The following is a 71,334-nucleotide window of genomic DNA, read 5'->3' as shown; positions in this document are numbered from 1 at the left end:
CGGACATGACCACGTTCGTCCTTCCGTCATCTCCTTCGCTGAGCTGGCTAACGTTGAGTGACGTGTTCCGTTAACTGCCCGCGTGGCACAGTAACAAAACGACGCCATTTTGATTCAATGGCCTCCAGGTCTTGATGCAATGTCGTTTAGTGTCCAGGAGAGATTCAAAACATTGCAAAACATCACCCCCTCTGTTAACAAGCATCTCACTCTGTTTCACTCCAAAACGTATCGTCTCCCTCAAGCTATGCCCTAAGTCTTTGACCCAATATTTGAACCACGCCATCAACCTTCGTCTGTGTTGGAAGACAATTAAAACAGAAGAGGTATCGGTACTGAATACAGAGGTGATCATCTCCTAGAGCAACATTGATAGTGGAGGAAGCCATCGCGACGGTTATAGGTAAGGATGAAACTTTTTTCTTGTTTTTTGAGTTATTCTGTGGCGTGATGTCTTCATAGTGGTGTGACTCATGGATTCATCTGATTCTGGGTAGGATTTGGGGTGACTAAGGGTTTGTATGACTGTTCTTATATGATATGAGTGGGTTAGAATGCTTTGCTGTTACTGGCATTGTGATGATTTGTTAGGTAGGGGTGTTTCATTTTAGAGATGGTTCTATTCGTTTGTTGCATGTCCATTTTGGATTTAGGGTATGTTTTGGTATGTTTTCCTATGTTTGTTAATGGGATTTTCGTCTCTGTTATTATAGATGGAGGGTCCTCCCATGACTTTTGTGTTTCACCATGGTGGAATGTTTAAAAACTCTATTGATGGAGACATGATATATGAACCCGATAATACGGAAGTCTTGATAGGTGTTGATGGAGACACACTTGATGTGTTCTTTGTAAGGGGCTACTATAAGGAGTTGGGATACATTGAAGCTGGAAACTGTTGGTAGAAAGCTCCTAGAGTACCCCTCTCATCTAGGTTGAGAAGCTTAGTCACAGATGGAGATTTGGTTGCAATGTGTAATGATTGTAGGAGAAACCAACATGTGATCAATGTTTACCTTGAGCACTGTATTTCATAGCCATGTATTATAGAAAACATGGTTGAGGATGTTGTCAATGTGGAAGCAGAAAGTAGCAAGCAGAAGAACTCTTCCCAAGCTAAGAAGTGCCATTCTGAACCTGTCAAGATGCCCACTACTAATCACCCTGAGTCCAACAAACAAACCCCTTAGCCCACTAAGCCAATTTCACAGCCCAGTTCTCAGCCCAACAAACCATCTATGAAGCCCAACTCTCAGCCCAAGAAACCAGCCATGAAGCCCAATTCTCAGCCCACTAAACCAGCCCATAAGCCCAGCCAAGCTACAACTCAACCCATGAAGACTCCTTCGCAGCCCATCAAACCCCACCCTCAGCCCAAGAGGGTCACCCGTTAGGGCAATACAATTCCACCTCAATCCAATATACCATCTCAAATAGTCAAGAACTCACAAGATAATAGTAATAAGAACAAAGATGGTGGCAGTGGTTGCAGACTGATCAAATTTGGAAGACATGTCAAACAAGCTCCCATCTAAGAAGAAGACAGTGACTTTCATGACTCATATGAGAGTACTGAAGATGAATTGTATAGGCCTCCTAAAATTGTAGGAGACAATCTGTATAGCAGTGACAGTGATAGTGAGACTGACAATAGGAAAGGTGGTGCAAGAAAGGACATCAAATCTGAGGTCAGAGAGAAGCCTAGGCCTCCTAAGACCATATTAGGGGACAAAGAAATAGAAACTGATGACTCTAGCTATGAGGGTTCTGAAGATAAACAAAGCTCTGACTCTGGTATGTTTACTTCCTTAGGGTTATTGGTTAATTAATTTATTTGGCAACTAATTAGGTTATCTTATGTGTTGAACTTTTTCTTGACAGATTTAAATGAGGATGATGATGACCTTGAAGGTGACTCAGATGCTGACTCATGGCATTCAGAAGATTCTGGTAAACAGTTGGACTCTGATGAGGAATCACCAACGGTATACCCTCAATTTAATGAGAAAACTAAGTTTGGGCTATTGAAATTTGAGGTTAGTATGATATTTAAGTCAAAGGCTGAATTTATGCAAGCTACAAGGGATTACACAATTCAGTGGGGTAGAAATATTTCATTCGTAAAGAATGATAAAGTTAGAGTTAGAGTTGTTTGTAAGACTGAAGATTGTTCATGAGTTGTATATTGTGCATGTAACAAACAAGACGGGTCTTGGCAAATTAAAACTCTAGTTGATAGTCACACCTGTCCAAGAAGGAGGAAGAATAGAGTAGACACCCAAACCTGGACACTTAGTAAATTAGTACCTAAGCTTAGGAAACATCCCACTATGAAGCACCGAGAGGTTTATGACTGGTTTGTAAGAAAGTGTAATGTGTATTTGAATAGCACATGTATTACTAGAGCCTTAAAAGCTGCTAGAAAGATTGTAGAGGCTGATGAAATAGCACAGTACGGGTTAGTATGGGACTATGCTAATGAATTACTGACTAACAACCCCGGATCTACAATACAAGTTGGTGTCATCCCCATGCCCGAGAGTCCACCCCTATTTGAACGATTCTATGTCTGTCTTGATGCTTGTAAAAGGGGGTTTAAGGAAGATTGTAGACCTTTGATAGGACTGGGTGGAACGTTTCTGAAGACATTGCATGGGGTCAAATCCTCACAGCATGTGGACAAAATGCTAACAATCACATCTTTGTGATTGCTTATGCTATTGTCAGTGTGGAAAATAAGGATAATTGGCAGTGGTTCCTGGAGCTACTGCACAAGAATTTGGGAGACTACAGGGAGAACAAATGGTGCTTCATCTCAGATATGCAGAAGGTAAGGATGATATTGATATACGATAATACGTTCTAAGTATCGATTTGATTTAATGAAAAGTATTTGAGGGACTATTTTGATTTAATGAAATTCTTTAAGGGACTAACTTGATTAAGTATCTTTTCGTGTGTTGTCTTCTCTGCAGGGTTTAATCCCTGCTGTTCAGGAGGTGTTTCCAAGGGTCCATCATTGATTCTACGTATGGCATTTATGGCGTAATTTCTCAAAGTAGTGGTCAAGCTGTGTGTTAAAAGATTTGGTGTGGTCCAAGGGTCCATCATTGATTCTGCGTATGGCATTTATGGCGTAATTTCTCAAAGTAGTGGTCAAGCTGTGTGTTAAAAGATTTGGTGTGGGAATGTGCAAGGTCGAGGACAACAAATGAGTTTAATAGAAACATGAACAGAGTTAAGTTGATAAATGAGAAAGCTTGGGAGTATCTTGACAAATGGCCGAAAGATGCATGGACTAAGGCGCATTTCAGTGAGGTTCCGAAGGTGGATAATATATGCAACAACGCATGTGAGTTATTCAATGCCAAAATCAAGCACAAAAGGAGCAAGTCCATCCTGACCTTAGCTGAGGAAGTGAGAAGGATCATCATGAAGAGCATGATTGACAATAAGAAGAAGTTACAGAACTATCAAGGAATTATGCCCCTGTTCAGCAAATTAGACTTGAAGCAATGACAACCTTGTCTAGCCATTGGGATCTTCAGTGGTGTGGTGATGAAAAAGAAGAGTTGTACGAAGTGCATGGCTGGCCAACTAATATGGTTGTTGACCTGGGAAAGCGCACATGCACTTGTAGGTTTTGGCAACTCACAGGTAACAATTTCAACACTTAGATAAGTTATCTTCAGTTGTGTTACACATTTTAATTAATAATTTAATTTTTTTTGAAAAGATATGCCGTGTATGCATGCAATATCATCCATATAGGATAAGAATGACAAAAAGGCTGAAGAGTACTGTCATGACTGGTTGAAGATGGAAGCGTATAGGAGGACTTACTGTTTCAATGTCAATCCGGTAAAAAGACAGGATTTATGGAAAAAAACACCACATCCTGATCCAGTCCCACCCACATTTAAACCCAAACCTGGAAGACCGACAAAAAAAAAGAAGAGAGAAGGATGAACAGCCAACTGGGTCAAAGACAAAGATGAAAAAAAAGTACAACCCAATCAGATGCATGTACTGTGGTGAGGTTGGCCACAACAAAAGAGGCTGTGCAAAGAAGAAAGCCTTGGATGCTGAGGAAAATGCCAGGCAGATGCAGCTGCAACTGGCAGTTGTTGCTCCTGCTGCAGATGGAGCTGACCCTAAAGTGAATACTATCCCTATAGAACATGATAATGCTCCAGAAGCAATAGCACCATTGCCTTCACTTCTAGCACCCATCCAACCCCCTACAACGATTGACATCAGCTAATCTGAAAGCATTCTACCAACCCAAGTTACACAACAGGTTATATAATCACTACTCAAGCATAAGAAAAATATCACCTTTAATTTATAAACTAACAAGTGCTTTAGGTATTGGCTTATGTAGGATGAAGTTGTAGCTAGGCCACCTAAATTACAAGTGATTAAAGCGAAAGCAAGAGCTAGATCCTCCCCTAAACCTATTGCAGTTGCACTAGTGGCTATCTTGGCTGAGACCATCAAAGGGACAAGTTCTGCAACTGCTAAGAAGCTGGCCAACTTTATGACTTTTGTGCCTACTCCAGGCTTCAAGCACCCAAGGAAGAATGATAAACAACATTGATTAGAAAGCAATGTATGGGGCTGCTTTAGTTTTTTTGTATAGGGCAAATGAAGTACCATATTAAACATTGTGGTTATATGTAATCTGAAAGTTGTATCTGCCCTTTTCATTTGGTGTAGCCTTCATTTTTAGGATTGGATACCTTATGAATTTGTTGTGGTACTTATCTTTCAGACAATGTGACAATTAGCCTTGAATGGCAGCACAATGTTATGACTACTTACTTTGATTACTTATCCTGTTTATGGCTTAATCTTATAGCAACAGTGATATTGATTAATTTGCAATATTCCAGAATGCCAGTAATTGAGAGTTTGGAGTTAATCTTAAACAGCACTAATCAAACATCTATTCTCATTCAATCCATCCAACTCGATACACTGTTACATTTCAACAGAATTGTGTTTACTTGGAAGTACATATCAAACAACAAAGGATCACATTAATTACAACTATCACAAACATGAAAATTATTAGCAATTTCAAATATCTAACTTCAGCTTCTAAGCTACCCAATCTCCATGCCACCTTCACCCTCCATTCATCATAGTCACTTTCAACCTGCAATTCAGTTCTAGAATTTTCCTTTGCACCACCTTCAACCACTGCTCGATAGTCATTATCATCAACTCACTTAAAATAATTACAGTTACTACCCTTCTGCAAATTGATTAATCAGAAAAGAAAACAATGAAAAACACCCAATAACACAGAACAAGATGGAAAACCTTCAACTTTTTCAACACCACTCACCCAGTACCTTGGACATGCATAGAATAATCTATCTGGGTTCTCTGCTGTCCCAGATTTTTTATCACAGCCTTCAACCCGCAGAAACATGATTCCTCATGAGTCTTCCTCCTCATTCGCATTGAAGCATTGGAACTGTTACTGTCGTGCAACCGAAAAGACACACCACCACTGACCTCCATTTTTCGTCTCCATCCTCCCAGCAACCCAACAATTCCAAGTTCTACCCAACTATGTGGCCATATGATTCTTGACCGCGACTTATTTATCAATAAATTTAGGATTAAGGTTCATCATCCAAGGGACTGATTTGAATTGTTTTAACGTACTTACCTTGTCAGCAACCCCAACGTACACGTAGGCGCCGTCCACCCGGGCAGTTAACGGAACACGTCACCCAACGTTAGCCAGCTCAGCGAAGGAAATGACGGAAGAACGAACGTGGTCATATCCGTCATCTTTCGAGGACTAATATGAAGATCGAAGTATCTTTCAAGAACGATTTTGACTATTAACTCATTCTCACATTCTCATTTAAATATTTCATGTGATATATTCCTATTATATATAGAATTACAAGGATGGGCCTAATATGCGAATGTATGGTTATTTTCAAGTTTCATTCATTCTTTCCTTTATTATTATTATTTTTTAAAAAATGTTTTACATTTGGAGAAGGGCATGGTTAATTTAATCCGCAGATTCCATGGTCTGCAATGCGTTATACGAATCCATCTCGTCCCAAACATGATCATATGAATTCAAGATCACATAGATGGTTGAAAGATTGTGATTAAGCTCATCAGTAGCCAACGGTTGATTTAATAGCATCCAATATCTGCATAAAATAAGTGGCAGAACTTGTTATGGAATCTCAAGGATGCTAGTGTAATTTACCCTATAAGGAAAACAAAAATGTTATGTGTACACCAAAAATCAACTATTAAATCAGTCATCATGTATATAAATACGTGTTTGTTTAACTCATTTTTAATTTGTATTTTATATTTCAATATGCATTATATATTGGTAACTGATTTTTTGTGTACACCTATCATGATTGTAAAGAAAATTAAGGCGAACAGACAAGTTACCTTATTCTTGGTTGGCATGTAGAAGGGCTCAAACACCAAAGGAAAAGGGGTGTCTAGACCGCAGATTCTCGCTACAGGGGCTTCTAACTATACCACAAATAACGAAAGAGACGGTTAGGAATTCGTACCGATATTGTTGAATATGGTTAAGTATGAATGCAATTTCATATACTCTACAACAATAATTTGGCTGAAGCATACCCTCGAGAAGCAGCGTTCAACAATAGAAGCGGAGATTTCAGCACCAAAACCTCCAGTTACCGGAGCTTCATGACTAATCTATACATCCCATTGAAAGCATCATGTAAGACACTCCCTCCATTCCACATTGATGGTCATTTTGACTTTTTTTGATAAAGTTATAAATCAATGCATCTAAATATAATTAATCAATGTATTTGGAGACATCTATAAATCCGGATACACCCGTTCTTTGACCGTTGAAATTAATTTACTCACAAGTAGCCTTCCTGTCTTGTTAACTGAGGCCTCCACTGTTTCCTTATCCCAAGGTATTAATGTCTTTAGATCTATCAGTTCACAAGAAATTCCTTCCTGTAAAATGTCACAATTACTTGAAAATTTTAAGAAACAAGTAATATTTTATGATAGACAAGCAAATTGTGATTTTCAGTATTTTTCTCATATTATGATTATATTTTATGATAGACAAGCAAATTGTGATTTTCAGTATTTTTCTCATATTATGATTATTTTTTCCCCAACGGTAAGTAAATTTAAGAGAGTTTCAACTACCGAATTTTCCACTGGAAAATAACAAGAAGAATCTACAGATGGGATGCTCTAAATAGTTTTATATATGAAAATTAAATACCAACAACCCAAATTGACATACTGCTCAACTACAGTTTCACTTAGACATATGTACATTGACACGACATGAAAATATGTGCTTATCATTTTGTTGCCTATTTTTTCCTATTATATATGAATTAAATACCAACAATATTCTCATGTTTGAGTTGTAATTAATAAATTCTTTTGACAGTAATCATATCTGAGTTTATTTAATACTAAATAAGTTATGAAGCACTTGCATGGCATATTGTTCTGCATCTGTAAGCTTCTTAATTAAGTTATAAACAACTTGTCATATTGGGTAATTCCATTTTTATTACTATTACACATAATAAATAAAAAAAGTACTGCCTATTGATATACTAGCACATATAAAATCAACCATACTAGGTCTTGACAAAAAATCAGCCACTAAATGAATTATTTGTATAGAATATATATTAAAATACAAAATACACGAGTTAAACTACGCATGTATTTATACATAAATACATACATAATGGATAATTTGGTAACTGATTTTTGGTGTGAACATAGCATTTTTGACATAAAATAGATGTGATATATTAGTTTCATGTCTGTACTATTTGACCACGGTTTCCAATTCTAGTCTCTGTTAATTTCTTTTGTCAATCATGGAAACAGAATCAGCTTCCCTCTGACATTAGAATTCTAAAAAAAAATGTTTTCTTCCACATGTAACTCAACCAACCGTATGATCAAATATCCCAACCCCAAATTCAATTTGTTTTCCCTTTCTGGAAAAAAATGATTGATTCCAAAAACCAAGTATAATTCTTCAACAACAACTTGCCCAACATACTGTAAACCATGGAGAATTATTGTGTGATGCAGAATGTATGTTGTAACCTATTTTTGCGCCGATGCAACTTACTTTTTCAGCATTTAGACAGGCTTGTTCCATTACAGATAATTGAGCTCCCCATCCAACAAGTGTAATATCACTTCCCTGCCGAACCACCTGAATATATGTTAAAAAAAATTATCAGACTAAATGTTTCACAGAATTATCATTCTGTAGTTATGACGAACTTCTAACTTCATTTCATGAATTTAATGCGACTTGTGTTGTACCTCTGCCTCGGATAGTGGCAACATGTAATCATCCTCTGGTACTTCTTCAACAGCCAAACGATATAGCCACTGAAACCAAGATTCAAATGATTTAATTTTCACAAGTCAAATGCCATAAAGAAGCTGAAGACATAATTCTCATGATAAAACACAACCTTCGGTTCAAAAAATACAATAGGATTTGGATCTCGAATGCAAGACAGCAATAGCCCTTTTGCTTCTCGGGGACTTCGAGGGATGACCACCTTTAAAAGAAACACTCGAGACATTTCGTAAAAATGTACCAACCATAAAACAACAGTATTCTACAATAAGATCATTAATTATATGAAATCTGTGTATACTCTTGGAAGTAAACTGCATGTAATAGGTATGTAACTTAGGTTCAAAATCGGTGATAATGGATTTTATGGGTTTCCTATTGATGGTAGCAGAAATTCCATTGTAACTTTGCGTCAAAGATGTAAGAATACATGTCATAAACAAGGAACAAGTATAAATCATATTACCATTTGTGACTGGTCAATGGATTTTAAACCATCTCTGATTTATATTATCAACCACAGGGGTTAAGATGCTCCTGAATGAAATCAGTTTTATGCTCAAGGCCTAAACAACAACAAGCATATCATTGAATAAATTAATGGTACTTCAAAAAAATTTGAGATATCCTGCCACGCTTCATCTGGGAGGTAAGATGCAGGTGCTTTCTAAATTCCATTATTTTTAGCTGTCTTAATTTGATGACTAGATTTAGGCATGCATGTTCACTATCACTTGGTCTAAACCGATGATCATCTTACACATGAAGAGGGCCTTTAAACAAGAATGAAGAAAAGTTTAATCAGCAAAAAATGAATGTATGAAAGCACCGTACTTTGATACCAGGAACATGACAGAAAAAAGCCTCAGGGGATTGAGAATGGTAATGCCCACCATGGCCCACAGCTCCATAAGGGGCTCTAATCGTTAAACCTATAGGAGTGAGTAAAACGATTTTCATGCAACAGGTGAAAATAAAAATAAGCCAGAACTTCAAACGTTAAAGCAGGAAAAGAAATTTACCACCACAATTAAATTGATTCCCACTTCGGTATCTGAATTTAGCAGCTTCGTTGACAATCTGGAAATAAAAATTGATCAATTACCTATCGAATGTAGCTTTGACTAAAACTAGCCGTGAGAGGGGAGAATGCCTGATCAAAAGCAGGAAAAATGTAATCTGCAAACTGAATTTCTGCTATGGCTCGATTGCCCTGCCATGTAAAATATAAAAGGAGTTTAAACAATTGTTACATCAAAAAGAGAAGGAGAAGGAAAACTAAATTTGTTGGTTCAAAACTAGGAAGTAAAACCATTTTAAGCTCTGAGGCTCACCATTGCCGCTAGACCAATGCCAAAGCCAACGATACCCTATGAATAGCATTTCAGCACAATTGTTTTAAATGAGTGCTAAAGGAATACTAATTACAAACAATTAGAAACATACGTAGCAAGAAAGAACTAAAGAAGTTCACTGAATCATTTTTGGATCTTCAATTGAACACATCTTCCTAGAACTGTCTAGTGAGATTTTAGAATCATAACCAATCATAAAAATTTAGAGGGAGAATGGGAATAGAACAAGAAAAGAGAAAACGGAAAGGCAACAAAGAAGTAAAGAAATACTTGTTCACATAAAGGAGTATTGAAAACCCTTTTCTTCCCAAATTTGTCTGCTAATCCTGTTGTACAACGAAAGACCCCACCAAAGCTCACATCTTCTCCGAAAACATAAGAACTGAAATCAAATGCAAGAGAAGATGAGGTTGAACATAATATTGATTCTATACGAAAAAATAATTTCGTTTCACAGTGAGAGTTAAAGATATGTAAACAGGAACTTAAAGGTGTACAAGAAATACATATCAATTTCATTCAACAATGGGATCAAATTAATCCTAGAAGAAATAAAATCATATGATTTTTTTTAAAACAATTGCCTGTCGGAAGCCACATGTTATTTACTAGACGTGTGCGATATGAGTGGATTGAATTCTTAATCAGTGTCATATTTGCTTTTAAACTGTCCAGAGGCTACATTTTCATGGAATGCATTGTTTAGCATCTTTGATGGGTGTTGGGTACAACATAGAGACTTAAATCAGTTCTTGTTTAAACAGTTTCGGGAGAAGGAAGAAAATAAAAAATTCATGGCAATTGCAATTTCTGCTACCAGTAAGGGTATTTGGATAGAGCATAATACTCACATCTTTAAGGAGTATAAAATGTTTAGAAGAGTATCTTTTCCCAAAGATGCATTGAGATTGGAGAAATTCGCTCCATTTCTATGCTGCTGCTTGTGTATTCTTGTATATCCTAATCTTTTATAATGAGGGGTATATTATGCTCCATAATTAGTATTATCCTTCTCTTGTTAATAATAATACTTGTTCTTTATGTATGTATACAAGGATAGTAGGATACAAAGCTTCATATTAGCAATGGTTAGATTTAGTTAGTCAAACCTAAAGGTAAGAGCCAATGTCTAAATAATTGAAGCTCAAAAACCATCTTCATTCTCTCTTACTTTTTCTTGGTTTCGATTGTTTACTATCGCTCTACCACTTTACATTAGCGCAGAAAGCTTATAATCAAAGTTGTTGCGGACAAAGTTTCTACGTTCTTGATAAAAAAGTTCTCTATGGAAAACTTAAGCATCATTGAATACACACTAAGATAAGTAACAATTTCATTCTCAAAATCATGTATAAATGTATTATTATACAAGAGAGTTGAAACATAGAATTTCTAATACTATTTGTTATCTCAACTATTCAATAGGATTAGCCTATTAGTACCTAATAATCACTTCTCCAATATAATGGAACAATTCTCAATATGATTTCAGTTATTACAACACAATGTTATTATTTCCCACTCCCCTCTCTGCCAACTCAATGCACATTATACACATAAAAAAAATTGCAAAATATCGAAGGACATTTTTGAGTAATGCTACATAACTAATTATTTTAAGCCAACATCAGCCAGCTTTTTTTTAAATTAATTTGTTTCTCTTAAATTCTACACCCTAAATTATAATCCTTTTGACCCTAAATCTTAATTTATAAACCTAAACACTCGAATTGAATAATGCTGACTACCTAAAAGTTAGTTCCATGTACTTTCTCTAAAAAGTCAATCATAACAATAAAAACAACAATAGTAACAATAACAATGATGACACATACCGTGGATCAGTGTCCAAAGCAATGTGGAGAGCTTGGTTAATTGCAGAATAAAGGTTCAATGATTTGAGACCTTGCTCAGAACCGCTCTTTTGGATGCATGAAGAAGAAGGTGAACTAGAAAAACCTCTCTTTGAAACCCAAGGGATCCATCTTCCAATTCTTTGCACACAGCTTCTTGACATCTCTAATTTCTTTTTCTTTTGTGAGAGAAACTTGCTCTGACAATCTACCTAACACTAGCAAAAAAAATAAAAAAAAAAAAAAAGGAGAAAAGAAAAAAGACGGTAAGTTTGTCCTAAATTATGTATGTTGATGGTAACTCAGAAATTGTGGATTATAAGCTTAGGTGATGCAATATCAGAGTTTCAAAGAATGATATCTATGGTGGTGTTGCGTGCATTTGTGGGGAAGGTAGAGATTAGAGAAAACACAGTGACAACGATGGATATAGAATGGCAAATGAAGAAAGGACAAAGCACAGTTTTTGGTAAGGGTGTTTGAGTTGCGGTTTGGATTGGATATAGTGTAGTTTGGATTAGATAATTTTTTAAAGAAAATCCAATCCAATTTAATCCAATTTCAATCGATTTGGATTGATTGAATTTATGATTTTATAAATTAAAAAAATTAAATATATATAACAAGTTTTTAACATCAAATTTTTAATAACTAATAATGATATAATAAATTTTAATAATATTTTAAAAAATCAATAATAATATAAAAATAGAATAAAATTATAAGTTAATTAATATAAAATAAATTTCATTTTTAACATAAAATATATATTAAATAATATATGAATAATATAAAAATATATTACAAATTGAATATATTATAAGTAAAAATATAAATATAATAATAAAATAATAATATTATAGTACATTGTGCAGTTTGAATTGGATTGAATCGGTTTTAAGTAGATTAAAAATCCAATCCAATCCATACAGTTTGTAAAAAATAGAATCCAATCAAATCTAAATTAGTGGTTTTAATCGTTTTTTATTTGAATTGGATTGGATGAACAGATTAATTTAGATTATTTTGGATTTGAACACCCGTAGTTTTTATCATAGTTATCAGAACCGATCAGGTAATTTATCCAGTTGACCCAGTCTTAATTAAATAAAAATATAAAATTATAAAAAATAAATTAAAATCAAAAGTTAAAATACATGTCTTCACAATCATATTAATAATATATTATAAAATTATAAGTGGTGTTTCGGATGGTGTTTGTGATGAAGACATTTTTAAAATCCTAGCAAAAAAAACCCTAATTAAAAACTAAATTCAACTAATTATATCAAATCAATAACACCTATGTAAGAATCAAATCAGTCAATACAGGTATACGGCAACAAAAAATTTGAGGAAGTTATTATTTCAGCAACACCAACAGTAACAGAGCAACAAATTCAACCACCAGTAACAATAAATCAGTGAATTCAGCCCTGATAATATCAAACCATCAGCCCTGATTGTTACAGCAATGATTCAATGAAATTGAAAAAAGAAAGAACAGGGAAGAAGTTGACCAACTGAAGACGACGACGACCGCAGACGCTGGTTCACTGGTTCCCTTTTCTTCTGACGTCGGCAAAGACGATGGCAGGGAAGGCGACGGCGGCACAGTGAGATCACAGCGACGACACAGCGCGTGACGGCGACCTTGAGTGCGACACAGTGAGTGAGCGAGCGAGACCGAAGAGTCGGACCGGCGTAGTCTCGGAGACGTCAGTGAGTGCGACGGTGAGGAGAAAGAGGTGGAGAGAAGAGGGTGACGGTGAGGAGAAAGACTGAAGAGAGACGAGGGACTACGGCTTCACATGAATCGGATAATATCTGCATATCCGCGGTAATTATCCGCATCCGATTCGAATTTTGCGGATATTATCCGATCTGCAGAGCCATCGGATCGGATCCGATCCGATCCGCACTATGGTAGGATCGGATTGCGGATTCGGCAGTGATATCCGCGGATCCGATCCGCAAATCTGCATATCTGCACATCACATATAAATAGCATAGTTTAAGAAAGTAAACCTTAATGTGATATGAATTTTAGTGTGTTATTTTATGAATTTTATGATATTATGTTTTTAATCTTTTATGTTGTACTTTAACTTAGAAGAATTAAACTTAAATCTTGTGTTATTATTTTGTTTTTGTTATTAAAGAGAACTATTATTGATAATATTTTAGGAGTAAATAGGCTTAAACAGATAAAAAATGAAATTTCTGGATATTTTTTTGTAAAAACAGCCAAACAAAATCTTAAAATAATTTTTTTGAATTATGCGGATATATCCGATATCCGATCCGGCCTAAAAAAATGTGTAACACCCTATCACACTAAGCTTTACGCTTAAGCCGTAAAACAGAGGTGGTGTGGTATTACGACCTCTAAAATGGAATGAGTACATATAATAGCAGAAGAATTATAATATGTTAGGAGCCTTGAAGAATAGGGGAAATAAAAATCGCGAAATAAAAGCGCAACGCTCAAGGAACGAGTTAACTTGCGTGCTAAGAAAACCATAACTATCAAACATACGATAACAAAAGTAGGAATAGAGTGCCAAAGATACAAAATAACAAGCTCCTGACTCAGCCTGCGAAGTCAAGACTGGCCGGAGAATATTTACACATATATACATACATATCCAAAACCCAAAAGTACATATACACAATCCTGCCTCTCCATAAACCTCTAAGAGGATCAAAAAGAATAAGTCATGCGGAGAGAAAGCTAAGTACATATATATACATCAAAGCATAACAAAATATCCCAGTAACCACTCCGCTTCAAGAGTCCAGACGCCTAACGAGATGCCTCTCGACCTACATCTGAAAATTGAGAACCGGAGGTTCTCAGTATGGTAAAGGTGCCACACACATAATATATAAGGTCCTGGGAATGCCAGAGGCAATCCTAGAACGCCGACACTCAGATTATAGAGCTTAAAGTATTACACAGAAGCCATAAAAGGTGGTTTACTAAGGATATTTAGACCTAACTTAACTTAACCTTAAATCTAAATCCCATTTTTGCCATTCCTCCATACCTCCAACTCCATCATGCATTTCACAGACAGATAGACAGATAAAGGCAAACACAAGAAGGTTACAACTACTGCAGGTAACAAATACACATTTAGCATGGCAAATACAGATAGGCACACCCAATTAGAGCACAAGCAAGTAATTCAAGTAATATGCATATGATGCATGCCTGTCCTATGGCTGATGAGGCTCATCTGTCGGTTATCCAGCCAACCCGACAAGTCTGAATTGTACTTAGACTGTCCCCTGACGTGCATCCCCAAGAGTCTATGCATAGTTTTTTCTCAAATAATCAATAATACTCAATGGGGGTAACATTCCCGGGAATTTATATAGTGCCCGGTCACACACTTACGTCGTAGGGTCAACAGAGTATCGAGTTTTCAACCTGGTACACGTGGTGGCAAGCCACGGCACTTAATCCAGGGAATCTCGTATCTCAGATTATTCAAATTCATAAGCCATATAAGTAATTCAATTATAATTCTTCAACATCAACATCATTCTCAATCGCATTTCATTCATTATCATACATCAATCATATTCAATCCTTATCCTTCATTATCACACCTCCCATTCCGTCCATCAATAGTTCCAATTCAAAACATAATTCATTCTTTTCTAAATGAATCAAACTTAAAGCATGCTCATTTTCTTAATAACTCTAAATCAAACCATATAACCTTTGAATCTAAATCTTTTTAAATAATCATATAAACAAAATCTCTAATCTCTAATTTTTATAAAATTTCGGCAGCATCTCCTCTAAAACTCGGACTTTGCCACCCTGTTCGGGTCCAAACCTGCATTCTTTTCAATTCAACATTTCCTTCCTCATTATCATAACAATCTCCACAAAAAATCTACCTCAGATCAACAATTAAACTCATACAATATTCAAATCCAACAACCAAAATTCAACTAAGAGTCATAGTTCACAAATCCTAGGCTTTTAACATAAAATACCTCAAATCAATAATTCATCGAATCATTAATTAATCAACAAGCACCAGACCCACCATGTTCATCAACAATAACATTCAACATCCAAAATTAATAACTAATTATCCAATAAACTTCAACCAATTATATTCATCGACAAATTACTAAATATTAAATATACACCTGCATTCCAACTTATCCTATGGTCATCTAGCCTAAGTTTTCACAGAACATTATATATTAAATGCAAGAAACCTAAACCATACCTTAGCCGATTCCCAAGTATTATTCCAAGACAATTTTCCTAAAAGAACATAGCCCTCAAAACCTCAACTAATCCGCTTCCTCCAAGTTCCAGTATTCACAATTTCAAGCTCCAATTATTTATTCACAACCTAATATACATTCATAACACATATATATCCACTTTAATACTCAAAGCTCAAATTCAATAAAATTAAAATAGAATTATCATATCCTCACCTTACCCAAGCTTCACATAAGCAAGAGTGAACGTTTTTCTCAAGCTAATTGGATTCTAAAACATCAAAGAGTAAAGAAATTCAATATCTCCACTTAATTTTCCAAAATTTGGGAAAAAGGAGGCTGAAGTGAAATAGAAGGTTACCTATGAAATTGTTCCGATAGAAACGTAGAGCTCGACGCGGTGAACGCGTGGCCACAAACGGTACAGCGATCGGAGCTCGGACGGAGAAGTTACGGCAAATTGATTTTACCGTCAACGTATGGTTTCTCTCCTTTCCTCCCCTGGAAAGCTTCCTGCGTCGTTATGAAAGTGGGGAGAAGGAAGAGCCCGTGGCTCTCTTTTTAATTGCTGGTCCGGTTGGGCCCATGGGCCCGGTTTGGGCCCGGTTCAACCGGTTCGGCCCGTTCGGTCTAATCTTAAACTGTTTTTTTCGAAATTAATGTCAAAATTCTTGTTTCGATGAGCTCTATCCTAATTTAATATAATATTCACATTTCTAATCCTCCTTATTAAAAACTAATTTATTAACTAATTATCTACTAATTTAACCGGGGTTTACAAAATGCGGATATCGTTCTAAATACACTTAAAATCTTTCTATATAATAATAATACTATTATTAAAATTACTGAAATATTTAATTGTTAAAATTACTGAAATATTGATGTTCTAAATACACTTAAAATCTTTCTATTATATATTGTTCCGAAGGTTACCTTAAACGTGGCAGCGTCCAATTTGTCGATACCGAGGTTGGGGGTGGTACCTGCAAGAAACTCCGATACTTAAGTTAGTAAGGGACTTTAAGCAAATTTTTAGTAGATTAGAACATAAATTATACCTGAGGGGTGTCAGTATATTTATAGTAGAGTTGATAACTTCTTTGTTAGAGTAGTTTCATCTTTTCTTATGGATAACCGTTCCCTTTATCTTGGGAGTTTGTTGGGATCTAACTTTGTAGTGAAGATAGAGATTGTGGGCGAGATTTGGAGGCAGTTACTTGCTTTCGGGCAGGTAGGGCTGGCCCCTTTTTGTCGGCGTCCGACCTCTTTAAGGAGGTCGGGTATGTTCATGGAGGCCATCTTTTTTGACCAGCCTTTTTGTTTTATTGGCCTGCCTTTGCTAATTGGGTTAGGGAAAGAACAATGCCCCTGCTTGAGTCCTAGGCTTTTTGTAAATCGGGCTCAAACATTTCATGGCTTCTACTTAGACGCCAAGTACCCCATTCTTCCCAGAGGTTGGGCACTCAACGTGTTTGAAAATTCGGACATTGCTTCCCTTTAAATGAGGGGTTAAGTTGGCGTGGCAGTTTCTTACATTATGCGCACGCTTTAAAGGGAAGTTATTAGGCCCATTACCCTTTGTTTCTTATAAAAGCACCGTGGCCTTTCTTCTTCTCCCTTTCTCCATTTTTGGAAAAAGCCTTTTCATTTGCTATCATTGTGAGAAAAGAAAAAGAGGTTCTTTTCTTTGTTCATTTTACTCTGTGGCTTCTTTTCTTAAGCTTTCTGAAATCTTGTCCTTCTTGAAAGAATTCTAGGATCATCCATGTTTTGCTGCTAGACGTGCCCCTTTCCAATTAAAACCCTCCTCAAGGTTGGTGTTTTTCTTTTTCTAATGTTTCTTGCGTTTTCGCCTTTCATGAGATTGACCGAGTGTTTTTCTGAAAAATATGCTTTGTTTGTTGGTTCTTGATGTTTGTTTTGACTGTTATTACGTCACTTTCTTGACAGCGAGTCTTTTGGTTTCTTTTCACCGATTGAGGTTGGCATAAAAAATACTTGAGTGCGTGTGTTGTGTAAAGACTCTCCTTTTGATAGTTGATTGACATCACTCAGTTGATTGACACCCTTCTTTTCCTATTTTGGGGATTTTTGGATTTTTTGAACCTTGTTGATATAACTGCTTTGCTGTTTGTTTGTACTCGTATTGCCCCTGATGGTGTCGCCATTATGCTGTTGTTGGTATATATTTTTGTATTTTGCTTAACTGTGTTGACTAGCTTCGTGTGCTTTTACCCGACCTGTTTGGGACGATGTTCGAGCTTTTTCTAGTAACAACTTCTTTACTTTGCATTTGTAGGGATAGACTTTATGTCTCATTCTACTATTTTTCAGCATGTCGACTAAGGTTCCCTCTGGTCTCTTAACCTGGATAGATACCAATGTCCTATCCTGTGTTTCCGTAGTAGATAGGGAGTATTGTGAAGTCTTTCATATACATCATAAGATTTGTGAGAGTAGAGAGGATGAAAGAAACTGAGTTAATAGTATCCGACCCTGAGGAGAGGGTTTGTTTCCCTCATTTGGATGACTCGGAACGTCCTTTCTTTTATGCCTACGATTGTTTTTTCACTAGGTTAGGCATATCTCTTCCTTTTATCAATTTTGAAACAGACATTCTCTGGTCTTGCACTGCAGCCCTTTTCCCAGCTTCACCCAAACTCTTGGGCCTTTCTGAAAAATTTTGAGCTTCTGTGTCGGGAACTCGACATCCGATCTACTACCCAGCTTTTCTTGTACTTGTTTGTTTTGACCAAACCAGGGACGCTAAAAGGAAAGTCTTCTTGGCTTTCCTTTCGCACCGTCCAACTTAAAAAAAGTATTTTCCATTTTTGATGAATCCTTCCATGATTTTAAAAATCACTTCTTTAAGATCCGAGCAGTGGAGGGTGTCCGACCTTTCTTCTTAGACAAGAAAGACGAACCTTCCTTTCCTCTTTTCTAGCAAGAACATCCTGTAGTAACCAAATGCACTGTAGCTAGCCTAGATGAGGTTGAAAAAGCCTTTGTGAATGTGTTGTAAGAGTGATGGGGCCGAGCTCTTCACTTAGACATAAAGAGATACTTAGGAGACCCCGGTCTGCTCCAGTCCGAGTTAGGTAGTTTTCCCGACCTCTAGCTTTTCATGTTATCTTCGTGTTATATATTTTTTACCATCTTAATGTGAATTTGTATTCTTTTTTCAGAGAGTATGACTTCCAAGACTTCTTCTAGAAGTATTTGCGTAAGGCTCGTAAGACTGTGGTAGCTCGTAGTTTTCAGGAGAAAGGTGTTGAGGGGACCTCTTCTCGATCTTCCCCACAAAAATCAGGTTCTGGTGCTACTGCCCAAAAGAAGGTATCCTGACTCCATCTATTCACCTGATCCCTTCCTACCCAGCTTTGGAGAGCTCGGGTACCCCATCGCCTCAAGGGCCTCCTCCAAAGAAACAGAAAACCTCTAGGGAACCTAGTATCAATGATAAGGACTTTGACGAGTTTGCTTGGAGCGAAAGGAATATCCTGTCCGTCAGCCAGATAGCCATGGACGACGTGACTATTCAGAATCACCTCAGTCATATGGCGCGTAATTGTATCCGTATGGCTGGGATGAGTACTGCCCGGGCTAAGGGGCTAAAAAAGACTCCGATTTGTGCCACCCAATATTTTTTTTTATTTTGCCCGAGCCGAGGTGGAGAGAGTCGATGGCTTGAAGGCGGAATTGGAAGAGGAAAACGTCAAGCTGAGGTCGGACCTACGGAGAGCTTATTGACCTCAGGGAGGAGTTGAGAACAGCTCGAGAGGAGTACGCCGCCTTATAGGAGAATGTGGTGGAGGAAATGGACGTGCTATATGAGAATCTAAAAGCTCAAGTCCAAGTCGTTGCCCCGACCTAGACCTCTCACCTCTGGGTCAGGACAACATTGTTGTCAATGGAAAAATTGTACCGGCCTCTAATGAGGATGAGGGGCCTCCTCTTGATCCAAAGGTTTCCGTTCCCCATGTCGCGCAGACTTTTACATCGTCCGAGGTCCAACCCAAGGTCGTCGTTGTGGAGGCCTCCCCTACCGGCATCCCAGTAGTGCCAGTTTCTGTACTCCCTTCTCCTCCTTCTGTTAAAAGAAAAGACATCACAATTGGCAAGGATCTCAGCCCGCTTTTTGGCGAAAAATCCTAGTTTGTTTATGCTCTGAATTTTTTGAGAGGATCCAGCTTGTGGATCTTACAACATCTTTTAATTTTTTGTAATAGTTGATAGCTTCTCGAACACTTTACTTTTGTTTTAGTTGTTTTCACAACTTTTTATAGTATTTCAAGTTATTTTCCTTGTATCTCAAAGAACCCTTCTACTTTTGGAATAGTGCTAGGTTTTTGTAGTTGAATATAGTTTGCCTGATTTTTAAATTTTGGCAACTTCGTTAAATTATGAGTTTCCTTTCCTAGTTTCGACTTTGAGTAGTCGGCCTTTATCAAGTTACTTTTACAACTTGTTTTTTATCCGATTTCATTGAGGTCGCTTTGTACGAGTTGTTTACATAACTTCTTACATTAACTTGTAACTCATCGCTTCATCTTGCCGACCATTTTTAGGTCGGGCAATGATTTTCATGGTTTGTTGAGCTTAAATTAATGTGTTCTAAATAGAAAAATTTTGGAAAGAGAAATAGAAAATTTTTTTTATTAGTAATTAATAAATTCCTTTACAAATCTACGTACTAAGGGCTTGGGTACCCTTAGCCCTCTTGTTGGTGCCTCATTAAAAAACCCTCAATGTCGGGAAAAAGAGTGCACCAAGGCACAACGTTTCTTACTTAGTTGTAGGACTTTCTGAGGTTACATGCGTGCAAAGACCTCGGGAGCTCCTGTCCTTGGAGGTCGGACACTTTGTAGTAACATTTTCCTAAGACCTCAACTATTTTGTAAGGTACCTTCCAATTAGCAACCATTTTTTCTTCTCCTGATTTCTGTACTCCGATGTCATTTCGGATCAGAATGAGGTCGTTGGTGGCGAAGCTCCTCTTGATCACCTTTTGGTTGTATCTTAGAGTCGTCCTTTGTTTTAAGGCTTCCTCCATAATCCGAGCTCTTTCTCATACTTCGGGGAGAAGATGGAGTTCTTCTTTCTGCGCCTGGACGTTAGCTCTTTCATTGTAGAATATGACCCTAGGTGATTCTTCAGCTACCTCTATGGGGATCATGGCCTCCATCCCGTAAACAAGTCGAAAAGGTGACTCCCCTGTTGTAGAATGTGGGGTGGTCCGATATTCCCATAAGACTTGAGGGAGCTCGTCAGCCCAATCCCCTTTTGTGTCTTGTAGTCGACGTTTTAACCCGGCCAGTATGACTTTGTTGGCAGCTTCAGCCCATCCATTGGCTTGGGGGTGTTCCACCGATGTAAACTGGTGTTTTATTTTAAGGTCAGCCACCAAGTTCCTGAAGGTTGAGTCAGTAAATTGAGTCCTATTATCCGTGGTGATGGAGTGAGGAATTCCAAACCTTGTGATAATGTTTTTGTACAAGAATTTTCGACTTCTCTGGGCGATGATCATTGCTAAGGGTTCTGCCTCGATCCATTTAGTGAAGTTGGCAATCCCTACTATGACTTGTCCTGGTGCTTATGGAAATGGTTCGAGTAGGTCAAGACCCCATTTTGCAAATGGCCATGGTGAGGTAACACTGATGAGCTCCTCGGGTGGCGCAATGTGGAAGTTGGCATGTTTCTGATAAGGTGGGCACTTTTTAACGAACTCAGCCGCTTCCCTTTGTAAGGTTAGCCAGAAGAAGATGGCTCGGATCACCTTTTTAGCTAGTGACTGAGCTCCTAGGTGATTTCCACATATGCCACTGTGTACGTCCTCTAAGACTTCCTTTGTATTGGAGGTCGGAATGCATTTCAAGAGGAGTGTTGATATGCCTCTTTTGTATAAGACATTGTGGACCAGTGTATAATTTTGTGCCTCTTTTACGAGCCTTATAGCTTCCTTTTCATCCTTGGGGAGGACATTGAATTTGAGGTAGTTGATAAACCACTATTTTATGGTTTATCTTGTGCTCAATTGAGTGGTTTTATCAAGCCTTTGCACACTTATTCATACTATTTGCATGATTTTACAATTCTTTCCTAGTTTTGTTCTATGGTTGAAAACTTGCTTCCTAAGCCTTTAAATTGTGTATTTTAATTCCCCTTTATACCATTCTATGTCGTGATCTGTGTGTTTGTGTTAAGTGTTTTCAGGCTTTATAGGGCAGGAATGGCTTAGAGGATGGAAAGGAAGCTTGCAAAAATGGAAGGAGCACAAGAAATAAAGGAGATAACCAGCGAGGAGCGACGCGCACGCATGGCTCACGCGTGTGCGTGAATTGGAGTTCGCACGGGGACGCGTGCGCGTGCCTGACGCGTACGCGTGACATGTGCTACCTGCAGGAATCACAGAAAACGCTGGGGCGATTTTGGGCTGAGTTTGGACCCAGTTTTTGGCCCAGAAACACGGACTAGAGCCAGGGAACAAGCAGAGACTCAACACACATTCTCATTAGGATAGTTTTTAGTTTTTAGATTGGAATCTTAGAGAGAAATCACTCTTCCTCTAGGTTTTCTTCACATTCATAGATTTCTAGTTTTTATGCTTTTGATGCTTTTGCTTTGGATATTGAGAAGAGTCACTACCTTCGTTGAAGTTTCCATTATTTTAGTTTGTTTTCTTATTCCTTTACTCTTTGATTACCTATTAACCCTATTCAGATAAGTATGTTTATGATTTTGGGATTTATTAATGCAAAGAACTATTTTTACCTTTAAATCAATTTTCAGTTATTAATTTACTTAATTTATCATGTCTTCTTCTTATTCCCTTTACATGCTTGTGAACGTTGTATTCATGTCAATGGAGTAGACTCCTAACTTGACTTTGGAGGTTGATTAAAAGGAGACCCTTGAGTTGAAATACTCAAGTGTCAATTTCAATTGAAAGTTGTTAGCTAACTCTCTAGTCACTAACGCTAATCCTTCCAATAGAAGAGGATTAGGACTTGTGAATAAGAGTTAGCTCAATTACTTGACTTTCCTTTATTTAGTAAGGGTTAACTAAGTGAAAACAATAACCTCTTGCTATTACACTTGGGAGAATCCAACAAGGATAGAACTTCCAATTAATTTTTCCCCGGTCAAGGTTTTTATTCTGATTATATAAATTCTCTTGCCAATTTTCATTGCCTTAATTTACAATCATTTAATTTTCTGTTCTCAAACTCTTAAACTTTCTCGAAAAACTCCTGACTAATAAAGTAGCACTCTTTTGTCAACTCGTTGGGAGACAACCTGGGATTCTTACTCCCAGTATTTTTATTCTAATTTTCTGACAACCCTTCTAAATTGATAAACGGATTTTTGTTGGTTAAGAACTGTACTTGCAACGCTGTTCTTATTATAAATTCTTAATTGACTAATTTCTGCCTTCATCAATTTTTGGCGCCGTTGTTGGGGAGTTGCAATAGCGTGCTAAATTATTAGTTGGTGTAAATATTTTTAATTTTATATTTTTGCATATTTTATTTTATTTTATTACCATGAGCTGTATGTTTCTTTCATTGAATGACGTGTTCACTGCTTGATCCGAGCTTAGCCGCGTTTGATCCTGAAATTGAAAGAACTATTTCACGTATTAGGCGAGCTCGGCGTCGGTTAGCCTCTGAGGGTGGTGAAGTGGTTACTACCAATTCACCAGTCTCATCTGAAGGCGAATCTGAAGTGCCATCTGAGGAAGAAACAAGCTCCTTTACTACTGATTCTATTGATTTACGTGTAGGTAATATGGCGGAGTCCAGAATGATTACACTCTAGGAAGCAAGAGCTCTAGACTTTACACTGCAACCGTATCAAGCGCGTCACCCAAATATGGCTGCAAATTTTGAACTGAAGACTGCGCTAATCAACTTACTGCCCAAGTTTCATGGCTTACCTGCTCAAGAGCCCTTAAAGTACCTCAGAGATTTTCAGACAGCCTGCTCCACTACTAGGCGTCATGGTGCAGATGAAACTACTATTTGGCTATATGCCTTTCCGTTTTCTCTTGAGGAAAAGGCAAGGGAGTGGTTCTACACTCAACCTGAAGCAGTTGTTACTAACTGGGATCTGCTCAGAAGGGAATTCCTGGAAAAATATGTTCCAGCTGAAGTTACAGATAGACTGAGGAAAGAAATTTCCTGCATCATCCAAGGCGTGTCAGAGACCCTTTATGAATATTGGGAACGCTTTAGGAATCTCTTAGACTCTTGCCCCCACCACAAGATTGACCAGTTGGTACACAAGGCATGAAGCCTCAGGATAAGACTACACTAGATGCTGCAAGTAATGGTTCTCTGAAGAAGTACAAGACGGCGACAGAAGCGTGGCAACTGATCACCGATCTGGCTGAGTCTACCCGGAATGTCAGGCACAGGAACAACCATCCCAAGGCTATTGCGGAGGTTTCCTCTAGTAGTGAGACTGCTGCTCTCACACAGACTCTGGGAGAGATGACCAACATACTGAAGCAGTTACAGCTGAATCAACAACAACCTCAGCCTTCCCCACAACAACAATGTCAACAGTTAGTCCCTCAGAGAGTATGCGGAATATGCACCTGCTACACTCGTTACACTGATGAGTGTCTGCAACTCCAACAACAAGAAGAAAACACATTGGCAGCTACTCACAATTTCTATGACCACCCAAATCAAGGATACTATCAACAAGGCGGCAATTATAACCAAGGTGGGAACTACAATCAAGGTTGGCAAGATAACTCCAACCAAGGTTGGAGAGACAATTCCAACCAAGGATGAAGGGACATCTACTAGAGAGACTCTAAAAGGAGAATAATTGTGGTACTTTTGAGGCTTCTCTGTATCTTACTTTTCCTTCTTTTTGGACTGTTTTTCCTTTTCCCGGGATTGGTAGGGTGGGCTTGGCTGTGGGAAAGGTTCCCTAAGTCGGAAAATTTTCTCCATGTTGATGTATTTCTCTGCCCTTTCTTGAACTTCATTTAGAGAAGTTGGGTATCTCTTAGATATGGACTGGGAGAACGGTCTCTCCCTGAGGCCATTGACTAGTCTCATGATTACTGCTTCAGTGGACAGGCTTTGGATTTCCAAGCACACCTTATTGAACCATTTTCATGTAATCTCGAACAATTTTTCCGACCTCTTGTTTGTCTCCTAGCAAGCTCTGGACTGTGTTTTGTCTTATATTTTTTAATGGAGAATCTGGTCAGAAACTTCTTTGCCAGATCGTCGAAGCAGGTTACCGACTTGAGGGGTAAGTTATCAAACCATTTCATGGCCGCTTTAGTCAGAGTGGTTGGGAAGGCTTTGCAACGGGTGGCGTCAGAGGCGTCAGCTAGGTACATCCGACTTTTAAAATTGCTGAGGTGGTGTCTTGGGTCGGTCGTCCCATCATAGAGATCCATGTCGGGTGTTTTAAAGTTATTGGGAACTTTGACCTACATGATCTCTTCTATGAATGGGTCTTCTCTGTCTAGAGGACTTTCTTCCTGATCTGTTCGGATATTTCGATTGCGAAGGTTGGCTTCTAGCTCCAAGAGATTTTTTTTCTAGCTCTCTTCGTCGCCTTACCTCTCTCTGCAGTTTCCGCTCTACTTCCCGTTGTCGTTCAGTCTCGTACTCGAGTTGTTCTAGCTGTTCTCGCTGGCCACAGACTAAACCTAGTATCTCTGCTGTCTAAAGGGGCTCTTCCTCCTTGGGGTGACGGATTTCTGAATGAATCCGTCTTGGCTGGGGATTCCCCGAGGGTCCTTCCCCGTGGGGATCATGAGTTTGGTGTGGCGGAGGTGGTACAAGGGCGTTGCCCTCTGGTTGGGGCTCGCCTTCAGATTCAGATGCCGTACGGCCGTCTTCATATTGGTTGTTCGCCATCGTTAAGGGATGAACTCCAGGTCCCTGGCAATGGCGTCAATATTTCGAGGGTTACCTGAAACATTGATTTGAGCCTGAACATGAGGTCCAGGTCCCTTTGAGTGGCAGCGTCTGACTTGTTGATGCCGAGGTGCCGCCTGTCTGAGTTTCTCGTGAGGAGGTTTCGGGTGGTACCTACAAGAGACTCTGATACTTAAGTTAGCAAGGGTTTTAGGCAGATTTTTAGTAGATTAAAACGTAAATTATACCTGACGAGTGTCAGTGTATTTATAGTAGAGTTGATAACCACCTTTGTTGGAATAGTTCCATCTTTTCTGATGGATAATCGCTCCCTTTATCTTGTGAGTTTGTTAAGGTCTATTTTTTTTAGTGAAGATAGAGATTATAGGCAAGATTTAGGAGGCAGATACTTGCTTTCGGGTAGGTAGGTTAACTCCCTTTTGTCGGCATCCAACCTCTTTAAAGAGATCGGGTATATTCGTGGATGCCACATTTATTGACGGACCTTTTTATTTTATTAGGCTTAGCTTTGCTAATTGGGTCAAGCTATGAGCATATATATTATATATTATGGATTAAATATACGTTAAGTATATTAGATACTAAAAAAATTCACATATCAATAACTTAGTATGTATAGATTATAATGCGTATTGCAATATATTAGTAGCAACTAACAAGTAGTGTTTTTTAAAAAAATAAATAGAAGAGTATAAATAATTAATTCTATGATAAATGGTTACATTCATGTTGGCCAGTTAGAAAAAGCTCAAAATTTGTTTCACAGATCATCCATCAAAAACACAATTGCATGCACATTCATGAACTTCAATGATTTATAGGTGTCTTGAAAATGAGTTGATTCCGGAAGCCATCAACTTGTTTGCTGAAATGATGGCTCAAGGAGTCAAGGGCATTTGATTCGCCACTTCAAGTCTATATTCCATGATTTCTGGTTGAATGTTTAGTCATGATAATTGTTTATAGATTCAATATTATTGCAAAACCCAAAATGTTCCTTAATCTCATTGTCTCCTTACCGTTGCTTACTGAAAACACATATTTGCAACAATATGATCATATGAACCAATTTTTGAATTGCTAAAAGAGAAAATTTAATTCTATAAATTCTCTTCACAATGTACACATCTGAAAGACCCCAAGTTTGTCGCAAGTGAATTGGGGTGAACAAAAAACATATATCACCACCAACCTAAGCTCATAGTATATCATATATCATATATTAATATATTTACCACTAAAATCTAATTAAATATTTTATAACTGCAGCTAAAACTACTTAAACTAGTATGTCTCTTGTCTTGTACGATAAACAGAAATTGAACTGGCCAAAGAAATCAACCCCCTCCCTATACGTGTCAATATCAAAGCCACTGACACCCCAAAGTCAGCTCCAGCTCAAGCTCCCCGTCATCGGCTCGAGCCAGATTGACACTCTCAATTGAGCCGCTATCAGCTTCTGCGCCGCCACCAACAACAACACTTACGTGCTCACTCAGACCAGACCCTGAGTCAGGGCTCGCCGAGTCATCTAACTCATTCACTACGCAAGCCTCCACCACCAACTCAGCTACACCCTGATCCAGCTTAACCTCCGGCTCCGGCTTCGACTTCTCAGCGCGCCTCTTGAACTGGCTCTTCCGGGGCTTAAGGACATGATCGGAGCTGCAAGATTTCCCCCTCTTCACCACGTGGCGAATATCAGACGGGTTTAGCAGCTGGTCACCGCCATCTGAAGCATCCTGTTGCCTAATCGGCGTGCCGCTAAGAACGGCTTCAACAGCTGCTTCGCACAAGTGCCAGCTTTCAGTCGATAGCAACCCGGTCGAACCGAAAACCGGGTTCACTATCCGGCCGCAAGCTTTGTATAGCAAAGATTTAAAAATAGCTGAAAAAAAAAAAGAATATTAGAAACAAAAGCCGAGAAGAATTCCATCATTTTCTTGCATTTTCTCAGGAAAATGCAAGACAATGATCAACTTCATTCAACCTCAATCTCAATATTCAACATCATTTTATCAACATCAACATCACAATTCATCAAAATAAACAAAATCATCAAGTCATTATACATCATCATTCCACAAGTTCAACAACCAATACAATCCAAACCTATCCTATAGGTCACTAGCCTAAGTGTCCAGAAATATTATATATTACATAAAGAAAACCAAAACCATACCTTAGCCGATTCCCAATATGCACTAAATTACCAAATTGAGTCCAACTCAAGCCTCCAATCACCAACAATCAATCCAAAGGTCCAAATAAGTGCCAACAATAACAACATCAAGCTATATACACATAATTCATAATCAATCAACCTAGGATTCATCTTAATCACAATTTCACAAGGGTTCAAGATACTCTTACCTTGTCCAACAGTTTTGGAAGCAAAACCCAATAGATTCCTCAAGTTAGATTAGTCCTAAACACAACAAAATATCAAAACTTCAAAAATCCCAAACACTAGATTTTTTAATTTTTGAAGGAAAGGCTGAGAAGGGATTCATAATTTCCTTACCAGTTTCTTGGGTGAGTTTTGTAGAGCTCTTCGTGGTGATTGCGTGGCCGCAAAAGGTGCGGCGATTGGAGCTCCGTAGCTCAAGTTATGAGCTTGGGAAGTTTGAGGTGAATAGTGAAAATGAAACCCTCACTCTCTTCTCACTTGCAGCTGTGTTGTTGTGTTTGTGAGGATGGAGTGGCTGAATGGGGGGTTCATTAATTGGGTTATATGTATTGAGCTTGGGCCGAACTTAGGCCCAGTCCAATCCGTTAGCGTTTTTGGCCCGTTTGGCTCAACTTTGGGTCAAACCTTCAAAATTAGTATCTGATTTTTAATTCTAAATATTTTTCTAAGGTTTTCTACTATTTTTATTATTCTTACACAATACCGGACAGATTTAAGCCGGTACTGCCGGTTAATTTACCGGTACGCGTTTTTACTCAATTTTTCGAAGAAAATTACATTTTCCAACTCAGAAAAATCTACAGAGTCCAAATATCATATTTATATTTTCTAATTAATATTATAAAATTTTGAACATATTCTGGGCAATTAAATTGTTATTATTTTACGTTAATAAATTGGCTAATTAATTCGTAGTTCTTACATGAGGCGGATGTTCTTATCGTCTTTCCTCTTCCTCCCTCCTTCTCTTCCTTAGATAGTCCGATCTGTCAGTCAGGTATCTGTCTAATTGGCCTTCTCTGACCAGCTTTTCAATGACATTCTTCAAGTTGTAACATTCGTTAGTGGAATGTCCGTAGAGCCTATGGTACTCACAGTATTCTGTCCGACTTTCCGCCTTTTTATGTTTAATTTGACGAGGAGGCGGGAGCTTCTTCGTATGGCATATCTCTCTGTAGACATTTACTAGAGAGACTTTAAGAGGAGTATAATTGTGGTACTTTTGAGACTTCTCTATATTTTGCTCTTCTTTCTTTTTGGGCTCTTTTTCCTTTTCCCAGGATTGGTAGGGCAGGCTTGGCTGTGGGAAAGGTTCCCTAAGTCGAGAATTTTTCTCCATGTTGATGTATTTCTCTGCCCTTTCTTAAACTTTATTTAGAGAAGTTGGGTGTCTCTTAGATATGGACTGGGAGAACGGTCTCTCCTTGAGGCCATTGACTAGTCTCATGATTACGGCTTCAGTGGTCAAGCTTTGGATTTCCAAGCACGCCTTATTGAACTTTTTTTATGTAATCTCGGAGGGTTTTTCCAACCTGTTGTTTGACTCCTAGCAAGCTCGGGACGTGTTTTGTCTTGTCTTTTTGAATGGAGAATCTGGTCAGAAACTTGTTTGCCAGGTCGTCGAAGCAGGTTACCGACTTGAGGGGTAAGTTATCAAACCATTTCATGGCCGCTTTGGTCAGAGTGGTTGGGAAGGCTTTGCAGCGGGTGGCGTCAGAGGCGTCAGCTAGGTACATCCGACTTTTAAAATTACTGAGGTGGTGTCTTGGGTCGGTCGTCCCGTCATAGAGATCCATGTCAGGTGTTTTAAAGTTCTTGGGAACTTTGGCCCGTATGATCTTTTCTATGAATGGATCTTCTCCGTCTAGAGGACTTTCTTCCTGATCTGTTCGGTTATTTCGATTGAGAAGGTCGGCTTCTAGCTTCAAGAGTTTTTTCTTCTAGCTCTCTTCATCACCTTACCTCTCTCCATAGTTCCCGCATTGCTTCCCGTTGTCGTTAAGTCTCGTATTCGAGTTGTTCTAGCTATTCTGGCTGGCCACAGACTAGACCTAGTATATTTGCTGTCTAAGGGGGTTCTTCCTCCTCAGGGTGACGGATTTCTGAATGAATCCGTCTTGGCTGGGGATTTCCCGAGGGTCCTTCCCCGTGGGGATCATGAGTTTGGTGTGGCGGAGGTAGCACAAGGGTGTTGCCCTCTGGTTGGGGGCTCGCCTTCAGATTCAGATGCCATACGGCCGTCTTCATATTGGTCGTCCGCCATCATTAAGGGATGAACTTCAGGTCTCCGACAATGGCGTCAATGTTCCGAGAGTTACCTGAAACGTTGGTTTGGACCTGAACGTGAGGTCTAGGTCCCTTTGAGTAGCAGCATCTGACTTGTCGATACTGAGGTGCCGCCTGTCCCAGTTTCTCGTGAGGAGGTTAGGGGTGGTACCTACAAGAGACTCTGATGTTTAAGTTAGCAAGGGCTTTAGACAGGTTTTTAGTATATTAGAACGTAAATTATACCTGAGGGATGTCAGTGTATTTATAGTAAAGTTGATAACCATCTTTATTGGAATAGTTCCGTCTTTTCTGATGGATAACCGTTCCCTTCATCTTGAAAGTTTGTTGGGATCCATTTTTTTAGTGAAGATAAAGATTATAGGCGAGATTTAGGAGGCAGTTACTTACTTTCGGGTAGGTAGAGCTGACTTCCTTTTGTCGGTGTCCAACCTCTTTAAAGAGACCGAGTATGTTCGTGGATGCCACCTTTATTGACGAAACTTTTTGTTTTATTAGGTCTGACTTTGCTAATTGGATCAGGCTATATGAACATATATAACATATATTATGGATTAAATATACGTTAAGTATATTAGATACTAAAAAAATTCACATATCAATAACCTACTATGTATGGATTATAATGCATATTGTAATATATTAGTAGCAACTAACAAGTAATGTTCTTTAAAAAAATAAATAGAAGAGTATAAATAATTAATTCTATGATAAATGGTTACATTCATGCTGGCCAGTTAGAAAAAGCTCAAAATTTGTTTCACAGATCATCCATCAAAAACACAATTGCATGCACATTCATGATTGCTGGCTATCTTAGTGCTGGGCAAGTATTAAAGGCATGTAACCTCTTTAATAACATGCTTGACAAGGATTCCCTTACATGAACTTCAATGATTTATAGGTGTCTTGAAAATGAGTTGATTCCGGAAGCCATCAACTTGTTTGCTGAAATGATGGCTCAAGGAGTCAAGGGCATTTGATTCGCCACTTCAAGTCTATATTCCATGATTTCTGGTTGAATGTTTAGTCATGATAATTGTTTATAGATTCAATATTGCAAAACCCAAAATGTTCCGTTGCTTACTGAAAACACATACATATTTGCAACAATATGATCATATGAACCAATTTTTGAATTGCTAAAAGAGAAAATTTAATTCTATAAATTCTCTTCACAATGTACACATCTGAAAGACCCCAAGTTTGTCGCAAGTGAATTGGGGTGAACAAAAAACATATATCACCACCAACCTAAGCTCATAGTATATCATATATCATATATTAATATATTTACCACTAAAATCTAATTAAATATTTTATAACTGCGGCTAAAACTAGTATGTCTCTTCTCTTGTACGACAAACAGAAATTGAACTGGCCAAAGAAATCAACCCCTCCCTATACGTGTCAATATCAAAGCCACTGACACCCCAAAGTCAGCTCCAGCTCAAGCTCCCCATCATCGGCTCGAGCCGGATTGACACTCTCAATTGAGCCGCTATCAGCTTCTGCACCGCCGCCAACAACAACACTTACGTGCTCACTCAGCCCAGACCCTGAGTCAGGGCTCGCCGAGTCATCTAACTCATTCACTACGCAAGCCTCCACCACCAACTCGGCTACACCCTGATCCAGCTTAACCTCCGGCTCCGGCTTCGACTTCTCAGCGCGCCTCTTGAACTGGCTCTTCCGGGGCTTAAGGACATTATCGGAGCTGCAAGATTTCCCCCTCTTCACCACGTGGCGAATATCAGACGGGTTTAGCAGCTGGTCACCGCCATCTGAAGCATCCTGTTGTCTAATCGGCGCGCCGCTAAGAACGGCTTCAACAGCTGCTTCGCACAAGTGCCAGCTCCCAGTCGATAGCAACCCGGTCGAACCGAAAACCGGGTTCACTATCCGGCCGCAAGCTTCGTATAGCAAAGATTTAAAAATAGCTGGGAAAAAAAAGAATATTAGAAACAAAAGCCAAGAAGAATTCCATCATTTTCTTGCATTTTCTCAGGAAAATGGAAAAAGTTTTGAAATTTTATTTTTTACCTGGGCGGATCTTGGGATCGCCGGCGGTGAGGAGGTTGAGGAGGCCAGCGCGGCCGTAGAACTTGGCGAGGAAGAGGGTGGCGTTGGACTGTGATTCCGGCGATTTGATCCAATGGAGGCAGGGTTTAATGGGGCATTCAAGGTTGCAACCCTTGCGAAGGACACGACAACCGTTGCAGCTTAATCGCATGGTGTATGTGTTTGAGAAGAGAGAAAATTGTAGGAGAGAGAAGATAGAGGGTTGAGAGCGTGGGGGTTTTATAGTGAGAGGGGGGCGTGTGGATTTGGAAGAGAGAAGAGTGGGAAAAGAGGGCGCAGTTGGTTTTGGTGGTGGAATGATGCTTCTTCACTTTGCTTGCTTCCAAGAAAATGGTAGTTTTTTGATTCGGTGATTGGATTTGCTGTTGCTACATCCCTGGTTTTTGGGGTTGGGTCCTACTCTTATCAATTTTTTAATCAAAACTGATGTCATGCCCTCACGCTATGCTTCCTTAAATACAATGAACTTTGGATTTTTATTTTATTAAAATTAAGAGTGAGACTGAAATTTAAAATTTTTAAGTGAAGATAAAAATTTATGTTATTTGAATTATAATTTTATAGTTTATTTTATTTTATTTTCAACCTTTCCGTTATCTTAACATAAACATATAATATATTTATCGTTTTGATTAATTTATGTGTTATTAACTTACTATTACACAGTTACTTTATATAGATATAGATTAATATGCATTAGTATTGTGTAACATTTTACATTACTGTGTAATTATGAAAACAGATATTGCTATTTCTTAATTTTTTATATCATTTTTCAGTTAACGTTATATGTTTTTTTAAATTTATTTTCAATAAAAATATTTATAATCATCATGAAAATAAAATAATAATGATCAAAGTAATCTAAAAAATATATGCAATTTTGTTTATTTATATAATAATATATTAGTAAAAATAATTATATTTTAAATTAATTACGTAAATAATTATCAAAAATTGATATGATTAGATAATAAAATGTTTTATAATTTTATTGTATTAAAATTAAACTTTAAGAAAATATAAAGAGGGACAATTTGTATAATTTAATTTCATAATTTTATATATAATTATCATAGTAATGCATAAAATAATATTTGTTTTATTTTATAATCCACCGATCAATTTTCCTTTTAAGGTCGATTTATTACTAAATTAATAATTTTCACTTCAGTTCTTTTAGTAACAAAATAAACCTTCAAATTCTAAATTTTAATTTTTTTTATGATATAGCATATTATATTGTCTATTGAATAATAATAATAATAATTGTAAGATTTAAGTTTAATTTGTGTTGAATAAAATATCAAGGAGAATGAGATGGGGGCACGTAGAAATGATTCAAATGAATAGTAGATGAAGAGGAGGTGATGATGATTGAGATGAAAGATGGAAAGTGGTTTCCCGGTTTTGTGGGAGTTCCGTACGGTGGTTTTGTGTAGTACTGTGGGCGCCTTTGATCACCCCATTTCACTTGCCCACTGGTTTTGGATATACCACTCCTTCTTTTTAGGCACACTGTTGGTATTGCTTGTCATGTTCAACGTGGATCAACTATGGAGGCTTTATAATCAAACGTTTTTGTCAAGCCCCTTCTTAATAATACAAAAAAAAAAAAAAAAACATATATATAAACTTTGAAATCTCAAAATATTGTTTTCTTAACATTTTTTTTATAATTTTAACAAGTATTTTAATATTTTTAATAATCATACAGCTTTTTTTATCAACCAATTTTTAATTAATTAATATTAATTATTTTTTATTATAAATTATTTTTTAATTTTATAATTTAATATTTAGAGTTAAAATTTAGAATTGAAATTTAAAATAAAAGTAGTTTCAAAAATTAATTAATGTTAGTTGAAAAATTGCTTTTTTTTTAAGTTGAATTTTTTTAATAAGTAATTTTCTGTTTAAATTTTAAAGAACTTAGCAAATAATTATTTTTTTTTAAGAAATGTTTAAGAACTCAACAAAATTTATTGTTTTTTACTATTACTTTTAGTTATTAATCCAATTTTTTTAATATAGTAATTCAATAACATACTTTTTACTTATATTTTTAAACATTAATAACTAATTACTGATTAAAAGTAATAAATTTTACTAATTTTCTAACTTTCATCCGTTTTCTTTGTGTCATACAAATTACTTGCTTCCTCCTCTCTTGCTGGAAATGTTCATAGAAGCTTCTTATATATGAAATAAGATAAGATATTACTCATATTTTATTAGCTTACGCCTTATTGTGATGTGGTACACATGGTGTGCGTGTGGAGGCTTGTTTTATGATTGGAACATAGAATGCCCCAACCTCTTGTTTAGTTGTTTTGGTTCCCTCATCTTTCCCGTGTCTACCTTCTCAACTTTATTTTGAAGGTTCACACTACACACTCAAATTAAGTTGTATTAGCCTAAAGATTAATTTATTAGTCTATTTAAATAAATATTAAAAATTTAAATTTTGCTATATACAAATTAATTTTTAATGTATTAAGTTAAACAAATTAATTTTTAACATACTAAATTAAAAAATATCCTAAAAAACCAACCACTACACACACTCAAATGGGTGCATTAGTATATATCTTATTAAACGTGAATTTAATTTATGGGCTAACGCTTATCAGTTATCATATATGTATATATAGTTACTAAAATTTACGAATAAATCAATTTAGCCACTAAAATTTTATGCTGATATAATAGTTAATTGACACCATGAAAACTGAAAATACATACAATACTATGATTCAACAACGTAAGCATGGATTCACAATGTCAACAAAAGAAAAAATAGGGGAAAAAAAAACCCTGTGTCATTTATATCTTGTAAAAATCTAATTCAAGTGCAAAGTTTTGTAAGGATCAAATTAATTCTTTTTTCATTTTTTAGGGTGTGTTTATTTCAAATTTTCAATTAATGTTTCTGTTTATGTTGATACACATCATAATTGTTTGGTTACTAAGATATAAATTTGTTGAATAATTTAAATACGTATAAAGAATATTTACTTGTGATTAGAGATTTGTTTGTTGAAAATGTGACGTATCTAACTTATCAAGGTTAGAATCTCATTTATCACATAAAAATTTTTGTTTGTCTCGTTAATTTTTTTTATTAATGTGATTTTACAAATGTATATTTTTATTACCTTGTTTAATCATTTGAAAACACTTTTGTGAATAACAAAATTTTAAAATATTTTTGTTAATAATAAAATAATTTAAATACATTTTTTTATTTATCCTAAATTTACTTATAAACCGTGCGTGGATACAAAATATATATAGCTTTAAACCAACGAAATATATTCTTAGTTTGGTTTAGTCTTTATAATGCTCTTTTTACGATAGAATTTTAATTTGAGCGTAATTTAGCTTAGTCGAATATTTGTTATTGGTGTCAACTTAGTCCAAAAACTATTCTGCATTGTCTATGAAATTACCCAAGTGCCAAAGAGATTTGGGCTGTGCTTGGATTATATTATGATTACTTGGAATTACGATATGTTGTGTAGAGATCTTAGTCCTAGGGATGTTTTTATTTTTTACTCGACTATCTGGTAAATTTGGAAAAGTAAGAATAATGATTTATTTAATCCAGATGCTCTCTAGAGTACTAATAAAGTGGTGAGTTTGATTAGTAACTTTACAAGGAGTTGCATACCGTCTTCTTAATGCATTGAGCTTTGTCTGCCCTCCCTCCCTCCCTCTGCTTGCATTGAACTCCTCCTTCAGCCAAGTCCATTAAATTGAATTGTAATGTTAGCCTGTTTGTTTTTGAAGATTTAGTCGGTTTTTGGTGTCTTTTTCTCTGTGATTCCGATGGTTATTGGTTAAAGAGTTGTATTGGAAAAGTTGAGATTTGTAATGTTCTTTATACTAAATTGTATACAATTTGGAAAGACTTACTTTTAGTTTGAGATAATAAATTCTAAAAAGTGTTATGCAAAACTGATTGTTTAGATGCTATTTTTTTGATAAACAGACAGATCCCCAATAATAATATTCTAGAATAGAATTTGGTAAAACATATTCAAAATATCATAAATTGCAACAGAAGAATTACTATTGTCTTAATTTAAAGAGATTTAAATAGTACAGCGAATCATATGATTAAAGCAGCTATTTCAGAATTTTATTTAGAGTAGCTTCAACCATAAAAAGATCTCCAATATTAAATTAAAAGATTGCGGGTTCGAGTCTCCTATCTTTGATAAAAAAAAATTAATTCTTTTTTTCATTTTTTAGGGTGTGTTTATTTCAAATTTTCAATTAATGTTTCTGTTTATGTTGATACACATCATAGTTGTTTGGTTACTAAGATATAAATTTGTTGAATAATTTAAATACGTATAAAGAATATTTAGTTGTGATTAGAGATTTGTTTGGTGCTCCATAAACATAAAAAAATATGATATATCTAACTTATCAAGGTTAGAATCTCATTTATCACATAAATTTTTTTTTGTTTCGTCACTTTTTTTTTATTAATGTAAAATGTCTTAATTTATAAATGTATATTTTTATTATGTTGTTTAATAATTTGAAAACACTTTTGTGAATAACAAAATTTTAAAATATTTTTGTTAATAATAAAATAATTTAAGTGCGTTATTTTATTTATCCTAAATTTATTTATAAATCGTGGATACAAAATATATAACTTTAAACCAACAAAATATGTTCTTGACTTGGTTTAATCTTCATAATGCTCTTCCTACGACGGAGTTTTAATTTGAGCGTGGTTTAGTTTAGTCGAATATTTGTTATTAGTGTCAACTTAGTCCTAAAACTATTCTGTATTGTCTATGAAATTACCCAGGGACCAAAGAGATTTGGACTGTGCTTAGATTATATTCTGATTACTTAGAATTACGACATTGGCTTTGTAGAAGTCTTAGTCCTAGGGATGCTTTTATTTTCTACTCGATTATCTGGTAGATTTGAAGAAGTAAGAATAATGATTTATTTAATCCAGATGCTCTCTAGAGTACTAGTAAAGTGGTGAGTTTGATTCGTAGCTTCACAAGGAAGTTGCATACCATTTTCTTAATGCATCGAGCTTTGTCTCCCCTCCCTCCCTTTCTCTGCTTGTATTGGACTCCTCCTCCTACCAAGTCCATTAAATTGAATTGTGATGCTAGCTTGTTTATTTTTGAGGATTTAGCCAATTTTTGGTGTCTTCTTCAATGTGATTTCGATGGTTATTGGTTAAAGGGTTATATTGAAAAAGTTGAAGTTTGTAATATTCTTTATACTAAACTGTATATAATTTGGAGAGACTTACTTCTAATTTAGGATAGTAAATTTCAGAAGGTGTTATGTAAAACTAATTGTTTAAATGCTATTTTTTTAATAAACAGACAGATACCCAATAATAATATTCTAAAATAGAATTTGATAAAACATATTCAAGATATTATAAATTGAAATGGAAGAATTATTATTGTCTTAATTTAAAGAGATGTAAATTGTACAGCGGATTATATAATTAAAGGAGTTATTTCAGAATTTTATTTAGAGTAGCTTCAACCATAAAAAGATCTCCAATATATTAGATTAACTTAGATATAATATAACATCAACCATTTAATATAGCTTGTTTTCCTTTTTATTGTTTTGTTTAGTCATAAAAAAAACAACGAAATATGAATTTTGAATCAATCGAAATATATAAAAAATGATTAGACTTAACTAATCAATTGTTATTTTCTATTTTATTTAGTTATTAAGAAAATGTTAAGTAGAATAATAATATCGCATTTTGTAACTTATTTTAACTCGTAATTCAATTTAGTCTTTTGGTATTATTTTGCTAATGTAACATCTCAAACTTTTTTAATTATGTTTGTTATTTAATAATTAATTAATTAAATTTATATTAATATTAAAATTTAAATTTATAAAAAAATAAAAATAAAATATTTAAAAAACTAATATATTTAATTTAAATTTTAAAAATATGACAATATTAATTTTAGTGAATTTTTAATAGATAATAAATAACTCTTCAAGATATAGTCATAACTTATTCCATATTTATTGGATTTGAATAATCTTTAGTTATATAAGAAGATGAGAAAACTAATTTTATTTTTGAGTTAACTACAAAATTAAATTTAAATTTAATTAGGTAGATAAACTTGTTACAAGTTCATAATAAAAAATTGTGTTGTAACAAACCAACCTGACATACTAACAGTATTTTATAAGTATTTTAATCTACATTTATTCGGTTGACTTAGTTCAAAATTAGTTTTAAAGCTAGCTTAATTCTCTATAAATTTATATCTAATAGTTATTTTAAAATTTCAAATGTGAAAAATATTATAGGACTTGCAAAATAACAATTCAGATTGAATATTATTGTTAAAACCAGAAATCGTACTAAAAAAAAATTTCTGCTACTACTTTATTAGTTTGGATGTGAAATATATATACACATACACATACACATGCCAACTCATATCAACAAACCACTAACAAAACCTAACAAAAAATATTCCTCTCTAAATAAGGCTAATCAACTAACTGCAGTAAATAAATAACACTCATAACAAGCAAAGTAAGATATTAGTTAATACTCCCCCCTCAAGTTGGAGAAAAGATGTTAATAATTCCCAACTTGCTGATCAAGTTCTTAAACAAAGTAGGCTGCACAGCTTTTGTTAAAATGTCAGTAAGCTGATGACCTGACTTCACATGTACCAACTTCACGGTATCGTCTTGTACACGTTCTCAAGCAAAGTGGCAATCCATTTCAATATGTTTGGTACGCTCATGGAAGGTGGGATTCTCAGCAATGTGGATTGCAGCTTTGCTGTCACAGAAGATGAAAGACGGATCAAATTGTATCTCAAAATCTTGAAGCAGCCTCATAATCCACACAACTTCAGCAATGACATTGGCGAGTGCTCGATACTCTGCTTCAGCTGTGGACCTCAAAACAGTGTCTTGTTTCTTCGCCTTCTATGAGATTAAACAATCACCAAGGAAGACGCAATAGCCGGTAGTGGATCGTCTGGTTTTTGCACAGCTCCCCCAATCAGCATTCCCATATGTCTTGACCGATAAAGGGGAAGAAACTGAAAAAAACAAGCCCTGCCCAGGTGAAGCCTTCAAATATCTCAAAATATGATAGATAGCATCCAAATGAATAGTGCAAGAAGAAGACATGTATTGGCTTAACTTATTCACAGCAAAGCAAATATCGGGTCTTAAAATAGTGAGGTAAAGCAACCTGCCAATCAACCTCCTATATTGTGCTGCATCCTCGAGCAAATCCCCATTAGTGGTAGTAAGTTTTATTTTTGGATCTAAGGGTACAGAAGCATGTTTACAATTCGAAAAACTAGTGTCTTCAAGCAAAGAAAGGGCATAATTTTGTTGAGACAAACAAATACCTTCCTTAGATTTTGCTATCTCCAATCCAAGGAAATACTCAAGGGGCCAAGCACCTTGAGTTTGAAAAGACCTTGCAAAGTTTGCTGAGTTTGAGCAACTACAACATCAAGTTTACTAGCAACAATGACGTCGTCGACATATACAAGCACCATGACAAGTGAATCGCCTGTTCCTCTATGAAATAGAGAATAATCTGATTTTGACTGAGTGAAACCAGCACCAAGCAAAGCAGTGGAGAACTTAGTAAACCATTGCTTCAAAGCTTGTATCAAGCCATATATTGACCTTTTTAGTTTGCATACAAGCTTCTCCCTCTGCTCCCCTTTGTTGGGATATCCCTGAGGTAATTGTATATACACCTCTTCATCAAGATCACCATTCAAGAAGGCAGTATTAATGTCCAGCTGCAACAATTTTCAATTCTTCACAACAGTAACAGCAAGGAGTAATCAAACAGTGGTGAGTTTGGCAGCGGGTGAAAAAGTATCCTTATAGTCTACACCATCTTGTTAAGTGTTTTCTCTAGCAACCAAACGAGCTTTGCATCTGTCAATTATCCCATCTTGCTTGCGCTTCACCTTATACACCCATCGGCAACTAATGCAATATTTTTCGATCGGAAGCGGAACCACCTCCCATGTACGATTATTCTCCATAGCTTGTAATTCCTCAACCATAGCCTGTTGCCATTGAAGATACTTGGAAGCTTGGTGATAAAATTGGGGTTCATAAAAATTAGAAACTTACATACAATAATCCTTTTATGCTAAACTTAATCTCTCATAAGAACAAAAATGCACCATTGTCAAAGGATTCACCACATTGTTGCAACGGTAGTCTGCAAGATAAGTAGACACCCTATGGAGTCTCTGACTTCTTCTCAACGGCTGTGGGGTCCCAGTTAGTGGCTGTGTCACAATAAGAACGGGTGTAGCAGGAGCAATGGGTTGAGGTGTATTAAGAGAAACTTCAAGTGGCTTAGGAAGGACATGATCATGAAAAATCAAGTAAGAAATAATAAGTGCTATCAAGCTTGAAGGAAAAATTCAATTCGTGAAAAATCACATCCCTGGAAATAAAGAACTTTCTATTCTTGAGATCATAGAGTTTGTACCCTTTGTAACCTCTCGGGTAGCCAAGGAAAACTGCTGGAATGGCTCTTTGTGAAAACCTGTTTCTAGAAGAAGGCAAAGTCGAAGCATAAGCAAGGCATCCGAACACCTTTAAGTCTTCATATGCGGGTGCCTTATTGTAAAGTAATTGGTAAGGGAACTTTCAGCCAAGAATAGAGGAGGGGATCTATTGATAAAAAAAAAAGCTGATGTAGCAACACATTCACCCCAAAAATAAATTAGGACACTTGATTGATAATACAAGCTCCTTACCACATTCAAAAGGTGTTGATGCTTTCGTTCCACCATCAAGTTTTGTTGTGGTCGCTTAAGACTGAATTATTGTAGAGAACCTCTTGATTTTAGAAAATCAGTAAGAGACAACTCAGGTGCATTGTCAGACCGAATCTTCTTAATCACACAGCCAAACTGAGTGAGAACTATTGAAAAAAACTCTTTGATGATGGTTGCAACATTAGATTTGGCTTTCAACAAATAAATCCAGGTATATCGGCTATGATCATCTACCAAAGTGAGAAAATACCGCTCCCCCAAATGCGTAGCAACGTGGTAAGGACCCCAAGTGTCGTTGTGTATCAATGAAAAGCATTCGGACTCCTGGTTATTGTTGGAAACAAATGGCAACCGTTTTTGCTTGGACAAAGGGCATGTGTCACACAATGAATTTTCATTAGAAGCTGAAGAATTACAATTCAAAGGCAAATGCTATAAAACAGGAAAATAAAGGTGGCCTAATCGATGATGCCACAATTTTGCACTTATTACATTACAAGAATCAGAAATGGCTAATGTATTGTCACAATCGACATTATTACATGCTGGTTCATTAACATTGACACCCTTAATCACAGAAACTGGTGTGTATGTGTAAACATACAATCCGTGTTTCAATTCACCTTTTCCAATCATCTTGGAGTTCAGGTGGTCCTGAATCACAAAACCAACATCAGAAAGAAGAATATAAAAATGTTGCTTTAGCAACAAGAAACTCACTAAAATTAGATTAGTTTTAAACAAAAGCACATACAACACTTTAGTGAGCATGAGAGTTTGAGATAAGAAAACAGATCCAAAAGCAAGTACAGGTATGCGAATATGATTAGGGAGAACCAGAAACTTATTTGCAAACCAAATTGAAGGTTTGAAATTGTCCAAAGTACAAGTCACATGGCAAGTAGCACCAAAATCTAAGATCCAAGTTTTAACTCCAAGTGCAGAAATTAAAGCGGTAGAGAAGAGTTTACCTTCCCCTGCACTTGAAGCTTTAGCAGTGATAATAGGGGGCATTGTAGATGGAACTTGTGCAGAGAGGAGTGATATTAATTGTTGATACTATTGAGAAGTCAATTGAAGAGGAATGTCCTAACTTGTGTCCACATGGTTGACCCGAATTGTGGCTGGACTTTGCTTCTTGTAATTAGGTGGATAACCATGTAACTTGTAGCATTTGTCCTTGGTATGGCCGAGTAAACCGCAGTGAGCACAGAGCGGCTTATCTTTCTTCCCTTGCTGGATCTTGGAGTTGTATTGTGTGTTCTTCATGGCAAAAGCCAATTACGTCTCATTGCTTGTTGGAGGAGCAATAGTCAATCCTCTTTGCCACTCTTCTTGAACGATTAGCGAGAAAACTTCAGAGATGCTAGGCAAAGGCTTCATCAACAGAATTTAGCTCCGAACTTGACGATACACATTATTCAATCCCATCAAGAATACGAGAATATATTCCTCATCAGCATGAGCTAAAAAATCATGAGCACCACCATAATTATAGCATACTGAAGGTAGAAAATGGCATAATTTCTCCCACACACACTTTAGCTTAGTAAAAAACTGAGAGACAGAGAGAGAATCTTGTTTCAAATTGATTAACTCTTTTCGAAGTTCATAGATTCGAGGACCGTTCTTTTGCTGAAATCGGCGACCTAGATCTGTCCAAATCTCATGAGCAGAACCAGCAAAGATCAAGCTCGATGCAATCTCCTTGGAAACAGAGTTGAGAATCTAGATGCTGACGATGTCGTTCAGATGATGCCAGCGGAGCTTAGAAGGATGAGACGTACCTTCCTCAGGTGGCAGAATTGTGCCATCAATGAATCTAAGCTTGTTTTTGCCATTAAGCACCATTTCCATCAATCTCTTCCATGAAGGATAATTGTCACTGATGAGCACTTGCGTGACAAAGGCAAGGTTCAGTTGATCGGAGGAATGGAGCAGAAAAGGATTAGCTTCATCGATCACGGTCATTGCAGAAAAAAATTGAACGTTGGAGAGAAGGGAGAAGAGAAATAGAAGAAGAAGAAAGGAAGATTCGAGAAAGAGAGAAGAGAATCAGAGAAGAACGCAGAGAAGCATGAGAAATTCTTCTAATACCATGTTAAAATCAGAATTGTTACTAAAAAAATGATTTTCTGCTGCTGCTTTATTAGCTTGGATGTGAAATATATATACACATACACATACACATGCCGACTCATATCAACAAACTACTAACAAAATCCAACAGAAAAGATTCCTCTCTAAATAAGGTTAACCAACTAACTGCAGTAAATAAATAATACTCATAACAAGCAAAACAAGATATCAGCTAATAATTATCCCTAAACGCGAGTTAGATTCATCTAACACAATCTGCACGTACCTAAGAGCCATTTAAGTCTTTTTTTTCATTCTATTCCTCTTTTCTATACAAAAATGATAGGTGATCAATCTCCTCTATCTTATAGTGTCTCTATAGATCATCATCTATATACGTCCTCTACTTTATTATAAGAAAAACTTATTTTTTTTCAGTTTCTCACTCTTATTTGAAATCCTTCACCAAACTATTCACAAATTTCATTCATATATTGTTAGAGGATAAATCCTCCATGAACTATGCTACTACACAGATTAAAAATATGAAGATTTTCTTTCTAACAAAGCCAACATAAACTCAAAAATTTGCATTGGATCCATATCTTGCATAACCTCTATATTTATATTGAGTTTTATCGAATAGGACATTATTCTAGTCATCATGACTCATGATTTATTTGTTTTTTGTATTTTTCTATTAATGGTTTATGATCTATTGGCTTCTAACCAAATCTTAAACACTCTTAATCTTAATCTTATGCATGTACTTTAAAGAATGAATTCTATCCCTTAGCCAAAAATTTATACCTACATTAAAACACACACAAAATTTAACCATGGAACAAATCTTTCTTCTCTAATAAATCGTGTCTATTTATATTGAAATATATATATGATTTTTGCAAATTTTTCAGTTATATACTATTTTATGCATCATATATTAAATGTTTGTGAATATGAATGTTATCATTGCAGGTCATGGTATAATGTCTTTTTACTATATACACATTATGCATTATAATAATCATCTTATATGCAATAAAGAACTGAGGAATGATTTTTTGGTAAGGGAAGATGATGGACAAGCTTTTGGATAAGAACTTTTAGAAAGGGAAGGGGACTCCTATCAAATTTATATCCGTTTGACCTCAATAGTCAATACCACCCCAAAGCAAAATAATGTTTAAGAAAAGTTAAGATCAATTTCATGCATTACCTTAGAGTTTATATCAATAAGAGATCTTTTCAGTTCAAGTAAGGAGAAGTTAGGAGAATGTCAAGAATATTCTGTATAATTTAACATTATAAGCATCTCAATCATGAGCCACAAGAGTCGTAATATAAGTAAATGAGAAGTATCTAAAAGTCACACTACTCCCGACTAACAAGAACTTTTAAAAATAATAATTGAACAATATTGCATCATAATTATTTTTATTTTAAAATGCAAAGAAGTTGGAGATATATATGATGACACCGTATAAATAAATTACTGATATTTCTTTGTTTTTCACCCTTCTCTTTGTACCATCATCAGGAATGATACAGCTGAAAGCAATGTGCTGTTTGATAAATCACTATTTCATGGTTTATATTGTGTTTAATTGTGTGGTTTTATCATGATCTTTGCCCACTTATTCATTAAATAAGCATGCATTTATATTTCCTTCCTAAAGATGTTTTATGGTTGAAAACTTGCTTCCTAGAGACTTTTAATTATGTATTTTATTTCTCCCTTATTCCATTCGATGCCGTGATCTGTGTGTTAAGTGTTTCAGGCTTTATAGGGCATGAATGAGTTGGAGATTGGAAGGGAAGCCTGCAAAAATGGAAGGAACACAAGAAATTGAGGAGATAACCAGCGAGAAGCGACGCGGCCGCATGGATGACGTGACCGCGTGGAAGAAAGCAATTTGAAGCGACGCGGCAGCATGGATGACGCGACCGCGCGGCATGGAACAGCACGAGTGACGCGGCCGCATGGATGACGCGTCCGCGTGGCAAAGCAGAAACGCGAATGACGCGTCCGCATAAGCGACGCGGTCGCGTGACGTGCGCGATCTGCATAATTTGCAGATTCGCTGGGGGCGATTTCGGGCCCTATTTTGACCCAGTTTTCAGCCCGGAACAGCAGACTAGAGCCAGAGAACATGCAGAAACCAAAGACAACATTCATTCTACACAGTTTTAGTTTTAGATCTAGTTTTACTCCTCCTCTAGGTTTTTCTCTCCACTCACATTGATAGTTCTTAGGATTTTAGTTTCTCTAGCTTTTCGCATTGGGATATTGAGAAGAGTTATTACCTCATCAAGACTTCGTCATTCTAGTTCGTTTTCTTTACTTGGTCTTACTCTTCCATGTTCTTTGCTTTGTTTAATTTTACCATTGGAATATTTTTAGGATTATTTAATACAAGGATCACCTTTATTTTTAATTGACTATTTCGATTTTTATTTGTAATGTCTTCCTTTAATTCCTTTTTATACGCTATGAATTTTACATTCACAATGAGCGAGTAGTTTCCTAACTTGATGGGGAATTGATTGAAAGGAACCCTTGAGTTGGAAGGCTTGAAAGAAAAATTGTAATTGGGTTATTGGTTGGATTGCCTCCTAATCACTAACACCAATCCCTTTTAATTAAGTGGATTGCAACTTGTGAACAAACATAGCATTCCAACTTGTTTGACTTTCCTTCACCTAGTGAAGGATAACTAAACAGGACAACCTTCAATTGTCAATTAATCCTGAGAGTATTCCAACAATAATAGGGATTCCAACTAATCAATTCCCAGTCAAGGCTTTTACTTGCATTATTCAAATTCATCAATTTAATTTCCTGCTTACTCAACTCAAACCTTTTTGAAAACCTCTGATTAATATAATAGCACACTTTTCTGCAACTCGTTGGGAGACGACCTGTGATTCATACTCCCAGTATTTTAAATTTCAATTTTCTGTGACATCTTTTTAAATTGATAGGCAGATTTCTGGTGAGTTAAGAAATATACTTGCAACGTATATATTTTAACAATTTTTAATTTGCCAATTTCTGCCCGCATCAATTTTTGGCGCCGTTGCCGGGGAGTTGCAATAGAGTGCTAAAGTTATTAATTAGAATTTATTTATTTGCATTTTATTTTATTTTGCTACTATGAGCTGCTTGTTTCTTCCGTCAAATGACGCGTTCACTTCCTGATCCGCGCTTGCTAATATTCGATCCTAAAATTGAAAGGACTATTTCACGAATAAGCGTGAGCTCGGCGTCGGTTAGTCCGCTCTGAGGGCGGATCTGAAAGTGAACTTGTGGAAGAAATCAGCTCCCGTTCTACTGATTCGATTGATTCATGTGCAGACGACATGGCAGCTAGGAGAGTTACCATCCAGGATGAAGGAGCCCCTGATTTTACAATGCAACCGTTTCAAGTGCATCACCCAGCGGTGGCTACAGATTTCAAAATAAAGACAGCACTGCTCAATTTGATGCCCAAGTTTCATGGCTTACCTATTCAAGAGCCTATCAAGCACCTACGAGATTTCCAGGCAGCCTGTTCTACTGTCGGGCGAGATGGTACAGATGAAACTTCAATTCTGCTAAAAGCTTTCCCGTTTTCTCTTGAGGAAAAAGCAAGAGAGTGGTACTACACTCAACCCCTAACAAACGTATCCAACTGTGATACGCTCAGAAAAGAGTTTTTGGAGAAATTCTTTCCATCTGAAGTTACTGATAAACTGAGGAAAGACATTTCCACGATTGTTCAAGATGACAACGAGACTCTCTTTGAATATTGGGAGCGCTTCAATAATCTTCTGGAAGCATGCCCCCACCACATGATTGACAAGATAGTGTTACTCAGTTATGTCACACAGGGCATGAGGCCCCAAGATAAGACCACATTGGAAAGTGCTAGCAATGGGTTTATGAAGAAGTACAAGACTACTGATGAGGCATGGCAATTGATCAGTGACTTAGCTGAATCCACTAGGAACCATAGGCAAAAGCAAGGCCGTTCAAAAGCCGTTGCAGAAGTATCCTCTAGCAGAGAGACTACTGCTCTAACTCAGAGTATCTGTGAAATGACCAATGGTGCACGAAATTGTGATGTCCAGGCTCAAACTATTCCTGGCACGTGAGCAACTTGGTACGCGTAATCGTGATTACACATTCATAATTTGTCACAACTTCGATACAACTAACCAGCAAGTGCACTGGGTCGTCCAAGTAATACCTTACGTGAGTAAGGGTCGAATCCCACAGAGATTGTTGGTATGAAGCAAGCTATGGTCACCTTGCAAATCTCAGTCAGGCGGATATAAAATAATCATGGAGTTTTCGAATAATAAATAATAGAATAGGGATAGAGATACTTATGTAAATCATTGGTAGAAATTTCAGATAAGCGAATGGAGATGCTTTTCGTTCCTCTGAACCTCTGCTTTCCTGCTATCTTCATCCAATCAGTCTCACTCCTTTCCATGGCTGGCTTTATGTGATACATCACCACTGTCAATGGCTACTTTCGGTCATCTCTCGGGAAAATGATCCAATGCCCTGTCACGGCACGGCTAATCGTCTGAAGGCATCACCCTTGCCAATGGCTTCATCTTATCCTCTCAGTGAATAATATGCTCACGCACCCTGTCACGGCACGGCTATTCATCTGTCGGTTCTCGATCATGCTGGAATAGGATTTACTATCCTTTTGCGTCTGTCACTAACGCCCTGCAATCGCGAGTTAGGAGCTCGTCACAGTCATTCAATCATTGAATCCTACTCGGAATACCACAGACAAGGTTTAGACTTTCCGGATTCTCTTGAATGCCGCCATCATTCTAGCTTACACCACGAAGATTCCTGGTTAAGAGATCTAAGAGATATTCATTCTAGCTTATTTCATGTAGAACGGAAGTGTTTGTCAGGCACGTGTTCATAGGGGAGATGGTGATGAGCGTCACACATAATCATCACCTTCATCACATTCTTGGGTACGAATGGATATCTTAGAAGCGAAATAAGATGAATTGAATAGAAAACAGTAGTACTTGCATTAATCTTTGAGGAACAGCAGAGCTCCACACCTTAATCTATGGAGTGTAGAAACTCTACCGTTGAAAATTACATAAGTGAAAGGTCCAGGCATGGCCGAGATGGCCAGCCCCCTAAAACGTGATCAATAGTCTCCTAAGATGAACAATGGATTAAAACTGAGACCAAAGATGGTTAATACAATAGTGAAATGTCCTATTTATAATAAACTAGCTACTAGGGTTTACATGAGTAAGTAATTGATGCATAAATCCACTTCCGGGGCCCACTTGGTGTGTGCTTGGGCTCTTCTATGTCTCTTCCTTGTCTTTGTTTCTCCTCCTTCATTGCTTTTTGATCTTCTCTTATTTCATGAAGGATGATGGAGTGCTCTTGATGTTCCACCCTTAGTTGCTTCCAATAATTGTGTGGAAGAAAATGCATCCCCTGAGGTATCTCAGGGATCTCTTGATTTGCAGTCAAATGTTCTACCACTGAGCTATAGACCCTTGATGGAAGCTTTTGTCTTCCCTTTTCTCTTTCTAGAGGTTTCTCTGGCCTTAGGTGCCATCAATGGTTATGGAAAAAAACAAAAAAGCTATGCTTTTACCACACCAAACTTAGAATGTTGCTCGCCCTCGAGCAAAAGAAGAAAGAATAGAAGAAGAAGAAGAAGATATGGAGGAGATGGATGGGTGTGTGTATTCGGCCATATGGGTGGGATTGGGTGGGAGAGAGATGTTGAATTTTGAAGGTAGTGGGTGTATGGATGTGAGTGGTGAATGGAAAACAGAAGGGATGATCATGAATGGAAAGAGAGATGATGAGGTAGGTGGGGATCCTGTGGGGTCCACAGATCCTGAGGTGTCAAGGCATTTACATCCCTGCACCAAATTAGGCATGTAAAATGCCTTTGCACACAACTTTGGGCGTTTAGCGCCAGGTTGGTGCCCATTTTGGGCGTTCAGCGCCCATTTGCTGCCATTTCTGGCGTTGAACGCCAGAACTATGCTTGTTCTGGGCGTTCAGTGCCAGGATGCTGCCCATTCTGGGCGTTCAGCACCAGAACCATGCTCTGTTCTGGCGTTTGAACGCCAGACAGATGCTCCTCCAGGGTGTGATTTTTCTTCTGCTGTTTTTGATTCTGTTTTCAATTTTTATATTTATTTTGTGACTCCACATGATCATGAACCTAAGAAAACATGAAAAACAATAATAATAGAGTTAGATAAACATTGGGTTGCCTCCCAACAAGCGCTTCTTTAATGTCAATAGCTTGACAGTGGGCTCTCATGGAGCCTCACAGATGTGCAGAGCTTTGTTGAGACTCTCCAACACCAAACTTAGAGTTTGGATATGGGAGTTCAACACCAAACTTAGAATTTGGTTGTGGCCTCCCAACACCAAACTTAGAGTTTGACTGTGGGGGCTCTGGTTGACTCTGCTTTGAGAGAAGCTTTTTCTGCTTTCTCTCCATGGTTGCAGACGGAGATCCTTGGGTTTTAAATACAAGGGAGTCCTCATTCCATTGAAGGATTATTTCACCTCTGTCAACATCAATCACAACTCTTGCTGTGGCCAGGAAAGGTCTTCCTAGGATGATGGATTCATCCTCTTCCTTTCCAGTATCCAGGACTATGAAATCAGCAGGGATGTAAAGGCCTTCAACCTTTACTAACTCGTCCTCTACTTGTCCATAAGCCTGTTTTCTTGAACTGTCTACCATCTCTAATGAGATTTTAGCAGTTTGCACCCCATAGATTCCCAGTTTCTCTATTACAGAGAGGGGCATGAGGTTTATTCCTGAACCAAGGTCACACAGAGCCTTAAAGAGCATGGTGCCTATGGTACAGGATATTATGAACTTTCCAGGATCCTGTCTCTTCTGAGGCAATGTCAGTTGATCCAGATCACTTAGTTCATTGATGAACAAGGGAGGTTCAACTTCCCAAGTATCAATGCCAAATAGTTTGGCATTCAGCTTCATGATTGCACCAAGAAACTTGGCAGTTTGCTCTTTAGTAACATCCTCATTCTCTTCAGAAGAGGAATACTCATCAGAGCTCATGAAGGGCATAAGGAGGTTCAATGGAATCTCTATGGTCTCTAGATGAGCCTCAGAGTCCTTTGGTTCCTCAGAGGGAAGCTCCTTATTGATCACTGGACGTCCCAGGAGGTCTTCCTCCTTGGGATTCACATCCTCTCCTCTCCTCACAGGTTCGGCCATGGTGCTTATGTCAATGGCCTTGCACTCTCCTTTTGGGTTCTCTTCTGTATTGCTTGGGAGAGTACTAGGAGGGATTTCAGTAATCCTTTTACTCAGCTGGCCCACTTGTGCTTCCAGATTTATAATGGAAGATCTTGTTTCATTCATGAAACTTACAGTGGCCTTAGATAGATCAGAGACTAAATTTGCTAAATTAGAAGTATTTTGTTCAGAGTTCTCTGTCTGTTGCTGAGTGGAAGATAGAAAAGGCTTGCTATTGCTAAACCTGTTTCTTCCACCATTATTAAAGCCTTGTTGAGGCTTTTGATCCTTCCATGAGAAATTTGGATGATTTCTCCATGATGAGTTATAGGTGTTTCCATAAGGTTCACCTAAGTAATTTACCTCTGCTATTGCAGGGTTCTCAGGATCATAAGCTTCTTCTTCATGAGAAGCCTCTTGAGTACTGTTGGATGCAGCTTGCATTCTATGCAGACTCTGAGAGATCATATTGACTTGCTGAGTCAATATTTTATTCTGAGCCAATATGGCATTCAGAGTATCAACTTCAAGAACTCCCTTCTTCATAGGCGTCCCATTATTCACATGATTCCTTTCAGAAGTGTACATGAACTGGTTATTAGCAACCATGTCAATGAGTTCTTGACCTTCTGCAGGCGTTTTCTTTAGGTGAATGGATCCACCTGCAGAAGTGTCCAGTGACATCTTTGATAGCTCAGATAAACCATCATAGAATATATTCAGGATGGTCCATTCTGAAAGCATGTCAGAAGGACACTTTTTGGTCAACTGTTTGTATCTTTCCCAAGCTTCATAGAGGGATTCACCTTCTTTCTGTCTGAAGGTTTGAACATCAGCTCTAAGCTTGCTCAGCTTTTGAGGAGGAAAGTACTTGGCTAAGAAAGCCGTGACCAGCTTATCCCAAGAGTTCAGGCTGTCTTTGGGTTGAGAATCCAACCATAATCTAGCTCTGTCTCTTACAGCAAAAGGGAAAAGCATGAGCCTGTAGACTTCAGGATCTACTCCATTAGTCTTAACAGTATCACATATCTGCAAGAATTCAGTTAAGAACTGAAAAGGATCTTCAGATGGAAGTCCATGAAACTTGCAGTTCTGCTGCATCAGAGAAACTAATTGAGGTTTCAGCTCAAAGTTGTTTGCTCCAATGGCAGGAATGGAGATGCTTCTTCCATGTAAATTGGAATTAGGTGCAGTAAAGTCACCAAGCATCCTCCTTGCATTATTATTATTTTCGGCTGCCATCTCCTCTTTCTGTTCGAAAATTTCTGAAAGGTTATCTCTGGATTGTTGTATTTTAGATTCTCTTAATTTTTTCTTCAGAGTCCTTTCAGGTTCTGGATCTGCTTCGACAAGAATGTTCTTGTCCTTGCTCCTGCTCATATGACAAAGAAGAAGGCACAGAAAAGTAATAATAATAATGGAGATCCTTTATACCACAGTATAGGGATCCCTGTGTGAGTGGAAGAAGAGGGGGAGACAAAGAATGTAATATAATGGAAGAAACACAACTGTGAGGATGGAAGAGATGTGAGATGAGATGTTAGGATATGAATGAATAAATAGAATAAGATGGGAGAGAGAGAATTTTCGAAAAATATTTTTGAAAAAGAGTTAGTGATTTTTGAAAATAGTTTTTGAAAAATGTTAGTAATTTTTCGAAAATTAAGATTTAAAAATTAAATTAATTAATAAATTAAAAAGAAATTTTGAAAAAGGGGGAAGATATTTTCGAAAAATGAGAGAGAGAGAGTTAGTTAGGTAGTTTTGAAAAAGTTAAGAAACAAACAAAAAGTTAGTTAGTTAGTTGAAACAAATTTTGAAAAGATAAGAAGTTAGGAAGTTAGAAAAGATATTTTGAAATCAAATTTTTGAAAAAGATAAGATAGGAAGATATTTTGAAAAGATATGATAGAAATTAGTTTTTTTTTTTTTTTGAAAAAGATTTGATTTTTAAAATCACAATTAATGACTTGATTCATAAGAAATCACAAGATATGATTCTAGAACTCAAAGTTTGAATCTTTCTTAACAAGCAAGTAACAAACTTGAAATTTTTGAATCAAAACATTAATTGTTATTGTTATTTTCGAAAATTTGGTATAAAAATAAGAAAAAGATTTTTTGAAAAATATTTTTGGAATTTTCGAAAATAACTAAGAATTTTGAAAAATATTTGATTTTTGAAAAAGATTTTGAAAAAGATAAGATTTTCAAATTGAAAATTTGATTTGACTCATGAGGAACAACTTGATTTTAAAAATTTTTGAAAAAGTCAACTCAAATTTTTGAATTTGATGAGAGAAAAAGGGAAAGATATTTTTTTTTATTTTTTGAATTTTTATGAAAAACATAAAAATTATGCAATGCATGAAATTTTTAGATCAAAACAATGAATGCATGCAAGAATGCTATGAATGTCAAGATGAACACCAAGAACACTATGAATGTCAAGATGAACATCATAGACACAATTTTGAAAAACTTTTAATGCAAAGAAAACATGCAAGACACCAAACTTAGAATTCTTTAATGCTTAGACACTAAGAATTCAAGAATGTATATGAAAAACAATAAAAGACACAAAACAAAAAAAAAATCATCAAGATCAAACAAGAAGACTTACCAAGAACAACTTGAAGATCATGAAGAACACTATGAATGCATGATATTTTCGAAAAAATGCAAGATGTACATGCAATTGACACCAAACTTATGATATGACTCAAGACTCAAACAAGAAACACAAAAAATATTTTTTTGATTTTTATGATTTTCTAATTTTTTTGGTATTTTTCGAAAATTAATTGAAAAAGGAAAATAAGGATTCCAAAATTTTTAATATGAATTCCAGGAATCTTGCATTCTTAGTCTAAAGCTTCAGTCCAGGAATTAGACATGGCTCACTAGCCAGCCAAGCCTTCAATGAAAGCTCCGGTCCAAAACACTAGACATGGCCAATGGCCAGCCAAGCTTCAGCATGTAATTCAGATATGACATGTCTGACATACTCATTCCAAAAGGAATAGACATGGCTTTACAGCCAGCCACGCTTCAACATGCTTCATGAAACACTAGAATTCATTCTTAAAAATTTTGAATAAAAATTTTTGAAAATATTTTTATTTTTTTCGAAAACAGATGAGAAAATTTTAGAAATATTTTTTGAAAAATTTTTGAAAATAAAATAAAAAAAATTACCTAATCTGAGCAACAGGATGAACCGTCAGTTGTCCAAACTCGAACAATCCCCGGCAACGGCGCCAAAAACTTGGTGCACGAAATTGTGAGGTCCAGGCTCAAACTATTCCTGGCACGTGAGCAACTTGGTACGCGTAATTGTGATTACACATTCATAATTTGTCACAACTTCGATACAACTAACCAGCAAGTGCACTGGGTCGTCCAAGTAATACCTTACGTGAGTAAGGGTCGAATCCCACGAAGATTGTTGGTATGAAGCAAGCTATGGTCACCTTGCAAATCTCAGTCAGGCGGATATAAAATAATCATGGAGTTTTCGAATAATAAATAATAGAATAGGGATAGAGATACTTATGTAAATCATTGGTAGAAATTTCAGATAAGCGAATGGAGATGCTTTTTGTTCCTCTGAACCTCTGCTTTCCTGCTATCTTCATCCAATCAGTCTCACTCCTTTCCATGGCTGGCTTTATGTGATACATCACCACTGTCAATGGCTACTTTCGGTCATCTCTCGGGAAAATAATCCAATGCCCTGTCACGGCACGGCTAATCGTCTGGAGGCATCACCCTTGCCAATGGCTTCATCTTATCCTCTCAGTGAATAATATGCTCACGCACCCTGTCACGGCACGGCTATTCATCTGTCGGTTCTCGATCATGCTGGAATAGGATTTACTATCCTTTTGCATCTGTCACTAACGCCCTGCAATCGCGAGTTAGGAGCTCGTCACAGTCATTCAATCATTGAATCCTACTCGGAATACCACAGACAAGGTTTAGACTTTCCGGATTCTCTTGAATGCCGCCATCATTCTAGCTTACACCACGAAGATTCCTGGTTAAGAGATCTAAGAGATATTCATTCTAGCTTATTTCATGTAGAACGGAAGTGTTTGTCAGGCACGTGTTCATAGGGGAGATGGTGATGAGCGTCACACATAATCATCACCTTCATCACATTCTTGGGTGCGAATGGATATCTTAGAAGCGAAATAAGATGAATTGAATAGAAAACAGTAGTACTTGCATTAATCTTTGAGGAACAGCAGAGCTCCACACCTTAATCTATGGAGTGTAGAAACTCTACCGTTGAAAATTACATAAGTGAAAGGTCCAGGCATGGCCGAGATGGCCAGCCCCCTAAAACGTGATCAATAGTCTCCTAAGATGAACAATGGATTAAAATTGAGACCAAAGATGGTTAATACAATAGTGAAATGTCCTATTTATAATAAACTAGCTACTAGGGTTTACATGAGTAAGTAATTGATGCATAAATCCACTTCCGGGGCCCACTTGGTGTGTGATTGGGCTGAGCCTTAACTTTCCACGTGCAGAGGCCATTTGTGGAGTTGAACGCCAGGTTTTGATCCATTTCTGGCGTTCAACTCTGGTTTTGGATCCTTTTCTGGCGCTGGACGCCAGATTTGGGCAGAAGGCTGGCGTTGAACGCCAGTTTACATCGTCTATTCTTGGCCAAAGTATGGACTATTATATATTGCTGGAAAGCCCTGGATGTCTACTTTCCAAAGCAATTGGAAGCGCGCCATTTCGAGTTCTGTAGCTCTAGAAAATCCACTTTGAGTGCAGGGAGGTCAGAATCCAACAGCATCAGCAGTCCTTCTTCAACCTCTGAATCCGATTTTTGCTCAAGTCCCTCAATTTCAGCCAGAAAATACCTGAAATCACAGAAAAACACACAAACTCATAGTAAAGTCCAGAAATGTGAATTTAACATAAAAACTAATGAAAACATCCCTAAAAGTAACTAGATCCTACTAAAAACATACTAAAAACAATGTCAAAAAGCGTATAAATTATCCGCTCATCAACCAACTTGCTGAAGCAAATGCAATTGAATCAACAACAAGTTCAGCAAGCTCGACCTCCTTCACCACAGCAAGGCCAACAATTAGTCCCACAGAGAGTTTGCGGAATTTGTGCTGATTATAGCCATTATACTGATGAATGCCCGCAACTCCAACAGGAAGACAACATGGTAGCATCCACTCATAACTTCTATGACCGCCCCAACCAAGGGTACAATCAAGGTGGAAATCATAACCATGGATGGTAGGACAGTTCTAACCAGAATTGGAGGGACAACAATAACAGAGGAGGCAGAGATAATAAGGGAAATCAGAGGTGGAATAATAATAACAACAGGCAGCAGAACCAACCTTACAGAGCACCTCACCTGAGGCAACCCCAAAGACCACAGAATACCCAAAAGCAGACCTCTCAATTTACTCATTCTTCTTTATCTCCTAATGAAGAGTTACTACAATCTTTTGAGCGGAGACAACAGACCATGGAAAATAACATTATGAATAACATTAATGCCAGTCTGAATGGTCTGACCTCTACTTTGCAAGCTCTTGTTTCACAGATTGGATCAATACAAAATTCCAGCAACCAACCTTCAAGCTCCACTGGAATCCCCTCTCAACCATTACCCAATCCAAAGGGAGGCATTAATGCCATCACCCTGAGGTCCGGAACCACACTGCAGGAGAGGAATCAAGAGGAGCCAAGCTCACCAGAATTCGCCTCAGCTGAAGAGGTAGTAGAAATAGAAGATGTTGAAGAGGAAGAGGACATACAGGACATAGCTGAAAAAGAAGAAGTCCAACCACAGGAGGAAGCACCAAGAGGCGCAGACACTGCAGAAAACACTACTCCTATTCCATTTCCACAACTTGCAAGGAAGCCCAGGAAGCAGCTGGAACCCGATCCCAAAATGGTAGAAATATTCAAAAAGGTTGAGGTAACCGTTCCTCTTTTTGATGTTATTCAACAAGTACTTAAATATGCAAAGTTTCTAAAAGATTTATGTATACATAAAGAAAAAATTAATGAATTAGAAACTATTCCTTTAGGTAGTTCCATATCTGCTTTAATGGGAGGATTACCTGAAAAATGTAGTGACCCAGGTCCTTGTATAGTTAGTTGTACTATTGGTGGAGTAGTAATTTATGATTGCATGTGTGATTTAGGAGCGTGTGTTAGTATAATGCCTTTGTCCATATATGATATTTTGAGGCTCCCTCCCTTAAAAAGGTCGGCAGCTCGTTTTGTGTTAGCAGATAAAAGCATTATTACAGTGGCTGGAGTTGCTGAAGATGTTTTAGTGAACATTAAAGGGCTTACATTTTCCACTGATTTTTATATCTTGGAGATGCCCCATAATGACTCAGATAAGCCATCGTCAATCCTACTTGGAAGACCATTCCTGAAGACATCAAAATTCAAATTGGATGCTTTTTCAGGAACATACTCTTTTGAAATAGATGGCCGCATAGTAATCTTCAATCTGAATGGAGTCATAAACAACCCTACAGAAGATCATTCTATCTTCCAGTGTGATGTCATAGATGAAAGTGTAGCTGAAGTTCACAAGGAAGAGTTAGAAGAGAGGCACACTGGACAAGGTCCAAGTGTGGGGACCCTCTTAACTGACAATGAGGGCACTTCGCCATTTTCACAAGCTCCAGACAATCCAGAGCCTGCCCATGATCAGAAGTTAGAATTGAAACCCCCCCTCCACATCTCAAATATGCTTATCTTGAAGATGAGCAGAAGTTTCTAGTTATCATTGCAAGGGAACTCACTACCTAACAAGAAGAACAGTTACTTGATGTACTGAGGAGGCACAAGAAAGCAATTGGATGGAGTTTGGCAGACATAGTAGGCATCAACCCTCAAGTGTGTGAGCACAGAATATTTTTAAAAGAGGGAGCAAGACCTGTCCGTCAACCCCAAAGAAGATTGAATCCCATTATCTTGGAAGTTGTCAAAAAGGAAATGACTAGACTATTGGAAGCAGGCATCATCTATCCCATTTCAAACAGTGAATGGGTTAGCCCAGTACAAGTGGTGCCCAAGAAGTCTGGAGTCACTACAGTGAAGAATGAGCATGGAGAGCTCATAGCAACTAGAGTTCAGAATGCTTGGAGAGTCTGCATTGATTACAGGCGTCTCAACCAAGCAACCCGTAAGGATCACTACCCACTTCCATTTATTGATCAAATGATGGATCGCCTGTCAGGTAAATCACATTATTGCTTCTTAGATGGTTACACAGGTTATTTCCAGATTCATATAGCTCCTGAGGATCAGGAAAATACCACTTTTACATGTCCTTTTGGGACTTATGCTTACAAGAGAATGCCCTTTGGCTTGTGCAATGCACCGGCTACTTTCCAAAGGTGCATGATGAGTCTTTTCTCCGATCTTATTGAGGATTGTATGGAGGTTTTTATGGATGATTTTAGCGTTTATGGTGATTCTTTTAGCCTTTGCTTAGATGGATTATCTAGAGTATTAGATAGATGTGTTAATACAAATCTTGTATTGAATTTTGAAAAATGTCATTTTATGGTAAAGCAAGGGATTGTACTAGGACATGTGGTATCTAATAATGGCATTTCTGTAGACCCAGCAAAGGTGAATGTTATTTCTAGTTTACCTTACCCCTCTTCTGTGAGGGAAGTCCGTTCGTTCCTTGGCCATGCAGGCTTTTACAGGAGATTTATTAAGGACTTTAGTAAGGTAGCACTTCCCTTATCCAGATTACTGCAGAAGAATATCGAGTTTGAGTTCAGTGAGGATTGTAAAGAAACGTTTGATAAGCTGAAGACCGCCCTGACTCAAGCTCCAATTGTGAGAGGACCAGACTGGAACCAGCCATTTGAAATCATGTGCGATGCTTCCAACCATGCAGTAGGAGCAGCGCTGGCTCAGCATGAAGGTAAGGATCCTTTTGTTATTGCTTATGCGTCTAAGACTTTAGACACTGCCCAGTCCAATTATACTACTACTGAGAAAGAGCTTCTTGCTATTGTTTTTGCTCTGGATAAATTCCGAGCTTATTTACTTGGTACTAGAGTAGTAGTGTATTCGGACCATGCAGCTTTAAAGTATCCATTAGCTAAAAAGGAGTCCAAACCAAGACTTATACGTTGGATACTGCTATTACAAGAATTTGATTTAGAAATAAAGGATATGAGTGGTAACCAGAATTTAGTGGCAGACCACTTGAGTCGCCTTGAGCACATTAAGGATGATTCTACTCCTATAGATGATAATTTTCCATTTGATAACCTGCAAGCAGTATCTGAGGTATCTCCGTGGTATGCACCCGTAGCTAATTATCTAGTTAGCCGCACATTTCCTCCTAACTTTTCTAAGCATCAAAGAGACAAGCTGAAAAGCGAGTCAAAATATTATATATGGGATGACCCATATTTATGGAGATGTGCAGTTGATCAGGTAATTAGACGGTGTGTGCCTCAATTAGAATTCCAGTCCATCTTAGAGGCCTGTCACTCATCTGAGAGTGGAGGACATTTTGGCCCTCAAAGAACTGCTAGAAAAATCTTGGACCGTGGATTCTTGTGGCCTACTCTTTTTAGAGACGCTGCTGAATTTTGTAAATCTTGCCCCCATGCCAAAAATTTGGTAATATATCCAGGAGGGATGAAATGCCTCAACAAGTTATGCTTTTCTGTGAAATTTTTGATGTTTGGGGCATTGACTTCATGGGTCCATTTCCAAATTCTAATGGTTACTTTTATATATTGTTAGCTGTGGATTACGTTTTCAAATGGGTGGAAGCAATTCCTACCCGCACTGATGATGCTAACACTGTTGTTTCCTTTGTGAGAAACCATATTATTTGTCGCTTTGGATCACCACGAGCAATCGTGAGCGATCAAGGCACCCATTTTTGTAACAGGAGACTAACAGGATTAATGAAGAAGCATGGGATAATTCATAAGGTTGCAACAGCATACCATCCTCAGACCAATGGGCAAGCTGAGGTGTCAAACAGAGAAATAAAGCGTATCTTGCAGAAGATAGTCAAACCTCATAGAAAAGACTGGAGCACCAGGCTACAAGATGCACTCTGGGCATATAGAACAGCATATAAAACACCCATTGGGATGAGTCCTTTCCGCTTAGTTTATGGAAAAGCTTGCCATCTACCAGTTGAAGTGGAGCACAAAGCCTTTTGGGCAGTCAAGGAGTGCAACATGGGAATTGAAAAAGCCGGAGCTGAAAGGAAGTTGCAACTGCAAGAACTGGAAAGCCTTCGCCTAGAAGCTTATGAGAACTCAAGGCTATACAAGGAAAAGATGAAGGCTGCACATGATCAGCACATCAAGAGGAAAGAGCTCCAACTTGGGGATTTAGTCCTACTTTACAAATCTCGTCTGAGGCTCATGCCAGGCAAGTTGAGATCCAGATGGGAAGGTCCATACAGAGTAGAGAACGCCGAACCGTACGGAGTTTATCACCTAAGCCATCCTTCACACTCCGACCTTATCAAAGTTAATGGACACCGTTTGAAGCTATACCATGGCGAGAAGATGCAGAGAAACAAGGAACTTGAGATCTTCCTCTTGGAGGATCCCCACATAGCAGAAGATTGAGCTAGTGGACCGTCCAACTTACGGACGTTAAAGCAAAGTGCTAGGTGGGAGACAACCCACCATGGTATGATCATTCTTTTCTTTATTTTTAGTTTTTCATATTTAATAACTCTTCTCTTTATCAGTACTTCCGTGCATCTTCATCTGCATATAAGTTAAAAAAAAAGCCACGCGACGCGACCGCATCAGCGACGCGTCCGCGTCGCAAGGGGAGAAGAGAAAAATAAAAACGAACAGAGAGTCACGTTGGAGCGTGGCTGGAGGCGTGCCAATGGCACAATTCACCTCACATGACCGCGTCGCTGACGCGATCGCGTCACATGGGCATAATGACCTCCCACGCGACCGCGTGCCCTGATTTTCGACGTAAAACGGGTGCACAGCTGAAAGTTGTGCTAGAGTGGTGCTGGACTGGCGCTGGACGCGCAATTCCCCTGACGCGACCGCGTGCCCCACGCAGCCGCGTCGTACCCCATAAATTGCCCACTCACGCGATCGCATGCCCCGTGCGATCGCGTCACTTAAAATTTGGCATTTAATGATTTTGAACAGAGAGTTGTGCGAGTGCGAGGCAACCCTCGCGCCACTGGCACAAACTGGGTCATGCGACCGCGTGACCGACGCGATCGCGTCCCTCACCTTAAGCGCAAGTCGCGCGACCACGTGCCCCATGCGATCGCGTCGCTTGCGCCACACAGCTCAACCTAATTATGCCAATTATCATATCTTTTTCTTCTCCAAATCCTAATTTTTTCTTTTCCCTCCTTATTTCTTCCTCCTCCCTTCTTCCTTCTATCTCACCTTTCACTCTCTCTCTCTCTCACCTCCATTAACAAGGTTTTATTTTCTTCTTCACCCTTTTCTTTTCTATCATTCTTCTTATTTTATATGTTATTTTCTTTTCTTTTCTTTTCTTTTCATTATTCATATTTTATTTCTTCTTCTTTCTTTTTTACATGGTGTTAGAATTTTATTTGAGTCATTATTTTTCATTATATGCTTGTGGATTGTTGCAAATTGTTTGACAATTATATATTATTTTCTTTAAAGGGTTGCTTGCATGTTCACTTTAATACTTTCTATACCTTCTTCACCATGCATGCTATGTGTTTGTGAAAAAGTCCATATGGCATCATGTACTTCTCTATGTTATTCTAATATTCAATGCTTGCTTTTCACAAATTCCCTTTACTATTATATTAATTGAATTTAATTGTCAATACAAACGTGATGGTTTGTTACAAAGTAATGCTTGATCTATGCTACTCATGCCCTTTGCCGGCATGCCAATAAACACCTTGCATTCACTTGTCATCATATGCACTAAATATTTTCCATTAATGATCTTTCACATGTACTCATGAGTGCGTGTTAACATCATTTACCTTTTAATGTGCATTTATAACCATCCTTTTCAGTTCTCTTCATTGCTATATATCTCTTTAAATTTAATTTACTTTCTCTTCCCTTTTTCAGGATGGCCACCAAGAAAGGAAAAGAGAAAGCTACTCCCAAACCACCAGCAAGAAGAGGAACTAAAAGAGCACTAGTGGCAGAGCCTTCTTCAACTGCAGTCAAGCCCTCAACAAAAAGAGTTAAGAGGATCATCAAGGTTGATGAAAAGGAGAAAGCCTTTCCAGCAAAGGACACTGCGCGATTTCCAAATCACTACTGTGAGCAGATGTTCCCTATTCTAGCTGAAAGGAGTTACAACAAGAACACCTTCTTATCCTCCCGCCCAATATTGCTACTTTTGTTGAGCCGCAAATTAAACGAAGACAATGGGGTTTCCTACAGAGACAACAGAAGCAGGTCAATCTTTCTTGGGTAGTCGAGTTCTACTCTAACTTCTACCTGCCCACCCTACAATATGTCTTTGTCCGTCAGAGGCAAGTCCCCATTACAAAAGAGGCTATTCAACAAGTTTTAAGTCTTTCCCCTATTCCAGAAGGAATGGACGCCTTTCAAGAAGCTGCACTCAAGCGCCAGATGTACCAATTTGACTGGGACTCCGTTCTCAGAGTTATCGCATTACCTGGCAGCCGTTGGATCTACGGATACCATCGTACCCGCCCTAAGGGTATATTGGCTTCAGCACTTACCTTGGAGGCTCGCGTATGGGCACATATCATGTCCCATTACGTCTTTCCGAGCACTCACGAGTCCTCATTCACTGCAGACATGGCCATTCTACTATGGTGCATCCTTACAGACCAGCCTCTGAATCTACCAAGACATATCCGGAATGCCATGGGATACGCACAAATTGCGGGCAACTTACCTTTTCCCACCTTGGTCTCAGATCTTGTCTCAGCAGCTGGAGTTTCCTACAGAGCTGGAGACACCAAAGTCATGCTGCCACGGGATGATCAGTATGTCCCCAATGGGAAATACCTTAGACTTCCAGCAGCCACTACGAGCCTTCCTACTCCTCCAGTTGAAGATATTCCTTCTTCAACACCACAAGCACCTACAACTGATGAACTGCTCCAGCAGATAATCAAAAGATTGGATCGGCAAGAACAGAAAGCTAAGTTAAGAGAGCGCCGTAACGAGCGCCGATTTAAACACCTCAAGGAGCTACTCAAGGGAAAATTCAAGGACTCAGACACCCCGGACTCCACTTCCTTTACCAGCACAGGGAGCCATGATGGTCCCGACTGTGGAGATACTGCTACCAGCCCACCCCTGTTCCTGACAGATGGCACCGAGGACGGTGCAAAGCTTTAAGTGTGGGGAGGTCGGTCAATACCTGACTTCTGGAGGTAATTTCTCTTCCCTAGCACCAATAAATTGGGATATTTAGTTAGATTTTCTTTCCTTTATAGAATAGGATAAATTGCATAGTAATAGGTTAGTTGCATGCACGCTCTGCTTGATTGAAAAGACAATAAGTTTCTTCTAAGACTCTATCTTTGGAACAAAATTTCACTAATTTTTAAAATTTTTATGATAAATTTTCTTGAAGTTGTATTTGGAACATGATTTTTGAGCTAAAAAAAAACACACAACCTGTGAAGATTTGAGCCTTTATGAATGGTTACATTATTTAACCATAACTATTTTATTCTTGTGTGTTTACTTCTCTATGATTGTAATCTATATTTTGTTTTATCTTATATGTCCAATATTTATTATATGTGTATGCTTGCATATGATTGAGGCCATTATTTGTTTAAACTCACTCATCCAAATTAAGCCTACCATTTTCAATTACCTTTGTTAACCACTTTGAGCCTTTAAATCCCATTTGTTCTATATTTCACCACATTACTAGCCTTAAGCGGAAAAACAATTGTATATCCCAAATTGAATCTTTGGTTAGCTTAAGATAGAATTGTGTGTGCTAGTTAAGTATGGGAAATTGTGGGAACAAAAGTTATTAAGGGAATGTGTCATGATAATTTAATGGGAATTTGGATACCTACTCATGTGAAACTATAAGAATAAAAAATCTATGTGCATTGATAAGCTATGTTTATGTTTTTAAGTTAAAAAATAAATAAATAAATAAGGGAACAAAATTACCCCAATGCTGAATTAAGAATTCAAAAATCAATGCACATATGATAAAAATTAAAATAAAAAGTTGATACATGAGTATGGAATGTAAAAGGAGAACTCTGGGTAGCTAGGTATGAATTCTAAAGTTATGTAAAATATATAGGTTGGGTTGAAGTTTGGGTTAATTAAAGATTCAATTTATAAGCTCACTTGACCATATATGTACCCCTACCTTTACCTTGGCCCCATTACAACCTTGAAAAGACCTCATGATGCTTGCATTGGTATATTAAATGTTGTTGATTGGTTAGGAGAAGAACAAAAATTAGAAAGCATGATTAGAGAAGGATAGAGTGATTACCCTATACACTAGAGAGACTAGAGTGTACATACACCATCAGTGAGGGTTCCATGCTTGAATTTCTATATTCCCTGCTTTTATGAGCTATCCTCTTGCATTTTTATCTGCTCTTACTTTATAAGAATTGAATTAGTAGAATTTGAATTATAATTATTTTGAAGAACTTACTTACTTTTGATCAAGTGGACAAGAATCATATAGTTGCATTCATATATATAGGTTGCATTGCATTTCATAGGTTTTACATGTTCTTACTCATTTCATTTATCTCCTTCAATTAAGCATGAGGACATGCTAATGTTTAAGTGTGGGGAGGTTGATAAACCACTATTTCATGGTTTATATTGTGTTTAATTGTGTGGTTTTATCATGATCTTTGCCCACTTATTCATTAAATAAGCATGCATTTATATTTCCTTCCTAAAGATGTTTTATGGTTGAAAACTTGCTTCCTAGAGACTTTTAATTATGTATTTTATTTCTCCCTTATTCCATTCAATGCCGTGATCTATGTGTTAAGTGTTTCAAGCTTTATAGGACATGAATGAGTTGGAGATTGGAAGGGAAGCCTGCAAAAATGGAAGGAACACAAGAAATTGAGGAGATAATCAGCAAGAAGCGACGCGGCCGCATGGATGACGCGACCGCGCGGCATGGAACAGCACGAGTGACGCGGCCGCATGGACGACGCGTCCGCGTGGCAAAGCAGAAACGCAAATGACGCGTCCGCATGGGCGACGCGGTCGCGTGATGTGCGCAATCTGCATAATTTGCAGATTCGCTGGGGGCGATTTCGGGCCCTATTTTGACCCAGTTTTCGGCCCGGAACAGCAGACTAGAGCCAGAGAATATGCAGAAACCAAAGACAACATTCATTCTACACAGTTTTAGTTTTAGATCTAGTTTTACTCCTCCTATAGGTTTTTCTCTCCACACACATTGATAGTTCTTAGGATTTTAGTTTCTCTAGCTTTTCGCATTGGGATATTGAGAAGAGTTATTACCTCATCAAGACTTCGTCATTCTAGTTCGTTTTCTTTACTTGGTCTTACTCTTCCATGTTCTTTGCTTTGTTTAATTTTACCATTGGAATATTTTTAGGATTATTTAATACAAGGATCACCTTTATTTTTAATTGACTATTTCGATTTTTATTTGCAATGTCTTCCTTTAATTCCTTTTTATACGCTATGAATTTTATATTCACAATGAGCGAGTAGTTCCCTAACTTGATGGGGAATTGATTGAAAGGAACCCTTGAGTTGGAAGACTTGAAAGAAAAATTGTAATTGGGTTATTGGTTGGATTGCCTCCTAATCACTAACACCAATCCCTTTTAATTAAGTGGATTGCAACTTGTGAACAAACATAGCATTCCAACTTGTTTGACTTTCCTTCACCTAGTGAAGGATAACTAAACAGGACAACCTTCAATTGTCAATTAATCCTGAGAGTATTCCAACAATAATAGGGATTCCAACTAATCAATTCCCAGTCAAGGCTTTTACTTGCATTATTCAAATTCATCAATTTAATTTCCTGCTTACTCAACTCAAACCTTTTTGAAAACCTCTGATTAATATAATAGCACACTTTTCTGCAACTCGTTGGGAGACGACCTGGGATTCATACTCCCAGTATTTTAAATTTCAATTTTCTGTGACACCTTTGTAAATTGATAGGCAGATTTCTGGTGAGTTAAGAACTATACTTGCAATGTATATATTTTAACAATTTTTAATTCGCTAATTTCTGCCCGCATCACTGTTCGATTGACTTAAAAAGATCAGTACACTGCAAGATGATTAGGAATTGGATATCAAGGACATAGACACGGAAAGTCAAGCCTTTGCTCAAATTTATATTAAGAATGGGGGATAGGCGATTGTTTTTATCATAATTACAAAAAGTGAGAGTTAGGATTCTCAATGATCTTGTTTGATCATTATAGAGTGATTACAATTGTGGCCTAATGTTTATTTTTGTTTTCTTTATATGATTATTTGATATGAGTAAAATTTGTTATTATTTTTGTCTTTATAGTTTAGTATGCATATCTTCCGTGTTATTATTACTAAGTCCACTTATATTTTCTAATTAATAATAATTATAAGGGATAAGTATTGTTTTGGTCTCTAACATTTAGGGTCGGAATCGAATTCATCCCCAACATTATTTTGGATTTAAAATCGTCCCCAACATTTTAAAATTATATTAAAATCGTCCTTTTTAATAAAAAATTTTTAAATGACAAAAATGCCCCTTTTTCACCAGTTCACTCTTCTTCTTCTTCTTCCATTAACAAAATTTAAAACTACAAATCCTTCTTCTCCCTTCTTCTTCCATTAACAAAATTTAAAACTACAAATCCTTAAATACAATTAACAACAACAATAACAACAACAACAACAATTACAAATCCTTAGGAAATTAGGGCTTGTGATAAACATCAAATTCTTCAAATCCAACAACAACAACCACAAATAAGACTATGAATATTTAATCTCTTCAGAGAGCATGAGAAGGTAGTTAATGATAACAATCCATGAAGAACAAAGTGGAGAAAGCCAAAGATCGTAGTCAACAATTTTCAGAATGGTTTAAAATTCGTGCCATGAAAAACGATGTGCCTGGTTGGGCAAAAGGGTTGGCTAGGGGTCCAAATAGAGTTGCAAAAAGATTTTTAAATTATATTATCAATGGGTATAGGTTCCATACAAGGGACCGTGATGCGAGATGTAAAACTCAAAATAGTGGTGTCACATTAGAGGTATTAACTCCTAGTTTTGCTAGTGTGAAAGATAAGAACCCAATTGAAGCAAAAGTAGCCTACTATGGTAGAATAGTTGATATGTTTGAGTTAGATTATTATGGCCAATTTAAGGTAGTCTTGTTTAAGTGTGAGTGGTATTCAATTGGAAAAGACAACTTTGATCTTTCATATGTGTATTTCAATAAAAAAAATGCTACCAAGAAGAACCATTTGTGCTAGCATCTCAAGTAAATCAATGCTTTTATGTGTAAGACCCATATGTCAGTGACAAGCACTATGTTATGAAAACAATCCCAAGAGATTTATTTAGGGTAAGTGATGACCTTAAGTCTGATTCCCCCATAATATATGCAAGGGAGCCATGCGAACCTGAAGTGATTCCAAGTCTTCCAAATGATAATGGCGAAATTGATCTAGTGAGGAATGTTCTACGAGCAACTATTATAGATATGGATCCAAACATGTTTGCCAAACAACATTATGAGGAAGATGAGGAAAGCGAATATGAGTACATGGAGGACCTTGATTCTGAAACATCTTGACAAGTTTTTTTGGTAGAATCCTAAACAATCCACTTTTCTTAGTTGTTTTGCTTAGTTAATTACTTGCTTCAGTTGATTATGCTCATTTAATTATTATTTAAATATCATTTTATTCATTGTTATTATTTTGTGTATGCAGAATGGAGAAAGGGGAGATCACTAAAGAAAACGGATACTTTGAGGTTAGACAAGTGAAGTCAAGTGTTGAATTGCTACAACAATACAAGATTAAGAGATAAATTAAAAGATCATGGCTGAAAATAAGAAGGCTAGCTTGCAAGCTCAAGACCCAAAGGATCCAACAAGCAAACAACCCATCACAATAGTGGAAGATGCATTTGAAGAGCAAGCTAGGACTTTGAAGAAAAAAAGGAAGGCCCAAACAACGGTACTTGTTCAAGAATGCGAGCATATTGGAAATGGGACAATGTTTGAAGTTGAAAAGAACTCTAAAACTAGGAATCAAAGGACTGCTGAACTTGATGCAATGGAACAAAATGACATAAATTTTGATGATGACGGAGAAGATATAAACGAGATGAGTGCAACTTCAAATAAAAAAGGAACGAGTCTTGACATGTATTTTAAGGTACATGAGATAAATTTGGAAGATGAAGAAGATGAGGAAGATGAAGAAAATGAGCTTGATGATGATACAAATGATGCGGGTAGTGGAGGACAAGCTAATAATGAAGGTACTTTTCTTGTTTACTTTATTGTCTAATTAGAGCTTATATTACTTCTCAATTGAATTATGTTATTTTATTCGGACTTAGGCACAATAAAAAAGAAAACCCGTGGAAAAACTACGTGCAAAAAGTTTCATGCCACAGATTTTAATGATCGACGGGAGGTGAAATTTTTTCAAGGGCAGCCTATAGGTCTAACCAAGGAGGTTGTATCTAACCTCAACCAACTATTGGGCACCACAGTTAGAAATCCTAGTTTTGTGACTTTGTTATATACTAGTTGGTATGGTGTGCCTAAAAAACTCAAAGAGGACATGTGGGAGTATGTCAATGTATGTAAATATGGCATTATGGATAATTTTTTTGTTAGTTTATTTGTCACATTATTTATGCTAACCGTTGACATTCTAATGTGTTGTGTTGCATAGCAAAATTTCATTCTTCCTATAGGTTCAAAGCTGTGGGTAATGCGGAGATTTTGTTGTGCATGGAAAAAATACAAGGGCGAAATAAAAAAAGAACATTTTTTGAAGTACAACACAAAGAAAGAAATGATAAAGAACCGACCATTAGAGATTCCCGAGGTTCAATTTCGCAAACTAATTCGGTATTGGAGTCTTTCGGATATCAAGGTAATATTATCTTTTATTTCTTCCTATGTACCATCAAGCATACTATCATTAATTCTTCATGTTCCTAAACTTAGGTGTTTTGAAGAAATTTGACATGATATCTTGTAAGAATAATAATATCAAGGTATTAGAGTCTTTCGGATATCAAGGTAATATTGTATTTTATTTCTTCCTATGTACCATCAAGCATACTATCATTAATTCTTCATGTTCCTAAACTTAGGTGTTTTGAAGAAATTTGACATGATATCTTGTAAGAATAATAATATCTCTTCTTCATGTTTATATTTAGGTTATCTCTGCTAAGAATACTAAAAATAGGTCAAAGCAAACATGTCCTCACCGAATGGGATCCACAAATTTTGGAATAGTGCGTAAGCAGTTGGTAATATAACTTATTCTTTGTGATTTCTCTTTTATATATATTCATGGTATAGTTGTCTAGTTAGTATGCTTCATATAAACTTTTCTCTATGTACTCTTGCGCGACTCTAAAGAGAACAGTGAAGAACCATCAAGGGCTGAAGTTTTCATAGCAACTCGCACAAGTAAAAAAGGAAAAGAAATTGATGCTAAAAACACAAACCACAATTGTGAGTTGTTTGTATTTGTATTTTGGATATGTACAATATGAATTCTGATGTGATTTCTATTTATATTGAGTTAATGCGACTTTGTATTTTATTGGTTGTTGCTTTTTGATAGACTGAACTTCAGAACTGTTTAGAGGCAGAAGAAAATGATGACGATGCATTTGTAGGAGTGTTAGGAAAGGACCAACCAGGTCGAGTTCGTTGTTATGAGGCTTCAATTACAAGAAGCTCTCTTAAAAAGGATGAGAAGATTCGCCATATAAAAGTTGAATATAACGCTAAGGTCTCATCATTAGAGAAGAAGATGGACGGTGTATGTAGTTTATTAAAGGTATTGGTGCACCAAATCAACCCTGAAATGAGCGATGAAGAGGTAGCAGCCTTAGTGCAAGCTGCCCAAGATTCTCCTTTGGATACCTCAAGTAGCAGAGTAAGAAATACTCCTCGCTCCTCCGAATCAACTCACATTCTACACAAAGATGATGTAAGTAATCTTTTCCATTTTATTGTCATAGAGAGATACTAATAAAAAGAAAAAAAAAACAATGGTCACTGTCCTATTCTTAGCTAAAATTATAATATTTTTATTAATAAAAATGTTGGAATATAACCAAGTACTTCAATTCTGTTTGTTGTTGCTGAATTAGAACTTAGAAGGTTCTAATGTTGTGATTTTAAATAACTATGACTGGTGGAAAGAGTTTAGTTTGTTAGAATTTTTGAAGAATGTTGGTAAGTATGCCAGGGTTGGGTCTATGATAGCTAAGGAAAGTGTTAGGAAGATATTGGAATCTGAACAAAAAAGGTATAACTATATATATCAAACAGCAAGCAGTGGCAGTGTAATCTTTAAGATTGTAATTTTTGCTGGAAATTTGTCATGCAATGTATTGGGAAATTGGCCACCTAAGATATAGGCAATCATCAACAAGTGGCTAAAAGGTTATAAAATGATAAAGTGGAGAAAGATTATGCTGTATATGTTGTATATAAAGCAAGCTGATGGTTAGGGTTAAGCTGCTTTAGGTAGACATGTTAATAATTAGAATACCTTTATCCAAATAAAGAACTTTTCTTCTTTATGAAAGTTGGATTACTTGATTTAAAATTATTGGTCATTGACTAAATTATAAAATTATCTATGAATTTTGGTAAGGTTTTATTTATGAATTCATTAATAAAAAGAATAATTAGGTTATTGACCATCTTTTTCGCCACACTTTAAAACCGTGTCCATATGGCCGTATCTCTATCTATTGCCACGCTTCTAAAGTGTGGCCATATCTCTGTCTATTGCCACGCTTTTAAAGTGTGGCCATATCTTTGTCTACTGCCACGGTTGTAAAGCGTGGCCATATCTCCTCTATTGCCACGCTTTAAAAGCGTGGCCATATCCTCCACATACGGTCATACTTTAAAAGCGTGGTCATATCTCCCACCTACAACCACACTTTTAAAAGTGACAATTTGTAAAAAGCGTGGCAAAAAAAGCATGGCGATAGAGCAACCGCCACCCTTGCAGTCGTGACCCTTTCAAAAGCGTGGCGGTAGCTCAAAAAGCGTGGCGAAAAGCTATCCCCACGCTTTTTTCAACTTTTTGCCACGCTTTAAAAGCGTGGCAATAGAGCTGTTTTCTTGTAGTAAAAGACACCGAAGAATGAATTATGATAAATTTGTCCTTGATAGAAGAACAAATCATATCTAACATTACAATTTTTTCGCACATCTATAACTCTAACTATTTAAGCTTTCAAAAAGACTTAATTTATAATTTTTTTCTCGATAACTTGTTCGGTATTTTTTTTTAAAGACTTGCTCAAAATTATTTATGTTTTGTTCTTTAAAAGAGAAAATGACAAATAAGTCATTGACCTTTTAATCTGCAAACATTTAAGTCCTTAAGAATTTGAAAATACATTTAAGTTCCTGACATTTTCAAAATCTAGACATATTGATCTCTCATATTCACTTGGGTTTGTCAGACTCAACGAAAAAATCAAACGTGACTCCCGTTGTACTGACCTGGTAGATACGGATACACACGTGAGAGAGTTTTTAAAATTGGACAAATTAGACTCAGGGATCGAT

At 37.1% G+C, this 71,334-nt stretch overlaps 5 protein-coding genes and 1 non-coding gene across 9 annotated transcripts; 2 read left to right on the top strand and 4 right to left on the bottom strand.

The window, feature by feature from the left end:
* Positions 1 to 5,956: 5,956 nt before the first annotated feature.
* LOC107644312 (2-oxoisovalerate dehydrogenase subunit beta 1, mitochondrial) lies at positions 5,957 to 13,436 on the bottom strand. Of its 4 annotated transcripts, XM_088488232.1 has the most exons (15): positions 13,130 to 13,387; positions 12,777 to 12,852; positions 11,592 to 11,827; positions 10,027 to 10,138; positions 9,736 to 9,771; positions 9,555 to 9,614; positions 9,424 to 9,481; positions 9,236 to 9,333; positions 8,514 to 8,603; positions 8,359 to 8,427; positions 8,159 to 8,245; positions 6,904 to 6,999; positions 6,646 to 6,723; positions 6,445 to 6,531; positions 5,957 to 6,188 (listed from the first exon to the last, which is right to left on the bottom strand). In XM_088488232.1, the coding sequence occupies exons 3-15, from the start codon at positions 11,771 to 11,773 to the stop codon at positions 6,153 to 6,155; spliced, it is 1,089 nt and encodes a 362-aa protein (XP_088344358.1). In that variant the 5' UTR covers positions 11,774 to 11,827; positions 12,777 to 12,852; positions 13,130 to 13,387; the 3' UTR covers positions 5,957 to 6,152. The 4 variants fall into 4 exon arrangements, with proteins under 4 accessions (XP_088344358.1, XP_088344357.1, XP_016203638.2 ...); XM_088488231.1 differs by lacking the exon at positions 12,777 to 12,852 and having other exon boundaries at positions 13,130 to 13,436; XM_016348152.2 differs by lacking the exons at positions 12,777 to 12,852; positions 13,130 to 13,387 and having other exon boundaries at positions 11,592 to 12,109.
* A 13,413-nt stretch (positions 13,437 to 26,849) lies between these two features.
* On the bottom strand, positions 26,850 to 30,234 carry LOC110272137 (LOB domain-containing protein 41-like). Its single transcript, XM_021123997.2, has 2 exons — positions 30,186 to 30,234; positions 26,850 to 27,668 (listed from the first exon to the last, which is right to left on the bottom strand). Exons 1-2 carry the CDS (start codon positions 30,232 to 30,234, stop codon positions 27,145 to 27,147), a joined length of 573 nt encoding a protein of 190 aa, XP_020979656.1. The 3' UTR covers positions 26,850 to 27,144.
* Positions 30,235 to 31,388: 1,154 nt separating this feature from the next.
* LOC107644311 (LOB domain-containing protein 41) lies at positions 31,389 to 32,754 on the bottom strand. Its single transcript, XM_088486182.1, has 2 exons — positions 32,301 to 32,754; positions 31,389 to 32,197 (listed from the first exon to the last, which is right to left on the bottom strand). The coding sequence occupies exons 1-2, from the start codon at positions 32,488 to 32,490 to the stop codon at positions 31,674 to 31,676; spliced, it is 714 nt and encodes a 237-aa protein (XP_088342308.1). The 5' UTR covers positions 32,491 to 32,754; the 3' UTR covers positions 31,389 to 31,673.
* Positions 32,755 to 39,086: 6,332 nt separating this feature from the next.
* On the bottom strand, positions 39,087 to 43,129 carry LOC148566109 (uncharacterized). The gene is made up of 8 exons (XM_088487381.1): positions 42,946 to 43,129; positions 42,563 to 42,624; positions 41,656 to 41,812; positions 41,218 to 41,562; positions 40,553 to 40,719; positions 40,283 to 40,432; positions 39,806 to 40,156; positions 39,087 to 39,317 (listed from the first exon to the last, which is right to left on the bottom strand). The coding sequence occupies exons 1-8, from the start codon at positions 43,127 to 43,129 to the stop codon at positions 39,087 to 39,089; spliced, it is 1,647 nt and encodes a 548-aa protein (XP_088343507.1).
* Positions 43,130 to 51,252: 8,123 nt separating this feature from the next.
* LOC148566108 (small nucleolar RNA R71) lies at positions 51,253 to 51,360 on the top strand. The gene has a single exon (XR_015884259.1). It is a non-coding gene; the product is annotated as a small nucleolar RNA R71 (small nucleolar RNA).
* Positions 51,361 to 68,572: 17,212 nt separating this feature from the next.
* LOC148566107 (uncharacterized) lies at positions 68,573 to 70,163 on the top strand. Its single transcript, XM_088487380.1, has 4 exons — positions 68,573 to 68,653; positions 68,946 to 69,038; positions 69,359 to 69,730; positions 69,894 to 70,163. The coding sequence occupies exons 1-4, from the start codon at positions 68,573 to 68,575 to the stop codon at positions 70,161 to 70,163; spliced, it is 816 nt and encodes a 271-aa protein (XP_088343506.1).
* The last annotated feature ends 1,171 nt before the right edge of the window (positions 70,164 to 71,334 follow it).

The sequence above is a fragment of the Arachis ipaensis genome, chromosome B5 (genome assembly GCF_059453495.1).
Source record: "Arachis ipaensis isolate K30076 ecotype BB chromosome B5, ASM5945349v1, whole genome shotgun sequence".
Classification (NCBI taxonomy): domain Eukaryota; kingdom Viridiplantae; phylum Streptophyta; class Magnoliopsida; order Fabales; family Fabaceae; genus Arachis; species Arachis ipaensis.
Note: the sequence above shows the minus strand (reverse complement) of the source record. Positions and strands in the feature narration are given on the sequence as shown.

Excerpts from the sequence above, each read along its gene's own strand:
- LOC107644312 (XM_088488231.1), bottom strand. The coding sequence starts at position 11,773 with ATGTCAAGAAGCTGTGTGCAAAGAATTGGAAGATGGATCCCTTGGGTT. Across the intron at positions 9,772-10,026 it reads ATACTCCTTTATGTGAACAA|GGTATCGTTGGCTTTGGCAT; the intron begins GTATTTCTTTAC and ends TGCTATTCATAG. Across the intron at positions 8,246-8,358 it reads TGCCACTATCCGAGGCAGAG|GTGGTTCGGCAGGGAAGTGA; the intron begins GTACAACACAAG and ends ACATATATTCAG.
- LOC148566107 (XM_088487380.1), top strand. The coding sequence starts at position 68,573 with ATGATAAAGAACCGACCATTAGAGATTCCCGAGGTTCAATTTCGCAAA. Across the intron at positions 69,039-69,358 it reads GAATAGTGCGTAAGCAGTTG|ACTGAACTTCAGAACTGTTT; the intron begins GTAATATAACTT and ends GCTTTTTGATAG. Across the intron at positions 69,731-69,893 it reads ACATTCTACACAAAGATGAT|AACTTAGAAGGTTCTAATGT; the intron begins GTAAGTAATCTT and ends TTGCTGAATTAG.
- LOC110272137 (XM_021123997.2), bottom strand. The coding sequence starts at position 30,234 with ATGGCGGACGACCAATATGAAGACGGCCGTATGGCATCTGAATCTGAA. Across the intron at positions 27,669-30,185 it reads TATGGCATCTGAATCTGAAG|CTATTTTTAAATCTTTGCTA; the intron begins GCGAGCCCCCAA and ends TTTTTTTTTCAG.
- LOC148566109 (XM_088487381.1), bottom strand. The coding sequence starts at position 43,129 with ATGACCGTGATCGATGAAGCTAATCCTTTTCTGCTCCATTCCTCCGAT. Across the intron at positions 41,813-42,562 it reads TGAATAATGTGTATCGTCAA|GACCACCTGAACTCCAAGAT; the intron begins GTTCGGAGCTAA and ends TTTGTGATTCAG. Across the intron at positions 41,563-41,655 it reads ATTAGCCATTTCTGATTCTT|CTTCTAATGAAAATTCATTG; the intron begins GTAATGTAATAA and ends GTAATTCTTCAG.
- LOC107644311 (XM_088486182.1), bottom strand. The coding sequence starts at position 32,490 with ATGCGATTAAGCTGCAACGGTTGTCGTGTCCTTCGCAAGGGTTGCAAC. Across the intron at positions 32,198-32,300 it reads CGATCCCAAGATCCGCCCAG|CTATTTTTAAATCTTTGCTA; the intron begins GTAAAAAATAAA and ends TTTTTTTCCCAG.